This window comes from Trichoplax adhaerens, genomic scaffold (genome assembly GCF_000150275.1).
Source record: "Trichoplax adhaerens TRIADscaffold_5 genomic scaffold, whole genome shotgun sequence".
In the NCBI taxonomy this organism is placed as follows: Eukaryota; Metazoa; Placozoa; class Uniplacotomia; order Trichoplacea; family Trichoplacidae; genus Trichoplax; species Trichoplax adhaerens.
This window is the reverse complement of record NW_002060947.1, coordinates 4,747,119-4,819,207: the sequence shown is the minus strand read 5'-3', so window position 1 is coordinate 4,819,207 and position 72,089 is coordinate 4,747,119. Positions and strand designations below refer to the sequence as shown.

The 72,089-nt window shown below is 31.5% G+C and overlaps 8 protein-coding genes across 8 annotated transcripts in view; 5 read left to right on the top strand and 3 right to left on the bottom strand.

Moving 5' to 3' along the window:
- Window positions 1-10,762, bottom strand: part of TRIADDRAFT_56593 (uncharacterized protein) — a gene marked incomplete at both ends in the record, with an annotated part of 10,979 nt that extends 217 nt beyond the window's left edge. Inside the window, 33 exons of the mRNA XM_002112468.1 lie at window positions 393-440; window positions 594-646; window positions 740-794; window positions 1,241-1,437; window positions 1,824-1,888; window positions 3,371-3,393; window positions 3,500-3,527; window positions 3,722-3,760; window positions 3,929-4,014; window positions 4,186-4,296; window positions 4,464-4,631; window positions 4,764-4,816; window positions 4,910-4,988; window positions 5,116-5,163; window positions 5,549-5,640; window positions 5,770-5,794; window positions 5,931-5,980; window positions 6,209-6,320; window positions 6,541-6,573; window positions 6,645-6,767; window positions 6,861-6,900; window positions 7,049-7,140; window positions 7,680-7,753; window positions 7,851-7,918; window positions 8,058-8,112; window positions 8,209-8,340; window positions 8,469-8,553; window positions 8,641-8,725; window positions 8,852-8,925; window positions 9,046-9,103; window positions 9,710-9,794; window positions 9,910-9,985; window positions 10,394-10,762. Coding sequence (XP_002112504.1) covers window positions 393-440; window positions 594-646; window positions 740-794; window positions 1,241-1,437; window positions 1,824-1,888; window positions 3,371-3,393; window positions 3,500-3,527; window positions 3,722-3,760; window positions 3,929-4,014; window positions 4,186-4,296; window positions 4,464-4,631; window positions 4,764-4,816; window positions 4,910-4,988; window positions 5,116-5,163; window positions 5,549-5,640; window positions 5,770-5,794; window positions 5,931-5,980; window positions 6,209-6,320; window positions 6,541-6,573; window positions 6,645-6,767; window positions 6,861-6,900; window positions 7,049-7,140; window positions 7,680-7,753; window positions 7,851-7,918; window positions 8,058-8,112; window positions 8,209-8,340; window positions 8,469-8,553; window positions 8,641-8,725; window positions 8,852-8,925; window positions 9,046-9,103; window positions 9,710-9,794; window positions 9,910-9,985; window positions 10,394-10,762 — 2,781 coding nt within the window. The remainder of the gene's footprint in view (window positions 1-392; window positions 441-593; window positions 647-739; window positions 795-1,240; window positions 1,438-1,823; window positions 1,889-3,370; window positions 3,394-3,499; window positions 3,528-3,721; window positions 3,761-3,928; window positions 4,015-4,185; window positions 4,297-4,463; window positions 4,632-4,763; window positions 4,817-4,909; window positions 4,989-5,115; window positions 5,164-5,548; window positions 5,641-5,769; window positions 5,795-5,930; window positions 5,981-6,208; window positions 6,321-6,540; window positions 6,574-6,644; window positions 6,768-6,860; window positions 6,901-7,048; window positions 7,141-7,679; window positions 7,754-7,850; window positions 7,919-8,057; window positions 8,113-8,208; window positions 8,341-8,468; window positions 8,554-8,640; window positions 8,726-8,851; window positions 8,926-9,045; window positions 9,104-9,709; window positions 9,795-9,909; window positions 9,986-10,393) is intronic.
- A 2,918-nt stretch (window positions 10,763-13,680) lies between these two features.
- TRIADDRAFT_56592 (uncharacterized protein) lies at window positions 13,681-14,652 on the bottom strand (the record flags this gene model as incomplete). Its single annotated transcript, XM_002112467.1, has 2 exons — window positions 13,681-13,926; window positions 14,146-14,652. The coding sequence occupies 2 exons, from the start codon at window positions 14,650-14,652 to the stop codon at window positions 13,681-13,683; spliced, it is 753 nt and encodes a 250-aa protein (XP_002112503.1).
- Window positions 14,653-15,767: 1,115 nt separating this feature from the next.
- On the top strand, window positions 15,768-17,012 carry TRIADDRAFT_25365 (uncharacterized protein; the record flags this gene model as incomplete). Its single annotated transcript, XM_002112911.1, has 2 exons — window positions 15,768-16,302; window positions 16,630-17,012. 2 exons carry the CDS (start codon window positions 15,768-15,770, stop codon window positions 17,010-17,012), a joined length of 918 nt encoding a protein of 305 aa, XP_002112947.1.
- A 1,272-nt stretch (window positions 17,013-18,284) lies between these two features.
- On the bottom strand, window positions 18,285-19,322 carry TRIADDRAFT_25402 (uncharacterized protein; the record flags this gene model as incomplete). The annotated part of the gene is made up of 2 exons (XM_002112466.1): window positions 18,285-18,661; window positions 18,803-19,322. 2 exons carry the CDS (start codon window positions 19,320-19,322, stop codon window positions 18,285-18,287), a joined length of 897 nt encoding a protein of 298 aa, XP_002112502.1.
- Window positions 19,323-28,770: 9,448 nt separating this feature from the next.
- On the top strand, window positions 28,771-31,284 carry TRIADDRAFT_25928 (uncharacterized protein; the record flags this gene model as incomplete). Its single annotated transcript, XM_002112910.1, has 10 exons — window positions 28,771-28,860; window positions 29,411-29,463; window positions 29,588-29,724; window positions 29,854-29,995; window positions 30,139-30,251; window positions 30,354-30,431; window positions 30,530-30,638; window positions 30,738-30,910; window positions 31,005-31,099; window positions 31,174-31,284. 10 exons carry the CDS (start codon window positions 28,771-28,773, stop codon window positions 31,282-31,284), a joined length of 1,101 nt encoding a protein of 366 aa, XP_002112946.1.
- Window positions 31,285-46,909: 15,625 nt separating this feature from the next.
- On the top strand, window positions 46,910-48,997 carry TRIADDRAFT_63964 (uncharacterized protein; the record flags this gene model as incomplete). Its single annotated transcript, XM_002112909.1, has 5 exons — window positions 46,910-47,018; window positions 47,335-47,498; window positions 47,607-47,636; window positions 47,940-47,957; window positions 48,720-48,997. The coding sequence occupies 5 exons, from the start codon at window positions 46,910-46,912 to the stop codon at window positions 48,843-48,845; spliced, it is 447 nt and encodes a 148-aa protein (XP_002112945.1). The 3' UTR covers window positions 48,846-48,997.
- Window positions 48,998-55,097: 6,100 nt separating this feature from the next.
- Window positions 55,098-56,010, top strand: TRIADDRAFT_63963 (uncharacterized protein; the record flags this gene model as incomplete). Its single annotated transcript, XM_002112908.1, has 4 exons — window positions 55,098-55,262; window positions 55,371-55,400; window positions 55,710-55,721; window positions 55,921-56,010. The coding sequence occupies exons 1-4, from the start codon at window positions 55,104-55,106 to the stop codon at window positions 56,008-56,010; spliced, it is 291 nt and encodes a 96-aa protein (XP_002112944.1). The 5' UTR covers window positions 55,098-55,103.
- An 8,180-nt stretch (window positions 56,011-64,190) lies between these two features.
- TRIADDRAFT_63962 (uncharacterized protein) lies at window positions 64,191-66,406 on the top strand (the record flags this gene model as incomplete). The annotated part of the gene is made up of 6 exons (XM_002112907.2): window positions 64,191-64,222; window positions 64,740-64,906; window positions 65,013-65,038; window positions 65,325-65,339; window positions 65,537-65,635; window positions 66,331-66,406. The coding sequence occupies exons 2-6, from the start codon at window positions 64,745-64,747 to the stop codon at window positions 66,404-66,406; spliced, it is 378 nt and encodes a 125-aa protein (XP_002112943.1). The 5' UTR covers window positions 64,191-64,222; window positions 64,740-64,744.
- Between the last annotated feature and the right edge of the window lie 5,683 nt (window positions 66,407-72,089).

Sequence of the window (72,089 nt, the reverse complement as noted above, 5' to 3'; positions counted from 1 at the left end):
AAAGAATGATTTACAGCACTATAGAAGTAAAGGTGTAGCAAAGGGTCCTAGTTGAAATTCATAGAAAGACTGAAAAATTTTCGATATGAAGAGTATATGCATAACAATATGGCCTACGGTTAAAGGTGTAATAAATAATCCGAGTTGAAATTCATAGATAAACTACAATGCTTTCGATGTAGCGGGTAAATGTTTAATGATATGATCTGCAGTATTAAGAAGATAAAGGTATAGCAAACAGTTCTAGTTGAAATCATGTTAAAGACTAAAAAACTTTCGTCCTATTTATAAGCTATATTTTAAATAAAATTGCTAACATTCCTTGTTCGCTACGTTATCTAGAACTGATCATAGTACTTTATTGCATTAGGCAATATTTGTCGAGTACTTACGTAATACATGTGTTTATTTGTTCGTATATCTTGTAAAGATTCAAATAACTGTAGAAAAATAAGACAAAAGTTAAAGATGATCAAAATAAATGTTATCACCTTTTTTCGTCTAGTTAAGCCTAATCTTTTTGCCACTTGACATAAAATATCGACAAATAATTTATAATATTTACTTCTGCAAGAGTACCAGGACGATCTTACCTGCTCTGCTCCTAGCTTACTGTTATGTTGCCCGAATAAGTTAACTATCACATCTAACATTGAAGCGAATATATTTAAAATACGATCTTACTACATTGTTATATCAATGCAACATCTTTATAATGTAAACAGCATAAATGACGTACCGGGAATATTTTTCATAAGCTTCTGTTCAGCTAATCTTCTGGTTTTTAATCTTTCCTGAAAATAAAAATTTTGGCTTTGATATAAAATCAAACCTTAGAATTGATTAATGCGCAAAGCGCAACGTTAAACTAAGCCCTTAAAGTAGCTAAAATAGAAGAGAATAAATTTAAACTGCTTAGTCTGATATTATTTTTTAATTAATTGGTGTTAGATAATTGCTTTTTTGTGACAGCATACACTGTACCTACACCTCAAAATAACACATCTTATTAATAAAAGTAGAATATCAATTAGTACATATAGAAACGTAATTTTCGACCTTGGTCGTCACCAATTACATATTATCTAAGCGTAAGAATACCTAATTTTGCTAGTAATCACAGTGATAAGCCAATTCGAATTAAATATACGGTAAAGTTCGTGATAATAAAGACGAGATTCCAAAATTGCAAAGTAAGCAACTATCGTAAGTAACAAAAGGATTACAAGCAAACAGATACCTCTTCTGTCCTAACTTTAGGTGTTGGTGTTGTACTATCTGACATTTTAAAGAAGGTCTCACGAAAAGTTTGTAAATAAAACAATGACATTTCTTCTCCCGCCATCCAATTAACAATATCTCGCAGCTGTCTATTAATTGTGCCACCAAAAGTCAACTGAACAAACGCCATCAACGTTCTTCTCAACCATTTAAATGCTATGAATAAGCCGAATATGATGAAAATACAAGCATGTATCAAGAAAATGAGTATAATAAACAGATTCAATTTATAATAAATTAACACCTTCAAATATATTCAAGACTACTTATGATTAATTCTGAACGACTAGTTTTAATCTTATGCAATACAATAAGCCTACAACAATCAATCATTTCTATTAAATAACACCATGAATGGGTAAATTTTTCGGTGATGTTAAATATCTTATATACAGTCTGTTTTAAGGCGAATAAATTAGCCGATTATGTAAATAGAATCCGCATTACCGTACTAAAACTAGAGCTAATTAATACAAACATAATACTGTTTGTGAATCACATAAATAGAGGATAACTTGCATCATTATCAGAAACGAACTTACCTCCATGAAGTTGAAAAATTTCATTAATAAGCTTTAAAGTAGGTTCTACTATAGAATCTTTTCGGCTAATCCAAAAAATACACATTAAGTTAAATTCTGCATTTGTATACTAATTGAGATATTCATAGTAAATTTTGGCGTAAATAAATCAAACTCTGGTATCTATTCTGTAAGCTATTACTTGTATTAAAGATAATTTAGCAGCAAGCTAGCATTACGGTAAGAGCAGAGATGATTGAACCTTGGTATTTCTTCCAAGAATAAATAATTTGTCCAATTGTATCAGAGCATCATTATGCGGATTTAATGCATTTCAATATAACTGTCCTTTCGTGAGGGTGGTTTATAATTACAACTTATACAATTTACTACTTTATCGTAATATCATAAATTATTTCCATCATAGAATCACATACAATACAATCATATTTATGCACTATGCTATCGCATATTGTCAGTATTGTAATCGGTTGTCTTCCACCCTGCAATGGTTTTCGGGTTTAAAAAGCTGTCTTGCCAGAAATAGCGTATATGATCAATTACAGAATACGAGTATACCAAAAACGAAATTATGCTAGATTATAACTAGAGATTGAGTACTATTGACCGAGTGTAATGTAACTTAGTATTGTGATTGTAGACTGTTAGCCATGTGTAGTATAATGTACGGTAGATATTTATCCTAAGAGATATTTGGTAGCTGTAACTATAGACTGTAGTGGTAGAGACTCTATGCTAGAGTACAGATGACTATATACAGTAAGCTGTTGAGTTACTAATATGGCTATAGGTAAAAATAGAACTGTAAATCATATATTAGTATATGGTTAATTCATTGTACTTTGGCTGGTGTGAATAATGTCTATGTAAGTACTTTGGTCGTATCCATATTGGATTAATGATGGTCCGCAGTAGAATAGTCTTACTAAGAATAATTTAACTATGTGTAAAATAAGGTAAAAGGTTGCCATGCGGATTGTAGCTGCGAATGCTACGGAAAGTATGAAAGCATGCAACTTTAGATTATTCTGTTAGTTCGTTCTAGAAGTCTTCAGTAGTAGTATTCGGCTAAAGTAGAGCTGTGTGTAGTTAATCTTTGTATAAGATTGAATAAAGCCCTTATTTTTCTAAAATTTGGAACTTCGTGATTGGTATATATCACACCGAGTAAGGCAGACAGATTTTTAAGGCTGTGATTTCAAATGTAGTTACTGTAAGCTTCGTGTAACCTGGTTAAGATATCCTATTAATATCCTTGAAGTGTACTTGTATTAATGCGATTGTTTACAAATAGAATACGGCAATGCAATGGCAGCGCTAGGCTTCATAATCGACTGTTAATGGACCGGAGCAATTGCTTTTACAAATATTAACAAAAACGGCCTAAGCTACGTAGGAAGTTGAAGACTAAATATGTTTTTATATATCAATATTTAGACTAAATCCACTTTTAATCTGAAATTTGGAGGTGCGAATTACAGGGTCTACTACTTATTATAGACTCTGCAGATCGATGGTGCAATTAAATTATGGAATTACAGACTTACTTTTCGTCATCAAATTCATTGGCCTGCATAAAAAAAGTAGAATGCATGAATTTGTTGCCATGTATACCGTCTTTACAATATTAACACATGAGTTTACTATTTCTAACAATAAAACAAAAACCAACTTACATCATCATCATCTTCCGGATTTATATTACTGATAAATAGAAATAAAATGTTTATTGAATTCAAAAATTTAAAATTGATATTATAAAATTCTAATAAGTAGATGTAAACATCGAATATAACCGTGAAGTCAGCGAAAAAAATCTTTATTCTATCACTTATACTGCGGTGTATGTCAGTATTTTAATGTTATTTATCGATGACGATCGGTAACAATAACCTTACCTTCCTCGACGCTGTGACATTCTATCCCGAATTTGATGGCTAATCGATAACACCGTTACAAATAAGATTTCGTCATTAGTACGTTAATAATAGGCTGATCCATTTTTAGCATACGATATTATTTTCTGTATAATTTGTTATCGTAGCGTAAAAGCATTTATATTTTAATTAACTGGGCAGAATAATCTATAAAGAGAGTTACAATACCATTGTTTAACAATATAATCAGGACTTGGGCAGAGAAACAAATACAAAACGTCAGATTGACATAATTTTTCGTGCAGAATTAATCCCTATCATGATCATGCATGTCATGCATATCGAAATATTAAAAAATAACAATGTTAGAAAATCATTCAATAATCCCATCTTCCAAATTAAATGATTTAGTAATTCACTAGATCTGTCACTATAAATTATCGTAGTCAGTATTTACCTCAGAATCATATCAGATTTACACTTACTTGCAAATAATTTTCTAGCAAACCTTTAATTCTATCTAATGTCGTTTGAGCTATACTCTTGGTCCATTTCTTAGAAAGGATAGGAAAATTTTTTCGTAACCAAGGATAGCACTATCAATATTTCACACATACAACAAATAAATTTGTATATTTCATTTACTGAATTTTTCAGTAAATTAAGTCAATGGACTAAATCTAAAGTCTAATTTCTTCAGATATCACACCAGTCATTCTAATTCTTATTGATCGTATCTAGCTTTTCTAATTTTCATTCATACATCAGTTAGCGTATGATGCAGTTCTTGAAATTCATTTAGAGTTCTTGTAACCGCCCAGCAATCCGATATAGTACGAGTTTCTTTATCATTTGAATCTTCTCGTCCACTACTAGCACGCTCCACAAGAATAACATAAACTGGAACATAGCCATCGCCTTCAACAACGACCTATAATTACAAATATTATTTACTACACCGGAATTATTTGCCATCTTTCACAAATTTCACGTCTTGGAATAATTCAGGAATCCATAAATTTACAACAGTCTTTCTATGATCAACTTTAGAAGTATTACTCACATGTGCATTACTAATCGAAGTCCGCCACTGGCCCATTAAATCGCACCATAATTCTAACAATTGCAACATGACACAGGACATAGCAAAAGTTTAATCTAGTCTCGATCTTATATTCAAAATCCAAATTGTTAAAGAAATCAATTTACCGGTTCTTTCAATGTGTGTAGCAAGTTGTTTGCGCTCTAGTTCATATTGATCAAATTCTTTAGCTAACTCTTCTTCTCTCTATGCATAATGTTAATTAAGTGCGACGCCAATAATTAATGTTATAAACGCCGTTGAAAAGAGCCACGAATATTTTCTCTGTAGAGTACTGGTAAAGGGCAACATCTATGTTTTACTGTTAGCTCACCTCCTGATCTTCGAGGCCTAAATTCCGTAAAGAGTTTAGTTCCTCCGCCTAAGTAAAAAATTGCAGAATAAGCAGTAGAGACTTTACTCGTATGAGCCTTTTTATTTCATATCTGTACGTTATTATTGATTAAAATTATGTTCTTTGTATTAATTTATTAGACGTGATGTGCTTATAGCATCCACTATCATTAGCAATGGAAGCACAATTTAGTACTTATAGTGTATTATAATATGTATCAGCCTTAAATCTAAGCTAGAACTAATATTTAAACTATGCTACCATATGGTAACCATAATGCTATAAATCTAAAATTCTCTGACTTAATCAACTTGGGAAATTAGTTGCAATTTAATATCGAAATAATACTAGGTACATTAAACTGAGCTTCAACCAATCTTAATAGTAATGAATATTACTATTTTGTCCTTACGATTTCAGCAATTCTTGTATCCAGATTGTCCAACATCTGAACAACAGAATCGTTTTGTTCCTCAATCACTTCAACACCAACCCTATCAATACCTGAAAATATGAAGATAATCTGGTTATTTTGAGCAGTCAAAATGATACTTTTAAAATTGCGTAGCCTTGAAGTTATATGCTTAAAATCTAAACCACATAAAATCATTGATAGTAATCGATACCACACACCATCTTCATCAAATTCCAGCCAGCCCTATCAAAATATTAATTAAACTCTTGATAAGCTATTAGAAATAGGTCAATTTTTCCAATATTTAATATTTATCTCGGTATTGGTATAGACTTTAGATATCTCTTTCTTAATATTCAAGACGTTGAATTGTACTAACCTGCTGATCTAAATATTCATCTTGCTGTTCGTTAATAGGACTCTGACTTCCTGCAATAATATATTTGTAGCTTCATTAAAATATAAATTACTTTGCAATAGTATTTTGATTATTTAATAATATCATAAAATGCATATTAACATTCTGAGTGTTGCCTTTTGATTTATATAAATTGTGATTTTAGCATCAGTTTATATATCAAATCATTCTAGAGTTCGAAGTAAACTGCATAAAGTTTAATAATTCTTTCAAACCTAATTACGTTTGCAATAACATACCAAATTTTATGCCAGCATTGTCTACAGTAACTTCAGCTTCTGTCACCATACTAACATAAAATTCACTTAGCAAAAAGGATTTATAAAACGTTTCTTCCATGCTGCGATAAATCTACAGATGTGATAATATATTTTTGAAGAGTAACGATATCAGCTTTGTTAGCGTTTACCACCGTACTTTGTTTATCAGTTGATAAAAGCACCGGATTTTCGTAATTTAGTTCTTAATTAAGCCATAAAATAAACTATTTTAAGGTATGGATTTCACTTGATAATTGATATATACTGATGAATCGAGTATATTAACCAATTTATTAGTAACTAAATCCCACCTGTTTTTGTGCAGCAAAGAAAGAATCTGGACCCTATCAATCAAATAATTTTTTATATTTAAGATCAGTGCTTTTCAAAGTAAATGATTTCTTTGTAATCTTACTTTATTTCCAGTCAGAAAAGCTTCCATTCCTCGAATCAGAGTTCGATCAATTCGAACTTGTTTCGAGGCGGCACTGATAATAAATCTCTCGTAAACATCGTTAGCATTCGATAGTAAATCTTTCTAAATTATTTATGAATTATATATATTTATATAGTTAGCCAAACTCAATTTTTTGATCATAAAAATGAAAAAACAAAGTATAATATTTACTACCTGAGATACGTATTTTAAATTTTCAATAGCTAGCCAAGTTCTGTAATTCAAAATAAATAAATTAAGAGTAATAATTAATAGACATCAGGTGTAGATGGATTAAGTTATATAATCTAGACTTCATACATGAACAAGTCATATACGATTGAGTCATTACTTATTATCCATAAATAACAATATTAATTTACTTGAGCATAGGACTACTCGATTCCCATTCCAAGTATTTATTAAAATAAGATCTTGTTACTGGACTGTCCATAATTTGCTTAAATGTAAAAGCCTAAATAAAAATTGAATCTAGATATTTAGATAATTTAGTAATATTTACTTACATAAGGCTAACATCAATGTGAATCAGTCTAACATGTATTAGAGCTTGCATAATAAACATTGCTTAGACAAGACTTCCATTCTTTATCTCACTTGTAACAACCGTCAAAGCTACTAAACTTGATCATATAGTACAGTAATTTTTTCGTCATAAGATACAGATATTTAATCCGCACTTTATATTTACTACAATGAGCTCTCTTCATTTCTATTGATAAAAAAGTAATTTAAACCTACATTGCTTGGAGCTTTGTTTTGATTTGCGGTTCTATGGTCAAAATACCGCAAATCTGGTCCTCCCAAAGAGCATATTCTTCTCTCGCAAACAGACTTGGCGTAGGTGCACTACAATAACGTTAGACTTATTCTTAGCATTTCTTGAAATTTCAAAATACCCTTACTGCATTTGTTAATTAAATCCAGTAGTAGGTATCAAATTCTCGTCAATTCACGAAAATTGATTTAGTAAAAAATCGAACATTTTTTAACCTGCTTTATGTAGCGCTTTAAATTTCGCGATTTCAACATCAGTCCCTTCTTTATATTACCGAGCGTTCGAACATCTGCATTAGAATTTGTGACAGTTTATACACAAAATAGATTGTAAAGTGCCCAAGTAAAAACAACATTATCCTATGGTTTAGGATGAGCAACCATAACCTTCAAGGCCTCCCTTCTTTAAATTCTTGATGACTGCAGACTGCATAATTTCGGCAATTATTTTGTACCTATTCAAGGTATAAACGTTAATGAAATTGTTAAACACTGCCAGTGGGTTTCATTGCCATTAATCTATCTCTCTACAACATACAGGTGAAATATCACAAATATTAATTATATCACGAAAGGTTACAGCACTATTTTAACCTTATTTCCTTTAATGTTTCGATATCGTCACAAATTGTAATTAATTTGATAAAGTCTAGATAAATGAGAATAACAATTTTTAAATACGATAAGCATTCTTGATTTTAATTATTCGATATAGCTTCAATTAAATGTGCTATTACGATTCGACCTTCAAAGCTTTTTGCGTATGCATATCTCTTCTTATGTGTTTCCAACATTTTCTCGCGAGCCTCAATTTGTCGCAGAAATGTTTGATTGAAGTAATCGGGATCGCAGAAATTTTCTGCTATAGGATATAAAACTAAAAAATTTTTCAATAAAACTACTTAGATGCCTTTAAGTAGTCAAATATGAAACAATATTTGACGGATCCTCATTCAGACATCTAGGCTTGATCAGATCCTACATAACTACTTTTTTTCTACTTACCACAACATGCCAAAACTTCGCGTAGTATTAATCTGTAATCATTGCAGCGACAGTCCTTTTCCGGCAGTAATGTTACAATAACAGCCTAATCCAAATCGCAAAATAATTACATCAAAAAATGATCCGAAAGAAAAACAGTATAATAGGTTGGTTTAATTAAATGTAATTATACTTCAGACATATGCCGTAAGTAGTCCAATTCTTCTTGTTTGCTGACTAAACAAGGATGAAGGACGAAAGGAATCATAGGATCCGAGCTGAATATAGTATTTACATTAATTTCGAATTAGAAATAATATTATATTTCCGATAATATTTACCATTACTTTTACATAAAGTAAACTTCAGCTTCCAGCTGCATTAAAACTAATATAGAAGTAAACCTTAGTTTTGATAGTCGAAGTGCTTTAAAATGATCACATAATTTATTGACGATATCAATATAGATCAGTTTAACCTGTAGATAAAATGCAAGTATCGAATGAGATTTAAAGTTATCATTATATTGCCGGGGAGTGTAATTAAATATATAATTAGAACTACGAATTCCGATTCCCAGTAACCCCTTCGTTCTTACCAAATCTAAATTGCCCAGTCTTTCGACGATATTTTCTGTCACTAACCACATTTGTTCCCTAGATTGAATTTTCAAGATCACATTTTTAGGATTTATCAACTATTGAATATATTTTTAATTAGAAAGATAAACTAATCGCTTAAGTACAGCGAGAATAAAAGTAAATCTTAAAATCATTTCAATAGTATGATGCATGTATTGCATTAACTTTCAGCTATATGGCTAGACAGTAGCAATTGACGGATTAATTACTAGTTTAGTACTCATCAGTAGCTTCAAATTTTACTTCTTATTAAAAATTCCTTATAGAAAATTGCAATAATTCATCAATATCTAAGTCTCTACTAACGAATCTAGTGCGATTACTATTAACTACATTGGAGATAAATTAATTAAAATTATGAACTCAATCCAGCAACGAGCATTAAATACTGATATTTATTTTTCAAATTAATGAGTTACTCCAATTCGAAATAATATCAAAACAGAGGGATCCGTATATCACATAAAGTTCTACAGTATTAAAATTCAAAAACATAATACAATATTTATAAGTTGTTGAATTATTCAATTATAAATGATTAGGGAGCATGATTTAATCCCTTCTTAATGCTTATTTTTGATAGAGAATAGTTTTAAAGATACATTACTGCATAAATCTTACGAAATTATGTCGATAAATGCCGCATTATCATTGTTGATGCTTTGATACCAAATCAGGACATAGTCTCGAATCAGATTATCGAATACTAAATGATAAATAAATGCAATTATGGAATTTAGGAATATTTCTCGCACAATTAGAACTTGAAAAATTTTAAGTTATATTAGACTAACCGCTATCGTTAAATTATTTTTACTTACTACTTTGGATCGCTTTATCAACATTAACGGAGACAACGGTTTTATGAGATTGATATGATCGATGCACTGTAAGCTCCTGGTATCAATATCATTACAAATATGCTAATATCACTGTAACAAATAACAGCACCACTGATAATTACTTAAGCTAAATTTTAAATAAGGTGTCAAATTTCAGTCTTCTAACAAAATAGCTTGCAGTAATTTTAGCTAGTAGGAATGATAAATTAGCATTTAATTGAATAAAATTAAGTAATTTTGCAGGAGACAAAGCTGGCAAACATTTTCGTAGCGATTCAGTATGCCCTCAAGCAAAGATCTCGTAATATGAAATGATAAGGTTTATATCGTGCAAACGGAGTTTTAATTGTGTCATGAAGCAATACAGTAATCAAAATCAATCACTTCAAATAATTCAAGAAGCAAGTTACTTAGGATATAGTAAAGAACATAAATATATCGAACTCAAAAGATAACCACTGACCGTCTTTTCCGTTAGAATTTTTTGGACTGCCTGTAACCCTTCAAATTGTTTGAAAGGCCTGTGTTGGCCACTTAATAATACTAGTAAAAATCCAACTGCAAATCCTATGACTACGATAATAAAATTGAGGATCCATACATGGAAACCATAGCTATACGCCAAGAGGCTAACAATTACAGCTGCTACCCAAGGGTAATAGCCATGATGATGATAAGCGGTAAAATAAGGCAATAAAATATCTTTCAGTAGTATCAAATAGCGAATAATTGATCTTGGCAGCCGCATAAAGTTATGATAGACGTAATCTCCGATTGAGTGAAAAACATAACCAATTCCCTCTTGCTTACGATGGGCTGCGAATAGCGACATCTTTATGGCGGCTTGATTTATTCCTCAAAAAAGTGATAGTATTTTAAAGAATTAAATCAATAAATTATAGTGTAGGACTTGGTTATGACCGATCAATTTAGAAATTTACGACAATGTAGGATATCAGTTTCCATTACTAGAAATATCAATGATGCAACGGATGACGATCATTTTATTTTAATTACTTGTATCAGCCTCTAATAGTAGTGAATACTTAACCATATGTTTTGGAGTAGTAAATACACATATTGCTCATACGATTGTATAGGTCTACAGTTAATCACATGATGGCAATAGATGATGCCTTTAGTTTAGCATATGGTCTGTGAAATTAGATGGAACTATTCTTACTAAGTTATTAATATTAAAACTTATCAATAGCTTGGTCTGACCCGGGGACAGCTCTAACTAAAGTAAGTCTGTATACGCTCAAATCTTTAAAAATCGCTATACTAATGGTATATATTAATTAATATGGCAACGAAATACAGACATTGTCGAATCATTTATAATATAATCTGTTTACTAATAAATCGTATAACTATATCAGTATTTTCGGGATGAATAGAGTTTGCAATCCTACAGCTTCAAAACGAATTTTATGATCATCAAACAAATAACCCAGTAAATGAGTAAGATAACAATTTTATTTAAATATATCATTCATTAGTCGCGATAAAATGAACAAAGTTTATACTTTTAGTTATTTATTTATTGTAATACTACATTAGTGTACCAGAAATTTGTAAACCAGTACTAATAAACTAATAATAATAATAAAAATAATTCACTCTCTGTCTAACGCTGCAAGAGCAAGAACACGTATATTGTTAAGCATACAAATGTCAACGTCTATAAATTCTCTAACCTAATTTTGAATTTTTAGGAACTGTAAATATCATCTCAAGAAGAAAATGAAATAGCATTCACTCAATGATTTAAGGTCAACCCATTTTAGGTTATTAAAAATTACGTTAGATTTCTCTTATGTTATTGAATTCCATCCGATGTTCAATTGTTTTAACTTAGCTTTATATTAAATAATTGCACCACATTACATGTTACATGTGATGAAATTTCTTTCTGTATCCTGAAGATGGGGTGTGAACTACAAATTTGCTAATAATTTCTTGAAAGCATTACAGCTTTGCTACAGTAGCTGAGATTTAAAATAAATCTAGCTAAGTTTTAATACCCTCTGCAAATGAAGTTGTATTATAAATATTTTTGCGATATACCTTATGAAAAAATCAACCAAAAACTATGTTGAAATTATAGCGTATCATAAAGTACGAGAACAATGTGATGTAAACATTCAAAAAATTTTGGGGCTGTGTGAAATAAATTATACTGCACGATAGAGAAATTTTTGAACGTGAAATAAGGTATCCAATTTCCCAATATCTTTATAATTGCACTACTATTTCCAAATTAAAATAAATAGCAGGTGTTAAGATTAATTAAGTTTTGTGCATCATTACAAACTCGTTTTTAGCAAGCCACGGGGCGTTAACAGTATTAATAGTAACATAAATGATGGTTATAATGAAATTTTTAAATAGAAATTGAGTAGTTCGTACCTCTGCTAACAAATCATCATGTAATTAATTAAATTTATCTAATATTGCTTACATCTTTTTTTCGTAATAATAACAGCAACATTTCAAAAATTATTTAATACCAATTCGAGATTGTAACAATACTAGTTTCTCCATGGTCAATTTATATTGCTTTCTCAGCCTAATTAATGGCCCATTTTCAAAACCAAACTCTGTATATATATATATATTTCTATATCATGTCTAATAAAAGAACCAAGAGGATTTCTTGTTCAACTTTATATAAAGTCTGGCAATTTGTCAAATATTACATTTCTGCTATAAATCAATGTAAAACAGAATATTTTCAATTTTATTAAGCAAGAAAAGTATTGATTGTCGATTAGTAATTATAACTTAACTTCGTACGATTAATATATCAACCTTAAGTTAAATTTTCTTAATTTATAAAAGCAATTCCATAAAAAACGATCATTATTTCATGCAATGACTCAGAGTTAAATGTATTCCTCACTTATATACGTGTTAGCTTCAAACATTGAGTAATAATGATACAAAGAATTTTACATGATTGGTGGAATGTTAGATTATTGAAATATGTATCATAACAATGGTCGATATTGATACCTAAATTTTATTTGATATTGTACCCTCACTACAATCGCAAGTAATTCTTACATAGCCAAGTCAATCGTTAAAAATGAGGATATGATAACGCAATGTTAATACACGAAATACATTATCATACTCTTCAGTTTCAGCCAAAACAGGAAATTGCCGTAAAATTGTCTCAATAAATACGACTATACATTTTTCACAGGATTATCAACAATAGTATGAACATAACCTGCAATGGCAGCATATTAGTTCGCTTTAGATAATTTTCATTTTATGACTGTCATCATGCTTATATTCCATTGGATATTTTACGTCAAGAAGTATCAAGATATTCCAAAATTATTCCAGGCCTTAAAGAATTCACTTAATTAAATATAATTCTTTTTACAAAATATTACAAGACAAATGGCGCCATGACGATACAAAAGTAGAGCATCTATCACGCGATAAGACTCGCAATACCAAACATAAGATAATGTTCAGACTTTGAATAGATTGAAAGATGCCGTATATAGTACATCCTGTCTTGATTACGCAACAAAATTAGATGCAGGAAAATACTGAAGTAAAGTTTATAGGACAAATTATTAATTGCAAAATTGATCTCAGTGTGTATGCAGCTATTAACATTAGTCATTTGAAAAAAAATTGAACTTTACTGAAATGTAACATGGCATGATCAAGTTAGCAACAATGGTGCGCGTACTACATTGGTAGGTACATTTCAAAACATGACAAATGTTACCATCCAGCTTCCCAGACTGGTTTGCTTTTAGGTTTAGTAGGTTTACTACTCTTAGCTGATGATGATCTGCTGTTGCTATCGGCATTGGCCCCCTCCCTTGAGGGCCTGGCATCTGCGCTACTACTTCTTTTCTTTTGCCTGTTTGTATTCCTATTTGCACTGGTAGGTCTCGATCTAGTAACATTAGTTGATTTTCGAATAGTTTCTGTAGGTTTAGCCTTCTGTAGTCTCTTCAACAATAACTAAAATTTTAGTAAATCGATAATAAATACGTCAATCAATTAATACAGTATAACACAGTATAATAAGAATATCTAAAATGATACTGAAAGTTCATTTACTGATATGGTTATCATAAACTGCCGTATGAACTAAAATACGCAACAGCTATCAAGGTGATAGCAATTTATTCCCTATAACATATATAACTTTAGTAGATTAAGGTAAAGATTATAAATTACCAAGTTTTCAAATTGTATTCTCTGAGCATCTCTTCGCCTATTGACTAATGAGGCCGTTACTCTAGCCGGTTGTGTGGCTGAAGTACTCGTCGTTGTAGTTGCTTTACGATTTGGCGGTTTTTTAACTTTGGGTTTTTGTTTTTTTCGCTGTATTTCGGCAAGCAAACGGTGATTTTCCTTCTCTATTTCTTTGGCTTTTTGATTAGTAAACGACATATTTTGTCTTGATACAGGTGCGGCCCTAGTCACTGTATGTATTTTGGGCCCTTTAGAACCTCGACTAGCAATCGATCGCCTACTCTCGGGTTCGGAAAGTTCATCTACATCACGCAACCTTCTCAATTCTTCCTCTTGATGCTCCAAACGACCATTGATATCTAGCATTAAATCAAATAACTTCTCTAAACTTGAGTCGCCATTTTTTAACTCCATCGCTTTACTATCAACATCTTCAGCCTGCGATCGATCACTAATTTCTCCGTCTGCCTTCTCAATTAGATCCGCCATGTTGACACCGTTGCTATTGCAACTGTATTACAGTAAACATTTCAAAATTATCACGCAGTCGCACTGGTGCACTTCGCTGTTGGTTCTGTTGGTAGTTCGCACCTGCGTATTTGTAAACAATCCAATCAATGACATCAAGCGATCAGCCCTTAACTCCATGAGTGTCCATAGCACGATGTCCCATCCAAAATTATATTCTCCGTATTTTTAGAGCACCTGGATATGGGACTCTAGAGTTCCTCCGACCCAGTTTATCTTCCTAGTGTTTTCGACTAGGGATTCACTCCGTTAAAAACTTCCGGGTTTTATGCCCTCGACGGTGGATTATAGCGTAGGGTGTCTGCAGAATAGTTGACAGTTATTAAGCCTTCCCAACACTTGAAAGTCCCTAATTTAAACATAGCTATAGCTATTCTGTCATAGTTACTGCACCGATCTTGGCATTTTCAAAATGTCACTACCAGCTGTGGTATATGTCTGTTTGTAGCGGTAAAGAAAAAGTATTTATTTTCTTCTCTTTTTACCGCTCAGGTTCTGACCGGCGAGCGCGGTGCAGTGATGTCACGTTTGACCTCCGATTTCAACAGAAGGTTATTCTTTACGGTAAAGTTTACTCTAAACATTGCACTAGGTCATGGCCCATGGACTACATGCTATACTATACTATACACTACTACTATTCAAGATCGCACATTAGAATTCTACATAGAATTCATAGAAAATTCTTAATTATTAGGATGAATAACTTCTGCACAATATACATTATTTGGAGACCTGCTACCTGCTACCTGCTACTTACTGATGCCAGTAAACTTTTGTAAATAAATGCCATAAATAAAATAAATAAAAACTGGCGGGATTTATGCACGACAGTACAGTACAGCACATGCATATTGTACTGTAGACAATACGGTACAGTACAGTACAGCACTGTACATTGTACTGTAGCCTACAGTACAGTACTGTACAAGTGCCAATTCTTTCAGCCAAACGAGCCTCATTTTGCAGAAATTGATTTGTAGGTTGTAGCAGACCAGAAGAAAAGTTACCCGACTTACTAGCAATAAAAATCGAATAGTTCAAATTAACAGCAATAAGTTAAAGTGGTCATCAAGATGAGAGATGATCAAAGAAAGAAAGTACTTATTACGGGTGCTTCGGGATTATTGGGCCGAGCTATCCTAAAGGAGTTTGAAGTGGATGGCAGCTGGGAATGCGTGGGTCTTGCATTCACTCGAGCTAAAGGAAACCTGCGCAAGGTCGATCTAAAAGACGTAGGTGCTGTTAGAGCTCTAGTTAGTGAATTTCGCCCCACGGTTATTATTCATTCTGCTGCAGAACGACGTCCTGATGTGGTAGAACAGCAATTAGAGGCTTCTAGGCAACTTAATGTTGTTGTCAGTCAAAATTTAGCCTCTATTGCCAAAGAATTTAACTGTTTCTTACTCTATATTAGTACCAATGGTGTCTTTGATGGAAAGAGTCCCCCTTACAAGCCTAGTGATGTACCAAATCCCTCAAACAGTTACTGCATTTTCAAGTTTGAAGGTGAAAAAGCTACTCTACAAACCCTGCCTAAAAGTAGCGGAGTGCTGCGAGTGCCGTATCTTTATGGACAAGTTGAAAACTTAGCTGAATGCTCGTGCACGGGTAAGTTTATGCATGTTGTAGAGAATACAGTGACCGACATGTGGATAATTACATATGAGATGACTTCAATACTAGAATGTAAATGAGTTTTATAGCTTGATTATACTTTAAAAAGCGAAACAGGCCTGTTACATGACTTCAGTACGTCATTATATTTTCCTTCAGTTGCAGAGTGTGCATACTACTGTAGTACCTAGCGTTGAGTAGTGTGGTCACATCAAAAATTTACTTTACTGTATGGCATGTAGTTACGTTACGTTCTTTGTTAAGGTAAATTTACTTTATCCTCAAGCTACTTAATTCCTTACTTTTCTTCTATGGCATCAGCTCTTTTTCAGGCAGTTCTCAATAATACTAAATCAAAAAGTGTCACTGACTATGGTATGCGTTATCCAACCCTCGTCGATGATATTGCGATCGTTATAAGACAAATCTGTGAGAAGGCGCTATCAGAAAATGATTTTCGTGGTATATGGCATTGGAGTGGATCTGAAGCTCTAACAAAGTATCAGATGACCAAAATTATGGCTGAAGTATTTAATTTAGATTTCAGTCATATCAAGCCAGCCAGCGAGCCTCCAACGGGAGCGAAAAGATCTAATAACAGTCAGTTAGATTGTTCTGATTTAATGAAACTAAACTTCGGTAGACATACGCCTTTTCGGGTAGGCATACAGGAATGTCTCCGTAATTTTGTAAACGTTAGTTAAACACATTTTGTTTGGAACTTATATCGCTAATTATAGCTGAATCAAGTTAGGGTGTTGAATTTAATTTGTGGGTTAGCAAGTATTAAATCTTTACGATTAATGCAACAGTTTCTTTGCAACTCCACAAATTCGGTTTCTGTTAGCATAAAATATTGATTTAATGAGGGTGTAAAGTAAAAGATGACGATGTAAATAAATAGATCTTCAAGTTAATAATAGCTTGTTTCCTTATGCCTTAATGTTGAACAGATATGTACAGTATGTGATAGCAATTATAATATAATTACTACTAAGTAATAGCCTAATAGCTAAGTGATGTTTCTGACGGCCGTTGGCGTTCCTTCGTACAAATGCATGGCAAGTTACTAAAACTTCAACAAATTCCTCAACACTTTGCAATGTAGGAACGGTTCTCATTAGCCTTGTGCAATAGGGATCTATTTAAAGTGCTCATTAATCGAATGATTTTAGCAAACTCACAACAGCCTTTTAATTTGCTGTTGATTTAGACTTTGTCGGTAACGGTAGTTCATACAGTATACTTTAACATACATTAAAATTACTCTTATTCAGAACAGCACCCTGAATGGCGAAAACGAAATCGTCTTAATTCGAATACACAATGTTTTAAGTTTGTTATGATGATAGTAATTTTTAATAACCACGACAGGATACCGTACAATGTCCATTGCAGACTATAATTTAGTTTGCATCAATCCCGAATTGATGTTTTAAAGGGTTCTTACATATGACAGATATTTCTTAAACTGCATTAATGTTTATCAATGTTGAAATAACATTCATTAGCGCACTCTACATATGTAAATAAAATACTTCGCGTACACTACGTTTGCGCTGTGTTTACGTAGTTATCATTCTTTGGTTTCATTAAACAACACACCTGGTATGAAGTTACAGTACACTAGAATTAATCTAATCGTTGATAATCTCAGTAATCATCAGCCAAAGTCAGATTAAACATTAGATATCTTTAAAAACATACGCAAATTCCGTAAACTGCACCTAGCTGAATGTTCTGACAAGCAATGCACTATAAAGCCGAGTTGGTGACATATTCATAATATAGACTTTTTATATACTACAGAAATTCTACATGATAACGTCATCCTATTTATATTTAGCTGGAGGCAATATAATATTTCAATTGTAATTCAGTTTGCAATACCTTTAATTAATTTAAAGTCGGATTAGATATTAATTGTATATTCCAGATGTTTATAAAACTAATACGTTGGCATTGTTATCCAAGTTTTATGATATAAATTTCGACAACGAAATCATAATACCGTCTTGGAAACTAGTTTGTTGCCCAAAATTAAGCTGAGTCAACGTAGAAATATCGAGATGACTATTATAAGGTCGCTTAGCTCCAGGAGATGGTTTGTTGACTGCTACTAAATGTTTATAATCTATATTAAAGGCCTTAGCAATTTTAAGTGCCATCTGATATTTAGTTAATTCTTCCAAGCCACTCCAATGCCAAATTCCATAAAAATTTTCATCCTGTAAAGTTTTATCCGAAATTTGTCGGATAACTACAGCTACATCTCCTACATAAGTTGGGTAACGTTTCTCGTAATCCGACATTTCACCCGGTTTATTTCCATTTTGAATTGCTTTCAATAAAACTGATAATAAGAAAAGAGTAAGTACAGGAAGTGTTCAGCATAAAATCGAAATCGAGCAATGCTCAAACAATAAACGATATGGTATTACGGAATACGGTAGTTATTGTACCGGTAAAGTTAACTCTATGTAACTGCATTAACCTGTAACTGCACTTTCTTCAAGGTATTCTACTTCACCATAAAGTATCGGTAAGCGCAATATCCCACTCCGTTTGGGATACGTTTCTAAAACTGCTTTTTCACCTTGCCACTTCAACATTCCGTAAGTATTGAGCGGGGCTGGTTGGTCCGCAGGCTGATACGGAGGGTTACAACCATCAAAAACATAATCTGTACTTACGTAGAGGATAAAGCAATTGAAAGTTTTAGCAATCAAAGCTAAATTTCGACTGACATCGACATTCAATTGTCGAGCAACGTCAGTTTTTTTATCAACAATATCAGGTCGTCGTTCTGCAGCAGCATGAACAATTACATCAGGTTGGAATTCACGGACCACCTCTTTAACTGCGTTAACATCAGATAAATCGACTCTTCGTAAATCACCGCCGGCCCTGCTGTAAGCAAGCCCTAAAACTTTCCATGTAGCATCATTATCAAATTCTCTCTTAATGGCTCGCCCTAATAAACCGGAGGCACCTGTAATCAAGACCTTTTTCATTGTAGCCATAATCTTTTACTATAAACTATTGAATAGCAGTAATCTTTGCGTATGGCTGACCAACAGGGGCACTTGAATCGCTAGTGAATACCCTACAAGCCAAGATTGAAAGTGCACATAACGCTAAGGTGCGAAGAAAGTAGGCGTTCATTGCAACATGTAACAACTTTATAACATTCTCTATACTGTACACTTACAAACGACGTGAACGTTATTATTTCTCAAGTTATTCTGAACTGTTCTTGCAATGGACCGTTGCTTGCATAAATTTTCTTACTAAAGGTTACTTAATTAGCCTACATTAACAGATGTGATATCAATTAAGAATAAATATAACACACAGGGCTACAATTTCGATCACTTGCTCTACTCACTCGATAATTAATGTACAGTACTATTTAACATTCACAAACGCGAAAGAGGCAATTGTACGTATACAGTAGTGCTAGATAAGCCATGAAGTCTTCACTAATTATAGATAGTACTTGAGAATAAGTGAAGAAAACAAGATGTTCAAAATTTACTGACCGACAAGATATTTCAATCATCACGCAAAATGAACGTGCAATATTTACGATATCTAATAATGTACTCGTACATAACGTGCCACGTATGCTACGTGTAGGAGGGTCCAAGTCCTCCTCCTTTAAGATATTAATCAATGAAACTGCTACTTACAATGGAACAACATATCGTATCAACTACTCATTCTACAGGACTGAATTTCAAAATGATTCATTACTGTAGTGAGCTTTAGCATGAATACAACTTTTATTTATACTGTACAATGAATTTAACAATTTTACGCATCTTGTGACGATTGCAACAGCTGCAAATCCTGGCTGAATAGTGCAACCAATCCAGGAGTAGCGCTAAGAATAGGTTGCACTTGAATAGTTACTTTCAATATTGCTTTTCTATTCGCACTTCACAGTATTCTAGATATCTTACCTGAATGCATTTCAACGCAGAAAACTACGCTTTACAGCAATTTGTGTGCTGGCGTAGAAACGGAATGAAACAAACATTTGGGTGTACCTTAGCTTGAACTATCGTGTCTGAAAGCAATGCTAATAATGATCACATTGGTGACCGATGACCATTGACCTCCGTTGCAGATTGCACAGTGCAAAGCTACGGTACAGTACAGTACGTACTGTACTGTAGCTAAGCTATTATTGTCAAATATCAGGAGATCAAAATCGATAGTGAACTAGTAACCCTGTACTAATAAAGGAGCATACAGTACAGTACTTGGTCTTTCTTTAATAACCCGTTCTCTTAATACTGTACTGTACAGTACACTACAGTAGACACCCTTATATTGCATTAATTCACAACGACACTATACAAAGACAACATGGCGTTGTTTGCCCTAGTAACTCAGTACTAAAAAAGGAGCATTCTTGGTCTTTCTTTCTTCAATAACCCGTGCTCTTAATACTGTACACTAGACACCCTTATATTACATTATTTATTCACAACGACACTGTACAAAGACAACATGGCGCTGTTTGCCCTAGTAACCCAGTACTAAAAAAGGAGCATTCTTGGTCTTTCTTTTTTGAATAACCCGTGCTCTTAATACTGTACACTAGACACCTTTATATTACATTATTTATTCACAACAACACTGTACAAAGACAACATGGCGCTTGTTGCCCTTGCTCGAACGCTTGCCTTCAATATCAATGACCAGCTACTATTTCTGTTGCACTGCTAAATCTTGACATTGACGTTAAGGCTGCCATCGCAGATTATAGTAGTCCTGCCCTATTCAATTCTATTGTTCAGTACTAGACTAATCAGTGTAAACTGCGCTTTCCTGGGTAAAACGTGTAAAATCGATTCACACAAAAGTAACGTTATCACGCGTAGCCGAGCATCATCGCCTAAAATTTGAAAGTCGTGTACTTTACTTTTTCGCACAAAATGCTTTATGTCCATTAACTCCGTTTGGCCGTGATGGTATTACAAAAAAATCGGTTTCTAAGTACGTATAGTACTGTACATAGATTACAATCTCCTTATTGTACCTCGTACGGTAAATTTACGGACCTCGGAGCCAATAGGCTCTAGGCCGTACTTTTTGCTTGACTGACTGCTATGCTCTTACTGACAGTTTCCTGTCACTCTGTAGCAGCATGTTACACTAGCTACAACTACACTTAAAAGTAATTCTCTAGGAACTACTTACGTAAAATAAATACGGTAGGAGAAACATTTAAGGCTTTCCTTGTTAATCAAACATTAAGTTATTATTCCAATAAAATGTCAAGTATCTAATCTGTTTTATAGTTGAGTTCATAACAATTTCTAATCGTTTACTACGAATAGAATAGAACTACAGTACAGCTCATCAGCTGTACGGTAGGCAACAATAAATGGAGCAGACCCTCTTTTCGCACCTTCAAGGAATTTAATGTTACTGCTAAAGCATATCCTGCATGTGTATAACCATAGTACCATAATTATCAATGCTAATGTTGAAACAACTAACGTCTTAAATAGACAATATAATAGAGCCACATCACCTTTCTCGTTACGTCTCCCCAAAATTGCTTCTAGTACGATTTTAATAGTAGAAATTTCTTTCGTCCTCTCCCGATCCCCGAAAGATACGAACTATGCAAGCTGCCTATATCAGCAAGATTTCAGATGCTGTCTTATCATTGTTACTTTTGATTTTGGAAACCCTATGATTATCAACAAAACTCACTTTACAATGCATATTCAGTACAATTCGGTATCAACTACTGGTTTCTGTACGGTCGGACCTTTATCTCCATTTAATTTCAGAGTCAATGACAACATTATTAATTGTTAATTAATCATTTACACAATTAGTATTCATTTTCTGTTTTATATTTCAGTTATGGAATGATAGCTGAACCCTTCAATTTTTAAACTTAGCTTTTTCAAATTTTAAAGACTCCTGTACACGCTATCAGTTGATTCTTTATTGATTGTGAGATGCCGCTGTAATTTGGTAGGTCAGTAACGAATATTTACAAACAATTAATTTGCATCTAGCATCATATAAAGTGCACGATTACGACTGAATCTAAAATGTGAGTTTTACAAATTCTATGTGGTCACCGTTAATTAGGCGTCCAAGCGCATATTCTGTTATACCAATTCGTATACCCGAGCTAATAACTTTTAGCGAAAGCAATGATTGCAAATAATTACAATGCATTATTAAGTACGTAGAAAACTTTCAATAAAATTTTTTTAAAATCGAAGTAATTTAATTTAGAATGCAAAGTTCAATCCAATATCGTTTATCTATTTTGACAGAAACGATTTACCGTCGCCAATTTACATTACTATTGACGTTTGAGTACGTTCGTCACTTCTTCTTAAATTTTGCCAAGACGCATTAGGAGTAAGAGTGGCCAAATTAAAAGCTGATACGCGTCGCGTTCTTATGCGTGAAAGAGTCTGATTTAGTTTTGCCTCTCTGAGAAACTCTTCTCTAACAGGTAATCTCAACAATTGCAATATGCAAATTTTAACCACAAAACGTATATTTCTATCACTAGCTACATATACCAATGGATTAACAAATGTTACACTAAATGCCATAGAATAAAACACCCATGCAAGATAATACAATTGTAGGTTTTCTCGACGCAATTTCTCCAACGACAGTCCACTATATGCTGTCAAAAGTAAAAACGAAAAGATTGGCAATATTAGCGTCATAAATCCACTGGAAATTATCACCAACATGCGAATAAATAATAGCGACTGTTGATCAGATATTGGCTGATTTTGATGCTCTCTGTGAAACGGCTGAATATAATTCTTCATTGCATAGATGCGTACATACATTACTATCATTACAAGTAATGGTAAAAAATATAAGATAATAAACATCAAGGTAAAAAAAATCGCGTTTAAAGGCTCAGATGGTAAAACATCGCAAAAATGAATATCATAAGAGTAAGTTCCGGACAAGAGCAAGAGTGGAGTAGATAAAATAATAGCAGACATCCAAATACCTGTAATTGTAACAAATATTTCTTTATCACTCATAACTTTAAATTGATTATTCAAACAGCTGTGAATTGATCGATGACGGTCGATTGCAATGGCAGTAAATGTATAGGTAGATACAACGCAAGACAATATAGAAATATAGTTAAATAGCTTACAAAGAATATCAGTATCTAGAAAAGTTAAAGTTGCAGTTTTTTGCACAATAAAGAACAGAACAAAAACGAAAGATAGCAAAAAATCAGAAATACAGGCATTGGCTAGAAATGCATATGAAGATGAATGTAGTTTCGCGCTTTTATGAACGACATAAAAGATGAAAAAATTTAAGAACCCACTTAATATATGAAAACTTAGTGTAACATAAGTCACCACAACTTGAGGTTCAATTATAGCATTCGTTGCATTGGCCATGATTAGAAACACTGATCGTAGTAATTTTATCTGATTGAAGGGTTTTTCTACTGCCTCATTCAGCGAATTGTTACCACTAATATAATTCACAGTTGTACAACCATTAGAGCTATCTTTCTCTCTTTAAACCGCTAAATGAGTCTTATACTATAGAATCCGTAAATATTAAAGGAAGTATTAATAACTTTCTAACTAATTCGCTGTTTTATAAATCATCTCCACCACGCACAATTCGAATGCCTGCAGCGCATTAGAAAAGAATAAGTAATTATTAGTGTTACTGATACAAAAATAAAGAATTAGTATCCATTTTCGCCTTCAACAATCATATTCTAGTATTAATATTTAACTAACTAGATATGACATCTATTGTAACTGAAATGATATTGCAAGTATTGACTAATCGTACATCTGGAAAATTTGATAAAAGTAATTTGTAATTAATATTTAAAACAATTAAATAGATATGGATACTATTAGTGTTTATTTGCAATTTCTCATAAAATGCTTGTGAAAGCTTATCATTACTATTTATAAGTGAAATTATTTATATGAATTTTTAGACATCTAAAGCGATAATCCTTACCGCAAATAATTTGAACAATTTAAGAAATAGTAAATTAGTTATCAATTGATTCAAGAATAAATCACTGGGCAAATTTCTCTCTTTAGTTCGTTTATAACTTTTTAAATTACTTTCGAATAAAGTACTAAATATCTAATTTCAGCTATTTAGCCATTGTTCATTCAAATTCAATAACAGGATGCACACATCTGCAATAATAATTATTAATTAACTAATCATTGAAAGGCTTGTACAGCCCTTGACAGAAACGCTACCAATCGACAGTGAATCAATACGTTCACATCGATTTAATTTACACCGAACCTACGCTTATGTAAATTAGACATTATTAAAAACAGATATCATCCACCCATCGAGAGATACTACTGCAGCCTTGATATTGAAGTTACATCAATCTTCATTTAACCAAGATCATTAAGCATTTCTACCTGATACGGATACTTCTTCTATTTACTTATCGATTTGTAATCAGAAATCTAGCTCATTATAAAATCTGAGACTTCAAATCGGAAAAGCATCTATGACTTTTGCAACAACCTAGAATTATACATAATTGACCGAGCAGTTGATTAAATGATATGGGCGCGTACAGCACTAAATTCATGGGAGGAAATCTTTCTATATTTTCGATTATAACTTTTAATCAAATATCCTAAAATACACTAGATTTTATTTCAAATTATATTTTTTTCTCAACATTAAATGTTTGAGCAGCATAGTAATACTACGAGTGTCATGGAGTAATTTGATACAAAAAAAAATCTCGTAGATAGTACAGTACACGTATCACGGGCAGCAATAAAATCTATCAAAGCACAACATTTCAGTTATATGTCATTTTAATTGCAAATTAATAACGATCGATGTGATTAAGAAGTAAGTCTTGTTACTATTTACATATGTATAAATATGTGTATATATATATATTTATTAAAGCAAAGTTAGAACCAACTCGAGAAACTGAATCCAAGCATTTATCAAATACTAATTCTTTTCTTCATCATCACTTTCATTATGTACTGAAATAGACATCAGTAACAGGATAAATAGTTTATGTGAAAGGGTACAATCAAGGACAGAGTATATCTGCGTAATTCCTTACAATAGCGTTTGCTGATACGCAATGACTGTTTAAGTGAATTATAACGTCAAAATAAAAGAGGAATGAAACAATCTATCAAAGCTAATTGCATTAAAGAATGCAAATTGAACTACAACATACAATATTTCACTGTAATGAAGTCAATTCTTAAGGGTCCATAATAAATCAAACTAAATGGATTTAAAGCCCAAATTAAGCTTTATAACTATTAAACCAACCGTAACTGTATTTATAACAAACTATTAACAAGAAGAACTCCCGATCTACTCGTTGCATACGCTTATAAATCCTAGCGCACGACTTATTTAGTAATGGTAGTAATATTATCACGCTTCCACGCGCTACCATATTTTGCCGGGCAGGAGCAACTAATCGTATTAAACTACGCAAGTATTACAGCCTACGGTAGTACATATTAGAAATTCTACATTTAATTAAGAATTGGACTAAAGCACTAAACTCACGGCACTACATTTACTTTGAGCAATAGTTCATTATCAGGGATTAAACTACCATGAGTACTTTATTATATGAAATTAAGTAGATTTAGACTACTGTAAGCTAGGTGATGGCGATTGCTATCTCGGTTCTTATGTGATTCTGTGACTAATAAATACGAAGTAAAAACGTACCATACGGTAGGGCTAGTAATCTGACATATCTATTTTTATAGTATAGACTCTGTAAGTTTAAGTGGATAGATATTGCTTTGATATGACGATAATTCGTAATATAGTGGTAGATTTTCGAATATAGATGTTGGGAACTAGTTTAGCAGATACCTATTGCTACCTGATAAAGTAATATAAACGTAATCGAGAAGTTATACTGTACAATATTCCGAATGTTCTAGGTTAAATCTGATACTAAATGTGTTAGGTAGAACGTTCAGGATAATTAGGGATCTTTCCCATACCAGATCTATCGTTGTAATTTGAAGACCTAGTGTCTAGGACAAGTCAACTATACTTCTGACTACGATAAAATTTCCAATACAGTAGATCGCCTGGTGACTCTGTCTACGAATCTCGATTTGTTGTTAGTGACAGTAAAACAGTTGAAATTACAACCTCAATCCGTGTTGCTAGACAAGACAAATTTCTTCAAATGAAGACTTGTATCACTAATTTATATGACCGATACTGTACTAAATACTAAATACGACTACGTACACAGTATTAAGGTATAAAGCACTCATTTTTTGAAATGGTATTTGCATTGACTACTGCATAGTGCATTTGGTAGTCCATGGTATTTGCTATTGTCAAACATCTCTGGTAAAAAAAAAAAATAAGCTAAGCAAGCACAAACTATGGGTGAATCAGATATTGATCCTTGATGCTACTTACAGTACTACTGTAGACTTATTTATTTTAGCTAATTATAATCATCGTTAGCAGAGAGATTCTGCAATTGACTCTTGATAAAATGGTCCCCATTTGTTGACGTACTGTTACTAGTTACTACTGTATCATGCTTCAAAACTGTCAAGCTAATTTCAGGTCAATATTAACGTGTACTTCTTGTAGTCCATTACTGTATACTATAGAACCATAACAGGAATGCCTCTATGGCGGAAATGCAAACAAGTTGGGGAAGGGATAATAACTGTACGCCATAATATACTGTGCAAAACCAACCAGAAATATTCATGAAATGTTCACGATGTTTGTATCAAATTATAGACTTTTGTACGCTACATTGTACAGTGTCTTTATCAATTACAAATTTCTATACTTATAGTATGTAGCATGGACTACTAGACGCAACAATTTAGTACGCCATACTTTTTGGTTTGCACACTTGAGCCATTGAGTAAGTTAGTACTACAGATTCGTTGGATACAGTGTACAGTACAGTGTTACAGTACGGTACTGTGTATCAGTACTGTACACTGTAATGTTACAGCTATCCTGGACACCCCACCTGTCAGCTGTTTACAATGTGTAACTGCTAATTTTATATTATATTATATTTAATCGATTTCATTTATATAATTCGAGGTTGCTCAATTTTGGCAGTTTGATCGATAACTGTACGTATGCAGCTACTATTGAACTGATATGACATCATCCAAATACTTACTTGTACTCTACAGCACAGCAAACTATCGTAGTGATCTCTTGTAAAAGTAATTTGACCCTGAAAGTAATGTTTGTAATTTGTTTTTGCTATTCATGGCTACAACTATAGAGTCGTCGCAGTTTGCAATGTCATCCTACTTTAATATCAATCCATTCTGTCTTATTAATGGTTAAGACGAGAAGTAGAAATATCGAATATATGAATGGTAAGTACTTACACACTAGTAGAACGAAAAGAAATGCCTAAATCCTACGGAATGCTACATGATGATTTTATTTTCGAGCTTGTTCTTGCATTAATTCGCCAGTCTGACTCAACGTCTGCGTAATTCGCTTTAGCACTGACAACGCGTGTTTATGCAAGAGTACCTTTGCAATCGAATACTACTGGTAGCTAATGAGGTACTGCCCTAGGTATAAGTACAATTTTAGTACTAACGGTAAATGTAGAAATCCACAATTATTTTATGTACATTTACGTATATCTTGCAAGACTGCATATACTCACATATTGCCTGACAATCATAATTGCTATCCAGCTTGAACTCCATTACAACGCGTTTATTGATTAACACTACTTTGTTATGAACCGGATTCTATTATGTAATAGTCTAACTACAGTATAGGCATTAAGATAATATATCAATACCCATGTATATCTAGATTGACGATAATAGACTAAGAATTTGCCAAAAACGGTATCTGGTATCCTATTAAAACAGCACTTTAGTAGGCATTAGTCACAGCATCAATTAGTACAGGTAATTAATTATTAACCAAGTAGTCATATTTCAGTGCACCGACAAAGTTAAATCACTCATTCAGGTACATTATACTGTAAATTCAACAAAATAAGACGTAGGCTATTATTCACATAATGTATTACTGATATTAATAATAAATTGATCAATGCCACTTTTATTACAACCTGTGCAATATGTACTCAATAATGACGTACCACGTACTAAAGCGATGTAAGAATGTAGTATCCAGCAACAGCCAGAGCTAAACTTATACAAATAATATATAAATTAAAGTACTACGTTCTCCGTTGCAAAGTCAGATTGCTTGTTGGTATAGTATATTTTCCTACAACGGAATAATCATTAATTGAAATATTTACAACTAATAGTTTTCTCCATTATTACGTAGCAGAAGCTAAGAAGTAGCTTTGATAGAAATTTATTGAATGCGATATATACAGCATGTGCATCTAATTATAAATTATATATATTATCGATGCCGCAATCAAGTCTAGAAATGTCTACCAGTGACGAAAAGCAAGTTGGATATGTATATAGTGAAGAGTACGTGGACTTATGTTGCAAAATGCCTCGTCTGGAAGATAGGGTACTAAGATAGGATAAGTTTGAAATTAATCATTCACATAGCTAAACACATCAAACATTCTACAGTCTTTCTGGATGACCGTCCTGCTGTCTCTTAGATTGTATCTGTGATAGTAAAATCCTAAAACGCGCTCTTAGTTTGTTTTAACTATCTAGCGTGCTGCAATTAACTGTACCAAATACCTTTAATGAAATATAGTAACAGTAGTTCACATATCATGTGCTACATGATTTCTTACTAGCCAGTGAGTTATGATTGTAAATATAGGAAGATATCGAATGGTAATCAGTTCGGACAATAATTAAGGCAGAGTGAGATTAGTACACCATACCTATACGAGTAATCAAAGTAGCTTTGATAATTCCTCTAATCTGTCACAGATGATGAAGTTAACAATTTAATTCTAAGAAGATGATGTCATGCGTAACTTTTTAAAAATTTTAATCCTGAGTTTACAAAAATATGTTTGCACTAAATGATAAGATAAGCATAATTACGACTTTTCTCCTTTCCTGTTACTGACTCCATACTGATATCGAAATTTTGATAGGCTAGACTTGTCCATCACTTAATCCAGGCTTACAATCTTGTGGATAAAATGAAGTAAGAATAGTTACCAAATCATGCTAAAATTCAATTTTACAACTTAAAGTACATCTGTACCAATTACATGCTCTATGGTTAGGCTAGTCACTACCGCTGTAAAATGTAATCAATTTTCATTTAGAGTAGCCAGGCCAAAGCCAGCTAGTATTGAAGAAATATGTGCCTTCCATTCTAGTGATTTTGTAAATACTCTACAGGCATGTCATAACTTTGACATGGAAGATGAGATCACAAGTGAAATGACAGAATATGGACTCGGTAAGAAGATAATTAATATATTAAGTGATGCGTGACAAACTATTTAAAAAATTTAAGATTGAGCTCACAATAACATCAACTCGCATTTACTGTAACAGACTCATGTTTTTTCGATGAATATTGTTGCAGGTTATGACTGTCCCCTCTTTCCCGATGTATTCAGTTACGCTTCCTTTGTAACTGGTGGAACTATTACAGCAGCTAGATTGCTAACTAGTCGCTGTTGTAGTATTGCTATTAACTGGTTTGGTGGGTGGCACCATGCTAAAAGGTAGCGTAAGTTTAAGCTAATCTTATAGTAATTTATCACCTATTTCTTCGAACTACTTAACCTTAATTGCTTGCGAAATTAACAAAAATTGCAAATTTACTAGCGTTACCTGAAGACGTTGACAGCTTTGATTTATGTCATAGGGATATGGCTTCTGGATTTTGTTATTGTAACGATGTTGTACTAGGAGTTTTGCACTTGAAAACTGTTTTCGACAAGATTTTATACATCGATCTAGATTTGCACCATGGCGATGGTAAGATACAATGCTTATCCACGTATGCACATTGCAAAAGATTTAATCACTTTATTTTTCAGGCCATGTGTAATAATGTTTCATTTAAATTTGTATGGCTAGGTGTGGAAGATGCATTCTTAATGACTGATAAAGTTTTCACCTTATCATTTCATAAATACGCTCCAGGTTTCTTTCCAGGTAATACAACTGAAAATATCCTCATACTTGAGTAAAGTAGAAAATACAATTTGTAGAATACATTTTTAATTCTTTTATTTTTTCTTGTTCATGCATAGGAACTGGTTCAATTTCTACCATTGGCAAAGGTAAAGGACAATACTACACACTAAATATTCCATTAAAAGATGGTATCACTGACCAGAAATACACAGATTTATTTCATGAGTGAGTTTAGTCACAATTACTATTGACTCTGTCTTGAAATTATGGTTGTAACTTAGCTAGACATCAGGAGCTGAGTATGTAATTTGTTGCTTTACTAAGGGTATTTACGAATGTTATGCAAGCTTTTCAACCGAATGCGGTTGTATGCCAATTTGGTGCTGATGGATTAGTAGAAGACCCGATGCGATCGTTTAATTTAACTTCCTTAAGCTTAGGCAAATGCCTTTCTGATATTCTATCCTATAATCTACCTACATTATGTTTGGGTGGAGGTAAGATTTGTATGTTGTCAGATTAAACTTATTTGAAACGCTAATCTCAATTTGTTAGAGTAAAGGAAAACTAATTTTACCTTGCTTTGTTAAGGTGGATATAACTTTACAAATACTGCAAAATGCTGGTGCTATTTAACTTCTATAATTTTAGAGCAAAAATTGGATACACAAATCCCTGAACATCAGGTTACATAAGTTAACAAGCTAATTGCCTAAAATATATGTCAATCGTTCGTATTGCCAACGCTAGTCTTGTTTAGTTCTTTGATAGATATGGACCGGACTTTGAATTATTTCTTTCTCCATCTAATCGCTCGGATACTAACGAGAGTTCTTATGTAAAAGAAATTCGTGAAAAGACGCTAGGTTGATTAAGGCTTTCCTCTTCGCCTATTGTAACCCAGACACTAACAGATTATAATGTTTTCTTAACAAACAGAGAATATCTCTCATATTGCTGAATGTTATGGAGTTTCACGTCGCCGTAAACGCAGCAAGTAAATAAAGTGGATCAATAAAGCTATACAAAATAAATGATCGTGGCTATTGACTTTTGCGTTTAAAAGAGTTTTTATAAATACTAATTTAACTTACCGATATGAAATGAACTACCGTTACGCTTACGAGTTATGAACCCTTCAGAGCTTTGCACATGATAACAATCATAACGTTGCCTTCAACTGCACTTATAATCTAAAACTTATTTTTTGATACCATAGTTTATGTTGACATCTTTTTAAAGAATGCACGTGTGTAGTCTTTTAATTGTGGTGCTAATCAAAACGTAACAGTAGTTTTTTTAAATAAACATAGTATTATCCTATATTCGCTAACAACATCCGAATAGGGTCTAGCTAAAGCACGAAGGCTGATAGACTGTATAGGCGCCTAAAATACAAGTGCAACAGTTTCACTATAAGTTAAAAGTAATTGAGAAAAGTGTGAAGTAATAGATCGGTTACCGTAAACATGTCTAGATAAATACTTGTATGATACTATTTGAACAGTTATAAATGGGCATCAAATTTGTGTCGGATACCGACTTGCAAGCGAGACACACCAATAAAATGTAACAATTGCGATAAGGTTTTTAAACAGAATCCAGAAATGTGACAGCTTTAATAAATTCAACAAAAAATATTTCCATGGAATTTTTTCTTTTTTTTTATAGTTTAAAGTAGTGAATGGTACTTTTATGTTAGAGCTTCAGATAGGGTCTTGTTACATATTGCTCTAATCATGAACGCTACGGCATAGATGCTTTATAAACTGAGACATTTGATGAGAATAAAGGCTAACCCATAATTACAGTCAGTATCAGCACTTCGGTTGCTAAATATTAGAAGTTCTAACCATTTAAAATAAACGAGTGGATCAGCACTTCATTTTAAATCTTTTCAGAGATTCTGCCTGCCATTATAATAATATGTTGAACGTTATACTGATAAGCTTATTGCCGTTACAAAAGTTTACAAATAATCGCACCGTATTCGCTCCGGAGCTAAAGCTCATTGCTCTTAGAAACTGAAAGGCTTACTAGATATTCTAAGAATTTGATTGATTAATTCATTACAAGATCGATTTATAATAATTTCTTTAATCTATTTCTGAAATTGGAAGGATTTAGAATTCATTAAGGCTCTATAATCAAAGTATTTCAGCAACTGATAATTCGGAACGCGAAGCAGTTTTCATCTCTTAGCTATAACAAGAAATGCTATCGATTGCGCTTGCTTCAGTTCTTGTTCAAATGAAATACACATGGAAATAGACACATAAGTATATAAATCACTATCTCGCAAAAATTCAGTGCTACATTAAAACACCATATATCAAAGTTAGAAAGTGATTAAATGGACGGCAAGTCAACCAGATTTTCCTAGCATAGATATTTCTACCCCAATCTCTGCAATAGTGTCATAGCACTGTAACAAGTATTAACAAACTGAATAAAAAAATCTAGCTAGAATATAATACTTGAATCATCTGATTTGAGGCAAAAAGTGCCAATAACATCTGTGAGCCTCTGAATAATTATTGTGGATCCGATTCTATTCAGAACCCATCGTATAATAAACGATTTTGTAGAATACTTAATTATAGTAGTAATGATCGTTATTTTCGTTGTTAGTGTTGCAAGTAAGTAATTTTTGAATATCTAAGTAAACACTGTAATAAACAATTTTATATACAATTCTGCTTTAATAGTAATTAAAAAATCGTAATAATCCTGACCGTGCAGTCCAAACTAAGGTACCTAAATCTTTAATTTTAATAAAATTTTATTGGAACGATTTCGAGAATCATATTTCATCAACAAGTAAAACATTGCCTAATTCAATTTACGTTCGGAATTTCCGATGTAATCTTGAATATGTTAACGTTCGTTCCTACTACTTCAAGGATCGTAAATCACAGAAATAGACATTATAAATTAATATGTAATTAATGACAAAGATATTGCTAAATATGAGATTGCAAGAAAGCTTTAAAACAATGTTATTTCCAATGATAGGCTTGATTACCCCCCCATGCTATGATTCAGGGCACCGAATATAACGTAGCAATCATCCCTATTTCCTCATAGAATAAAAGTTTGGGCTAACTCAACAATAAGAAATAACGTAAACTAAAACGATAACAACAAAAGTCTTGTTTATTGTTGACAAAAAATCAGTCACTAATTCGATTAAATTAAAATCTAAATTCAATAGAAATTGAGTAACCTCATGAAATATATCGATCATATAATATAACTTTCAAAGTCCGATAGATAAAAACAAATCGAAGTTATTTAATTTCATCTCATTCCTTTATACTGATAACATATGGAAGAGGGTTTTCTCTCGCACACATTTATCCTGCTTTCGTGCAAGTTTAATTAGTATATCTTTAGATTATTGCAATTAGCAAGCACCTTAGCGTTTTTGCTAGCACAAAACACTACGATAGATCTGCAATCTCATATTAGAAGTCTACTCATCATTTCACTACAAAATATATAACTTAGACTGACCGAATGATCGCGTCTATTTTGATAATTTATGGAGTTGTCTGGCAGGCTACATCAAATTTAAGCTGTAATTAAATCAGATGGGATACACACTTATTTCAACCTCCAACCGGTAGAATAACAGCTGATTAAATTGAAATCTAAAGCTAATTCAGTTTTATAGGGTCATCGACTTTACAGTAGCTGTTGCTTTTGAATTTCAGTATAAATTTTACCTATGCATTGTTTTGATATATGGAGATGTATAGAAAAGAATAGGTAGTAAAAGTCGCTTTTCGCAAAATTAATTATTAGGTAAGTGAGTGTACTGTATGACAATCCATTAATATACAATATTAAAGATAGCTACTCTTTGGAGCGCTTTTGTGTTTGAAACAAGCAGCTGCTTAAGGAATAATTTAATATACTCCTATGCATACATACTGAAAATAATAGGTTGAAAGTATTAAATTTAAGATTTATTGAAAATATGTTAGCTATTACAGCACGGTCTAATCTTCTATTATGCGTTATTAAACTTTGTCATTTCATTATTAGTGCAATAGGCGGTCTTATATTATCTGTACTTAGCCGACAAAAAGGTTACTATCTACGTTTCTTATCAATAAAAGCATTAATATCAAAATAGTTAAGTCTAGTTTAATGCCTCTATCTCCAATTAAGTTTCTCCACTGCCCTTTGACCACAACAACATCTTAAGAAAGAAGCATTAAATACGAGATTTGAATTAATCATAATAACTTCTATTATTTAATTTTTCATTAATGCTTTCTAAAAATATTGACGAGTCTGACTTTTCGATCATTATTCTGCTATTTAGATCATCTGAAATTATTATATGAAGCTCAGCAGGAATATGCAATACATCTACAGCAACAAAAGAGGTTATAATTTTGCATGCTCTTTCTTGTCTTTGCTAAAGAGAACACATATAACAATAGCGGTACATGTTATTCCCTACAGAATAAAAAGCATTGCCGTTCAGATTACGTCTACGATGAAAATCAAGCTTATTTAATGATTTATGATAACCTGCTCAGCATTGAAAAGCCATTGCCTTGTATATAGACTACCTCAAGGAATTTTCTTAAGCCAAGTGGCATGACATATTACAAGAAAGTAGATCGCGTATTGATTTCCCAAACGAATAACCGAAAATTTACTGATACCCTAAATCTGCATACTATGATTGACTATTTAGATCATAATAATGCAGTAATCTCTGAATAGCTGATAACAATGTATAATACAGACCCTAGTTCTCTGATATCTCTAATGTACATCAACTGACTCAATATTTTACTCCTGGCACTGCCCATTTTACAATATGAATAATTAATTGCGTCGTAAACAGTAATACGTACGACATTCAAATTAATTCTATCCTAGTGAATAACTGTACTCTATTATCACAATTTATCTGTAATTAAGTATACGCGAACTACGACTGAAAGTAGCTACCCAATAAGAATACAAGATGGGACAAGAATAGATGGAAAGGTATGGAAAAGAGATAATTACCCAGCAACCTTTCGACAACATATAGCTATCGAACTAGCTGAGCTGCCTAACTTAATCAATACAATTGCACTTCCAACTTTTCTTATTATAAATCAAATATGTGTAAAATCTGAACGGCTTAATAAACAATTAAGCCAAATTGCTGTCATCATCTATTTCCCTGGTGTTACAAACTAATATTTGTGACTAGAAAACATTAGGAGATCATAGCAGTAGCAGTTACGGTATGATCCTAATTAACTTTTCGTCAAATGTTTTATAACCCTATGTCACTAGGTATACAGTATACGATCGCATACCTAAGCAGTTACAGCTCGCCACGATAAAATCTGTTAACTCATGAGCGAGTAATCAATAAAATTTCAGACTTGAACTAAATGATGCAGTGTTTACCATCCGTACTTATTAGTTACGATATGCATAGTAATAAACAGAATGCATGTAGCCCATCATTAATTATTTGATTGCGTTATAAAATATCAATTTATAAAAGTAAGCTCGCTTAATCTCGTTTCCTAATAATTCCGTATATCATTAAAAGCTTTACTGCATTTTCCAATTTATTTTCAACTTATATCTCGGACTTGTCAATTTCTACTATTTTACGACTTTATGTCAAGCTTCTCTCAAGAATACTAACACAATTACTATCAATAAAAATAAGAAGTAGCTCTACATTTCAAAAGAATTATCAATAATTCCCTAATGAAATAATCTTAGTATACGTAATTGTCAACGCTATTTTGAACACAAATTGACCGTATCATAGGCAACGCAGTGGGAATATTTCTTCTTTCCCTGAGGAATAGAAAGATTCCCTTAGCATCGTCTGAAATTCAATATTCAATCAATTACGATAGCAGTAACAAAGATGACATCGTCAATTAAGGACCGCAGGGGTACGTTTACGAATTAATCTCGCCATTCACTATTTTACACTGTCATAAAAAGTATAAATAGCCAAGTTTTGCGGTAACCGATCATTCTGCCTTGGTGATTGCTAAACCAACTGGTAAGTCATTTCAAATTTAGCTTAGATTATAACGGAAGAAAAAATTTCACAGTTGTTTGTAGTCTTCATAGAATGTGAGTGCTATAAACAAAGTATACCCGTATATTTAAAATTGAAGACTAAAATTTCGTCAAGCTTCTATACTAAATGCTAGCTCCCTCACTTTATCGATGAGACAAGATTAGTAGTATATGCATTTTGAAATTATTTAGCACAGATATAGTTTTACCTTAGTATTATGAAATTATGACAAATTCTTTCGAGAATTTTACGCGACTATCAAAAATTTTGTAAGAGTGACTTTTAATTATCCTTACATCTCGATATTAAATTCATTTTCTCTAATATATTACGATGCATATCCTTATTCTTATATTTTATCGTCATAATATAAAATCTTCATGTTCTTTAAGTGCAACAGTTGGTTTATACTACTATCACTTTTCATCATCAACTAAATTTCTAACCTTCATTATTTAATTATGCTTCTGTCTAATCAGGAAACATGAACACGAAGCTTATGTTAGTTGCTACCTTATTATTCTTCGCGGTTGCTTTCGCAATCGAAGAAGAAGCTCCTGAACAAAATGAAGTCTCGGCTAAAGAAACCGAAATGCGTGATGTAGATGAAGAAGATCTAAAGGCTCTTCTGGAAAGCGATATCGTAAGTTAAAGTCTCAACTGTATAAAGACTTAAACAAAATAAATCATAACTCTAAATTTATCAATCAATTATAAAGAAAAAATAGCAGTTTTATTAATACGATTTCAGGATGACGAAGTGAAAGCCGAAGTCGTTAAGGCAAGTTATTTGTAAATACCATTGTCACATTTACTAAAAATGACCTGAGTAAGTCAATCACAAAAATAACTAATAACTACATACCTTCTTACGGATCCTGCTTGGTAACGATTAGGTTAAAATTTCGTTTTTCTAGTCTTTGATCTGATCTGTATAATAGATACTAGTTGTCTTAGAAATATCTTCATCGACATCTCTAATTATTTACCTACTTATAATACGATATAAAAACATTCGATTTCTGTACTAATTATAAACTATTGCTTGTTACACTATCTTCTTACCATGGATTAAAAATCAATGAGCAGAAGGCTTGGTGGGTAAGTAATTTATTATAAACTGTGAAATGGAGTAGTCTATATAAATGGGTAAAACGTCCGCATATGCAAATACAAATTAATTCATGAAAACACTAATTGATTCAACGCTAGTGTTACAGAACTGCTTCCTTTATTTTTTGATATCAATAACACTAACAAGATTTAACAATTAATAATTTTTACACAGTGGAGTCGCCGTCGCCGTGTTGTTTACCGTCGTCGCCGCTATATACGCCGTCGTCGAAGTGTAAGTTCTATAGTAAACAAAATAAGTATTCCCTTCATTAATTCGTAGCACATAATTTGCTTAGCCATTGACGGTTATCTAACTATCATAAAAATAAAATTTATGAAAATTAAAATGTACTTACTCCACATCATGTAATATACATACTATAATCGTAAATGCTTCTAAAACTAATCTTTGCCAATTTCGTATTTTTATTCAACTTATGTCGTTTGTCCTATTTGGGCCTATGATACTATAGGGAAAGGTTAGTTATACTATCGATACTAATGTAGATAATTACCTTACGGCAATACTTAAATATCATCTTTAAGAATACGCTAATTAATTTAATTCAATTAATATCGATAATTGAACTCATCGTTAATTTAGTAATTTAGCTAACCTTGGCCAAATATATTTTTATATATTTAATGTTTTTAATATCATCTATCAAATCAACGAATCGATACATCTATCCGGAACCACTGGCTATAATGAACTTATCCAGAAATAAGCATATCGATTTTATACAAAGCGCATGGGTTGGATTATCGCTCATAAAGAAATATGGTGATAATTATAGAATCGTGGTTAACTTTATTCGGTATCTCATCTCCGATTCCGATAGATAATCTAAGTAGTTATTACAAAAAATTGCTTTAAATTAAAATTTTTTTGTATCAATACGATTCTCTACATGCGTTGGTTTATATTAGTAATTTTGTCTTTCCAGCAATTACTTGTTTTATGCTAATAAAAGTTAGTATTAATAAACATACCAAAGACAATTAAACGGCTTAAAATTTGTGATCCCTTTTATGGCTAATACAAGACTGCGCTATATTCTCTCATTTTCTATCAGGCGTGTAAATAATCAAATTAAAAGTAGTCCTTAGTCCTCACACGGTACTGAACAACATCATTATTTATATTGCTTACGCATGCGATGTACTAGTGCAGTAAACATTAGTCTTATAAAATCATATAACTTCTCTAATAGCTCTCTGTACTTAGTATACAGTACGAGCGAATACTGTGCTTTACCGTAAATGGTAGGGATTTGGATAGATTATTATATCTCCTACACTTATTTATTCAGTACACGTATTAATTGATTATAATAATTATTTATCGGATCATCGACTACACTTAGGGCAAAGACTAAATTCATTAATTAATTTTATATCTTCTTCTTTCTTGTTAATTTCTGCCCAGTTCGTTAGGTTTAATTAAGAATGGTTATTATATCAAAATTAAATGTATATAAATTTTATAATCTAAAATTTTGAAACTTATTTTTTAAAATTCAATAAATTTTTCTTGCATTACAAATTAATTATATTTAGCTGAATGCCCTTTCGATCGATTCTAATACTTATATTTAAATCTAAAAAATTCGGTAAGATATTCGGCACAGTACTTATATCTAGAGGTAAAGTACTGCAATTGGATCGTATAAGCACTCCTTAAACCTTATCTAGTTACAGAAATTATCGATGCATTGAAAATTCTAGAGGATATTATAATTTTTAATTTTTTATCTTTAATATACCGGTACAGGCGAAATTTATCTGTAAATTATAGAGTTAAGATTAGAGTTGGCTAATTATAACATTACTATAATTACTCTTACTAGTATATCCAGTCTCTACAAATAGGCTTATACTACTGATTGTACTAATATTTCGAAAGTACTAAGGTAATTGCAGTACCTATAATACGAAATAGCTAAATTAGTATTTTACGAACTAGGAATAGCCCTTACTTACAACAAGAATTGAGAGAGTGATTTCTACCCTATACTACTGTTATTTGGAATACCAGACAATTGGTATTACAACGCAGATCAGGTTTAACACAGGGAGACCTTCAAGACTTACTAGAAAATCAGAATCTAATTTATTGTCAGCGAACTCGCCGGTTATATAGGTTTCGGAACTGAAACGGGTTTAGCTACACATGTAACCTCATCTATTAGAAATTAACCAAATTAATATCCTAAAGACATTGTATCTGCACAGATTAGATACAGTCTAATCCTACTAAATTTACTGTAACAGTATTAAAATAATCAATGCTTATTAATAGTTTAACAGATACATATAAAGCTATCCTACTAAGACATTTCCTCTAAACTTAGGAATTGTACCTAGAACTTTAACAACCTTGGAGGTGATAAATATAATCCAGTTTAGCTGGCTTGCAATTACTATTTTAGTCTATGTAATCCTAAATTAAGAATATCAACTGTTAACCACTAAAATTACAGTTAAGGAGACCGTAAAACATTTCTGAGATATAAATATATATAGAACGTAACATAGAAATAAAGTAAACGCCACGAAAATTACTTTCGTGATATACTAACATCTGGAAGAAGCTCTATGGTTAAGACTTCCAAGTGTCAGCAAGGTTTACTGTAAATTCTACAGACATCCTACGGTATAATCTGCCGTTGAGGGTGTAATAGCCGAAAGTTTCTAATGGACGAAGGCTTGGCGGAATATTTGATTAACGACTGTTATGCAACGATTTTCAATAGTAAATATGGTTAATCCTGTAAATCAAGTCTTATAAACAGCGCCAATGAGGTCGAATCTGGAGTAATAGCTAGAAATGAAAATGTGACAGGATAACAGTAGCATCAATCTTTGCACCCTAATATTATTAGAGTTATAAATATTAATCGATATCCGTATAGTATTCTACCCTAGCTACCTAAAATCAGATAAATCTAGCATATAATAGCTTTCGGAATCATATAATGAATAGTAATTTATTTTACGCTGTCCTTGCGTCTATAGAACTCTAACCTACAACAGTATGTATGGTCTTCCGAGCTTACCAAAGCTGACTCTTCATAATCTGTAACATGTGAAATCATTGAAACAGATCGCTTAATTAGAAACAGGTATACACTTAAAACACAGCGTTATATAAGTAGATTTAAAGTTAAAATTTGACTCTATATGCTCAAAAAGTTATAATCTTTTAGGTATACAATAAAAAAGAAAAGAATTATTCAAGTGTTCATTAACAGCCATTCTAGTGCACAATTACAATTAAAACATCTTCGCTTAAAGTTTTCTCAAGCAGCTGAATTTATCATTCTTGCTAATACTCTATTACTCACGGTCTGATATACTTGTCAATAAATTACTTTGCAAAACTACTATTAAATAATTAAATTATACAGTATTTGAGGAGATAATGATTATCACTCTTTGACATTACCAGTTAATAAATTTGCAATATTATGCAACATTTTTGATATAAATGTGTAATAGCATCGCAACTAATATTGTTAAAATTTTAATTTATATTATATCTTATTTTAGGTAACTTTTCAATAAGCTAATGGTTAATGATTTGAGTTAATGAATGATAGAAATCTTATTTTAAAGGTCATTATTCTGCTCCTTTAGGGGAAAGTATTTTGATATTGACTACAATACTTTAGATCCTACTTGTAGATAAAATTTTAGTCAATGCATACATAATTATACTATATTAATTGCTAAAGATATTTAGGACTATTGTTATCTAATATACTCTAATATACTTTAACAACTAGAAATAAACTGCAAAGCATAGCAACCTTATTACAGGTGTTTTCAAGGATAGTAGCCGAAGTAAATGCTGATGTAGCAGTATCATAGGAACCTTGAGACGAAGTTTGATCTGTAAAGGTAAAAGAGTTTAAAATTTAAAACGATTTCGATATGTCGTTGTATATTATTATCATATTTAGAAATTTTATGATAATCTTTATATTAAGGCTAAATATTAGTTGTCAGGTTATTTACTCAATAATTATAATTAAAAACATTATCCAATCCATAATCACATTGCATTAATAGAATTGACAAATCCACTTACAAGAGCAATTAAGGTAAGCTTTAGTTTCTTATCGACTTTGTATTCTCAATATCGTATCTGTTATCTGTTAAACATTTCATAGAAATGATATAACGAAATTTAACAGAAAATAAGATACATACTTAGTTCGCCAACGAATGGTAGAAATATCTCACAAGCTATATTATTCCATTTTCTAGCCGATAGATAAACGCACTGCTCCTTGTAATTAAATGAATAATTCTCCCAACTCGAATAACCAGTTTCAGTTAATATTTTGTCAGTGGAGTAATGCTGAAAACTTGTAGCGGAATTATCTCCTCTAACATCTACTAATCCTATCTAGTACGTCCTAACAGAAAAACCACAAGTTAAATTTCCTACGAAATCTTATTTATCTCGACTGTCAATAACTACTAAACCAGCATTTAACGAATTAGAATAGTTGCTAGCTTCGCTGAATTTCAAATAATCGAGGATATACTGAAGGCAGATGCTGGAATTAAATATACTTTCCAATATGTTGGACAGCTAGAATCGGCTTCAATAATAATCCCAAAATAAAATAAAATTTAATTTAAATTTTCATGCAGTTTCTTACGTAATTCGTTATCAAACTAAGTAAAACAAGGAAGGATAATTTCTTTCACTAATTCATAACTGTACTTAGAATTTCGCCTTTAGATTAAGTCAGCATATATATTCTGTCAAGAATTTATATCAGAGTCTGATTATGGACATGTTATACACACTAGTAGCTGTAACGTGTTGACATCGGAGGCTTACTTAAAAGTAGCGCATCAACCAATACAAATATTAGCGTATACCGAAACTAGTTAATAATCAGAATTCACCTAAAGTATGTAAAATTATTGTCATTTAATCTAAACGCATAAAGATACTTTTCGACGTTTACTGAATACGATCAATAGCGTAAACCAGGTTACTTTAATTAAATATCGTAGCAGTCAGAGTGTAATCATAGCAAACATACTGTCTTCTAAAGAAGATCGAATGCATTGAAGCGCATATACTCATACAAATATGTTGCAAAATTAAGTGAAGAATATCTAAAGCAGCAAAAGTCTAGACTTCATCGTGCCTCATTCTGAGTAATAATTATCTATAACAGCTTGATAATACTATCTAAAATCTAAAAATAAAATAGTATCGCTTATACCATCAATAACACAAATCAACTAGATGGCTGCTCCTGTCCACATCCCAAACGCTGTAAATTTTTATTTGCGACTAGAGAATATTGTGAAATCATGCCACATTATATAAAAAAAATCATTACTGGCCAATAATGCAAATTTCATATATGCACTGCCTGTCTTTCAAAAATATTAATTTATTAACTTAAATTCTTGCATTTTACCGTTATAAATGGGTAAATTATCAATTTAAGGGTTTTCGGTTTATTTTAAATTAATTTATCAGCCTGAATTCTCTCATTTTCTCTCTTCTAAATGAGTAGATCATCGATTTTGGCCGTATTCTAATTTCCCAGTATCTTATTTAAAAAAATCTCAAATATGTCAATCTTAGGTATTTTACCACTTTTGTAGCGCTGAAGTAAACAAACAGCCTCAATTTAAAATGCCATTGGTTGCCTCCTGTAATGACCAAGTAACAGTCTTTTACTATTACTATAGGTTCGCGACTTCTAACTCTTAATCTGAGTTATTTAAGTTAATATCAAATAAATTTATAAGCTTTTAATATAAGGGTTGTTTTAATCATCATCGCCATTATTTCAGACAAAACTTCACAATATTTCAGTAAACGCCAGATGTTTCCTTCTTTCCATAAGGAATAGAACTGTTTACTTACACGATCTGAAATCCCTCGAAATTATCTGGAATAGCAATAATGAGAATGGCAAAATCAATCACAAAATACTGCGGCATGTTAACAGATCATCGTTAGAATTAACTATTCTCATTATTAGCAATTACGTAAACAATCAAGATAAACTAGTAATACCGAAAAATGATTATACATAATAAATGGCAGAATAACAACTTATTAAATTGAAATCCAAAACTAATTTGGCTGTAATAGTGCCCTTGACTTTACGGTAGCTGTTGCCTTTAGAATTTCAGTATACATTTTACCAAAACGTTGTTTAGATACAGAAACGATGCATAAAAATAGGTAGCAACACTAATTTTTCACAAAACTCATTAATCATTAGATACGAGGGTGCACAATGCTACGATCCATTAATATACAATATTAAAGATAGCTACTTTCGGAGAGATTTTGTGTTAGAAACAAGACCCCTAGTGTTTACTTACCGTATACTGAAATGTGTACTAATTTCAATATACATGTCAATTAGACTAATAGTAGCTAACTAGAATTTCGACTTTCTGAATATTGAAGATGTAGAAACTACTATGCTTTAACATATTTCAATAGTTTTATTAATTAATTAACTCACAAGCAATAGATTTAATCGTATATTTTGGCGATTTTAGATTAGATTATATCTCATTACCGCACTCTTTTAACCTGAAACAGTTTTCTGCAGTAAATCGCTACAATAGAGCCTATTGCTTTACAATACTTTTTCAGTAGAAGGCTATGGTACGAATGTAATGAAAGTAAAGTTGTTTACAAGCGTCAAAGTCATTACTAGTTTAAGGTCGTAATTCTGAAGTGCTACTGTCTTATAATTTGAGTTGGTAACTCACTAGGCATATTAAGTTTAAGTTGTTATAGTATTTATTTCTCGTAATTAAGCAACTGCTTGAGGAATAATTTAATATACTCGTATGCATACATACTGAAAATAATAGGCTGAAAGTATTAAGATTATGATTTATTGAAAGTATGTTAGCTAACACAATACGGTCTAATCTCCTATTAGGCGTCATTAACCTTTGTCATTTCATTGTAAGTGCAATAGGCCGTCCTATATTTTTCGTAGTTAGCCGACATAATGGTTACTATTTAAGTTTCCTATCAGTAAAAGCATTAATATCAAAATAGTAAAATCAGTTTAATGCCTCTATCTCTAATTAACTTTCTCCACTGCCCTTTGACCACAACAATATTTTAAGAAAGAAGCATTAAATACGAGACTTAATTAATCGTAATAACTTCTATTAATTAATTTATCATTAATGCTTTCTACAAAATTTTAACTAGTCTGACTTTTCAATCATTATTCTGCTATTTAGATCATCTGAAATTATTACATGAAGGTCAGCAGGAATATTCGACATGTCTACAGTAACAAAAGAGGTTATAATTTTACTTTCTCTCGTTTTCGCTGAAGAGAACACATATAACAATAGCGGTACACATCATTCTCTACGAAACAGAAAGTATTACCGTTCAGATTACGTCTGCGATGGAAAATAAGCCTATTTAATAGTTTTATGATAACCTACTTAGTATTGAAAAGCCATTGCCTTGTACAGATTGCCTCAAGGAATTTTCTTAAGCCAAGTGGCATGACGTAATACAAGAAGTAGATTGCGTTTTGATTTCCCAAACGAATAAAGAAAATTTACTGATACACTACGCCTACATTTTGTGCTTGACTATTTAGATCATGGCAATACAGTTACCTCGGGATAGCTAATAGCAATGCACACTACAGACCCTAGTTCTCTGGGATCTCTAATGTATATCAGCAGACTCAATATTTTACTCCTCGCACTTTCTACAACATGAATGATTAATTGCATCGTAAACAGTAATACTTACCACATTTAAATTATCTCAGTGAATGGCAATACTATCACAATTTATCTATAATTCAATGTCCCTAACTATGACTGAAAGTAGCTACCCAATAAGCGTAAATACAAAGGACAAGAATAGAAAGTAAAGTATGGAAAAGAGATAATTTACCTAGCTTATACAACCTATCGACAACATGTAGTTATCGAACTAGCTGAATGACATAACTTAATCACTACAATTGCAATTCCTACTTTTCGTATTATAAATCAAATACGTATAAAATCTGAACGGCTTAATAAACAATTGAGCTAAATTGTTGTCGTCATCTATTTACCTAGTATTACTTTGTAATACTCATCACCAGAAAATATTAAGAAGTCATAGCACTAGCAGTTGTGATTGTTATTAACTTTTCATCAAAACATTTTACAACCTTCTGGCACTAGGTGTACATTATACGATCGAATCTCTAAGCTGTTACACCTCGTCACGATAAAATCTGTTTACTCGTGAACGAGTAATCAATAAAATTTCAAACTTGAACTACATAATGCAATGTTTACGATTATACTTATTAGTTATGATATGTATAGCACTAGATAGATAGAATTTAGCTCATCATGGATGATCCGATTGCATCATAAAATATCAATTTATACAAGTAAATTCGCTTAATCTCGATTCCTAATAATTCCATATACGGTATCATAAAATTCTTTACTCCATTTTCCAATTTATTTTCGATTTATATCTCGGATACGTCGATTCGTACTATTTTACCGCTTTTTGTCAAGCGTTTCTCAAGAAAACTGACACAATTACCATCAATAAAAATAAGAAGTAGCTCTACGTTCCAAAAGATTAATCAATAATTCTCTAATAAAATAATGGTGGAATACGTACACGATCGTCAACGCTATTTTGGACACAAATTTATAGTATCATAGATAAGGCAGTAGGCGTTTTTCTTCTTACCCTACGGAATAGAAAGTACTCTTTTAGCAGCGTCTGAAATTCACTATTCAATTAATTACAATAGCAGTAACAAAGATGACATCGTCAATTAAGGAACGCAGGGTTTTGTCCGTGAATTACTAACTTCGCCATTGACTTTTTACTCTGTCAGAAAAAGTATAAATAGCCAACTTTTCGGTAACCGATCATTCTTTCCTTGGTGATTGCTAAACCAACTGGTAAGTCATTTCAAATTCAGCTTAGATTATAACGAAAGAAAAATTTTACAATTCTTTATAAGTAGCCATCATGCAATATTGGTGCCGTCAAACAAAGTATGCACGTATCTTTAAAATTACATCGCGATATTAAATTCACTTTCTCTAATATGTTACGATGCACGTTGTGATGGAGGGTTCGAAGAGTCCAATAATGTGGTTTTAGTTGCCATGCAGAGAATTGCACAAGGAGCTTAAGAAAAGAGGATACTTTATTGTAGATAGTAGTTAGGTAAAGTGTGATAATTACGGTAGGTCAGCGTGGTAGCTGCCGTGAGTAAAGTGTGAATACTAACTATGACTAATAATGCAACTTAAGAAATCTAAGGTAGAAAACGGCAGTATTTATAGCTATGGCATTAGAACACACGTAGAGAACATGATTGTAGGATTAGATACATCATATACCATAACAGGTTATAGAATAGCAGATGATTGTAGAAAATAGCGAGGACTGTAATAACTAAATGTAGTAAGCCATATTTGAATGTAGAGCGAACAGACTGTAGTTATGTCTAAATACAAGATCAATACAACATGTCTGTATTTAAGAGTAGAATATAGTTACAGTATATTCTAAATACACCACCCATGTCCTTATTCTTATATTTTATCGTCACAATATAAAATCTTCATGTTCTTTAAGTGCAACAGTTGGTTTATACTACTATCACTTTTCATCATCAACTAAATTTCTAACCTTCATTATTTAATTATGCTTCTGTCTATCAGGAAACATGAACACGAAGCTTATCTTAGTTGCTACCTTATTATTCTTCGCGGTTGCTTTCGCAATCGAAGAAGAAGCACCTGAACAAAATGAAGTCTCGGATAAAGAAACCGAAATGCGTGATGTAGATGAAGAAGATCTAAAGGCTCTTCTGGAAAGCGATATCGTAAGTTAAAGTCTCCACTGTATAAAGACTTAAACAAAATAAACCATAACTCTAAATTTATCAATCAATTATAAAGAGAAAATAACAATTTTATTAATACGATTTTAGGATGATGAAATGAAAACTAAAGTCGTTAAGGCAAGTTATTTGTAAATACCATTATCACATTTACTAAAAATGACCCAAGTAAGTCAATCATGAAAAAAACTAATAACTACATACCTTCTTACGGACCCTGCTTGGTAACGATTAAGTTAAAAATTTCGTTTTTCTAGTCTTTGATCTGATCCATAAATTAGATACTCGTTATCTTATAAACATCTTCATCGACGTCTCTAATTATTTACCTACTTATAAGACGGTGTAAAAACATTCGATTTCTGTACTAATAATAAATTATTGCTTCTTGCACTATCTTCGTAACATGGATTAAAAATTAAGGAGCAAAAGGCTTGGTGGGTAAGTAATTTATTATAAAACTGTGAAGTGGAATAGTCTATATAAATGGGTAAAACGTGCACATATACAAATACAAATTAATTACGCATACCCTTATGAAAGTGCTAAGTGATTCAACGCAAGTGTTACAGGATTATTTCCTTTATTGCTTGATATCGATAGCACTAAGAAAACTAACAATTAATATTTTATACATAGTGGAGACGTCGTCGTCGCTATTATATCCGTCGTCGTCGCTATTATATCCGGCGTCGTCGCTACTATATCCGTCGTCGTCGATATGTAAGTTCTGCAGAAAATAAAATAAATATTTCCTTCATTAACTCGTAGCACATAGTTCACTTAACAATTGGCAGTCATCTAATTGATATAAAAGTATGATTTATGAAAATTAAAATGTACCTATTCCACATCATGTAATATACATATATACTTCTAAAACTAATCTTTGCCAATTTCGTATTTTTATTCAACTTATGTCGTTTGTCCTCTTTGGACCTATGATGCTACAGGGAAAGGTTAGTCATGCTATCAATATTAAAATATAAATAAATACCTTACAGTAATACACGAATAGTAACATTTAAGAATACGCTAATTTATTTAATTTAATTAATATCGATAATTGAACTTATCGTTAATTTAGTAATTTAGCTAACTTTGACTAAACATATTTTTATATATTTAATTTTTTTAATATTATCAATCAAATCAACAAATCGATACATCTATCCGGAACCACTGGCTATAATGAACTTATCCAGAAATAAGCATATCGATTTTATAAAAAGCGCATGGATTGGATTATCGCTAATAAAGAAATATGGTGATAATTATAGATTCGTAGTTAACTTTATTCGGTATCTCATCTCCGATTCCGATAGATAATCTAAGTAGATGTTACAAAAAATTAAAATTTTTTTGTATCAATACAATTCTCTACATGCGTTGATTTATATTAGTAATGTCATTTTTCTAGCATTTACTTACTTTATGCTAATAAAAGTCAGTATTAATAAACATACCAAAGACAATTAAACGGCTCAAAATTTATGATACCTCTTTTGGCTAATACATGACTGCGCTATATTCTCTCATTTTCTATCAGGCGTGTAAATAATCAAATTAAAAGTAATCCTTAGTCCCTATACGGCACTGAACAATATCATTGTTTATAATGCTTCCATATGCAGCATGAAACATACATTATCTGAAATTATAAATATCCCTATTAGACCTCAATAAGAACCGCACTAAGCTAATGCAGTAAACATTAGTCTGGTAAAATCATATAGGAGCTTCAATAATGGATTGCATGCAGTTTGCTCTATCAATAGGTTATCAATCCCATCAATTATAAATTTCATCTCACAATTTAGGGTAACACTAATACAATTGTGTAATAGCCTCACTAGCACTACATTAGGTTCGAAGTTTAATGATCTTACGGTTTAAGAGTAGTAGTACGAATACATTTGGGCACAGCTAATAAGGTATTAGTCCTAGCTCTCAGTACTTAGTATACGGTAAGAGCAAATACCGTGCTTTACCATAAATGGGAGGGATTTCAATAGATTATTATATCTCCTACACTTATTTATTCAGTGTAAGCATTAATTAATTGTATATAATTATTTATCGGATCATTTACTACGCTTAATAATAAACGGCAGAATAACTACTTATTAAATTGAAATTTAAAATTAATTCGGTTGTAATACGGCCGTTGACTTTACAGTAGCTGTTGCCTTTAGAATTTCAGTATATATTTTACCTAAATGTAGTTTAGATACAGAGACGATTTATAAAAACAGGTAGCAATACTTATTTTTCACAAAACGCATTAATTATTAAATACGATAGTGCGCAGTGTTACGATCCATTAATATACAATATTAAAGATAGCTACTATTCCGAGATTTTGTGTTAGAAACAAGACCCCTAGTGTTTACTTGCCGTATACTGATATCTATGTAGATTACTATAGGAATGACCTAAGAGCAATCGCCTAATCTACAGAAAGGGCGTTTCATAGCATACTGAGATTAGAGATAAATTTGACTTAGTAACAAAAACCCTATCCATAGAGAAAGGGGATTTATGACAGGACAGCTAAAGTACTGTAATGTTGGCTATTATCGTACAGTTACCGTGCAACTTCACGCTAAAACATCAACTGTCAATACTAATGTCAGAAAAGTAGTCATAGTTGTCAAATAAAATTTTTTGATAAGCGATTACTGTGATCTTTATAAAATTCGAATTTTTCGGATTCGGATTCCGGATCCGGTCAGATTCATGTCCAATGTAATTTTAATTTTAATTTTTTTAATTTTTTTAACTTTTGGATTTTAATTTTTGAAATATGTTATAAGAGTCGACTTTTGGAATTTGAACTTTTTGTTGTGAATTTGAAACTTCGGAATTTTATGAAGTGACATGAAAGTTACATAAGGAAAGTTTAGTTGAGAAAATAGAAAATAAGATGGCAAATGGCAGAGGTTGTGTTGCTTGTTAAGTAGGCAGGCTGTTATTTTTATCACTAAATTTTGATCTTTAAAGGTTAATTTCTAGACTTTTGTAATGTATGATGAATGAAAATTAAGTTAGAAGTGAAGCTTGAGGTATTTTCTAGTTAGTTTGATGACTTTATAGTGTTTTGTAAGGGAATCATAAGTTAATTTGTGTCTGAACTTTAATGATTTTTGTTTTCTTAAGTAGTGCAAAGTAGTTTTCTAAAATGGATCTTATGAGTGATTGATTAATTAATATTCAGCTTTAAGTACCACTGAGGGCTCTGCGAAGCCCATAAATAATAGTGTAATCAGAAAATTTAGAGTAGAGAGCAAAAGAGGATTCTTTTGAAGAACTTGTTGATTTTAAAGGCCTTCGGGGTCGAACTGTTGTAAGTTAAAGCGTTCTTCTTTCTGTTAGGTTGTTTGGCTGATGGCAGTTTTAGTTCTATCATTTTTTTTATTTCGTTACTTATAATACTTAGAATTAAGTATTTGGAAGGTTATTTGATCAGACTCTCTCACATTTTCTTAATAAATTGTTAATTGGTTGTTTCCCCAATTTTATTTGGTGTAAAATTTTTGTTAAATCGACTAGAGTGCAAAGAAAGTAGAATCAAGGTTTGTTAGAAGTTTAGTAGCTTGGTTTCTACACTTTTCATTTCCTTACATACACATGTCATAATTTAAACTCTACGATAAGAAAACACACAGTAAGAGTCTATAAGTAACTACTGACTAAAACGCTCCTTTACCAAACGTCAAACGCACACAGCAAATTACCGTAACGATAGAGCTTTTATTAGCATAGACACATCTAGAACTTTTTCACCACACAACCCAACTCAATTGTTGCCGTTTATATATAGAACCCGTCTAATTTGTAAACAACAACAGTATTATTGTAATACCTTACTAGGAGGGACATCTTGAACTGAGTTATTCCTTATATAGCTTTTCTATCAGTAAATATTTTTAATCTCTTACTCCTACTTAATCTTAATCTAAGTATGGATGTTGTCTACTTCAACTATCATTAGCTAGAACTTTAATCATCTTACTACTACCTACACACAATATCAATGAATATCAAATATGTTATAAACTATCATAAATAAAATCCACATTAAGATATTACTTCTCTTACCTAGAACTACAAATATAGATACTTTCCATATTAGCTACTACTGTACTATTACACTATCCTAACAGTAAGGTAGCACCGTGACAACACATCTATTAGACTAATCGTAGCTAACTAGAATTTCGACTTTCTGAATATTGAAGATGTAGAAATTACTATGCTTTAACATATTTCAATAGTTTTATTAATTAATTAACTCACAAGCGTTAGATTTAATCGTATATTTTGGCGATTTTAGATTAGATTATATCTTATTACCGCACTCTTTTAACCTGAAACAGTTTTCTGCAGTAAATCGCTGTAATAGAGACTATTGCTTTACAATACTTATTCCGTAGAAGGCTATGATACGAATGCGATGAAAGTAAAGTTGTTTACAAGCGTCAAAGTCATTACTAGTTTACGGTCGTAATGCTAAAAGTACTACTGTCTTATAATTTTAATTTGTTAACTCACTAAGCATATTAAATTTAACTTATTACAGTATTCATCTTTGGTAATGTTATATTCTTAGCAATAAGTTTACTTCGTGAGCGAGATTTGTAACTAACATTTATTGTTAATGATCGGTATTTATACTTACATCAGGTTACACCTCAATACGATTACAATTTATACTTCGCGCTACAATTAGTAAATTATCAGTCCGCCTTTTATAATGTTATCGCTTACAGTATTACATGCACTACCACACGATTATCATATAAGTACATATATAGTATTTAATTTTATTCACGTATTTATTTGCAACATAGTAACGAAACTTAGTATTATGATTAAAGACTTTTAGCTATGTTAGCAAGATGTACGGAAGCGTAACTTTCCATATTTATATTAAGATGTATTTGGTAGCTCGCTACTATGGACTGTAATGGTAGATTCTATGCTATAGTACAGAATGACTACATATAGTAAGGTGTTGAGTTACTATTAAGGCTAGAGGTAAAAATAGAACTGTAATTCATATATTAGGATATGCTTAGTTTACCGTACTTTGACTGCTAAGAATAATATCTACGGAAATACTGTAGTTGTTTCCATATCGGATTAATGATGGCCTGCTGTAAAACATTGTCACTAATAATAATTTGACTATGTGTAAATTAAGGTAGAATGTTGCTATGCTGATTGTGGCTGTGACTGCTACGAAATAAATATAAGCTGGCAACTTTAGACCATTCAGTTCGTTTTTTCTGGAAGTCCTTCAATAGTTGTATTCGGCTAAAGTAGAGCTGTGCGTAGCTACTCTTTGTATTAGATCTAATAAAGTTCTAATTTTCTACAACTTTGGAATTTTTGTGATAGGATTTTATCACAAACATATATCTATTACTATCTATAGATATTACCTAGTAAATATAACTATTGTATAACAGGTAACATTGGTAATATTAAATCGCTGATAAATACCATTATTGACCAGTTGCTTAGTAACCTGCGTATCAGTAAGCAAGATTTAGATATCCATACTTCATGTACGTCGATTTCATTACACTGAACAATCTAATTTCATGTGGATTTTTCAAATGTAGGATTAACGTTAACTTAAATCATAATTTATTTGAAATGATAAGGGCGAATCGTTAATGAAGCAGCTACTTGAAAAATAATTTAATGTATGCTTAAGTAAATACTCAAAATTATAGGCTGCAAGTATTGAACTTAGGATTTACTATAGATAGCATAGCTACCGCTGTACGGTCTCATCTTCCATTAGCCGTTATTAAACTTTGTTATTTCATTATTAGTGCAATAGGCTGTCCAAAGTTATTTGTAGTAAGCCGACAAAATAGGTTATTGTCTACGTCTCCTGCCTGTATAAGCATTAATTTCAATAGCAAGATCAGTTTATTGCCTATATCTCCAATGAACTCTCTTCAGTGACTTTTGACCATAACAATATGTTAAAGAATCATCCTAAATTAGTGCATGTAATTCAATTAGGATACTCAGCACCTCTATAATAACAAAGAGGTTACAATTCTATTTTTCTTCCTTTTCTGGTTAAGGTTAGCACATATCACAACGGTAGCACACGTTATTCCCTACAGAATAGCAAACATGCCCAATCAGATTGCGCCTAAGATGAAAACTAAGCCTATTTACTGGTTACATGATAATCTATTCAGTATTAAAAGAACTATTGTTTTATGTAGACTGCCTCTTTTTGTCTTAAGCTAAGCGGCGTGACATAATGCAGGAAGTAGATTGTGTTTTGATTTCCCAAACGAATAAAGAGACTTTCTTAGGATACGTTAAGCCTGCATACCATGCTTGACTATCTAAATCACTCCAATGTATCTATCTCTGGCTAGCTAATAATAATATATATTATAGACCCTAGTTCTTTATGATCTGTAACCTACATCAACTGATTCAATATCTTACTTCTGATACTGCCTAGTTTACAATATTAATGATTAATTGTGATACAAACTGTAATACGACATTTAAATTAATCCTAGTCTGCTAAATGGCTGTATTATCACTATTTATTAGTAATATAGTAGAAGTAAACTCGCTTCATCTCGTTTCCTAATAATTCCGTTATCATCGAAGGCTTAAATGCATTTTCTCGATACCTTTTCGATTTATACCTCGGACGCTTCTCACTATTTTACCGCTTTTTCAAGCCTCTCTCAAGAAAATAGACACAGATACTGTCAATAAAAATAAGAAGTAGCTCTATATTCCAAACGATTAAATCAATAATTCCTTGATAAAATAATAAGTAGTATACATGATTGTCAACATTATTTCGGACACAAATATACAGTATCATGGGTGATGTAGTAGGCGTTTTTCTTCTTTCCCTATGGAATAAAAAGTATTCCCTTAGCATCGTCTGAAATTCAATATTCAATCAATGACGATGGCAGTAACAAAGAGGACATCGCTAATTAGGTTGTCAGGAAAAGTATAAATAGCTGGCTTTTTCGGTAACCGACCATTCTCCTCTTGGCGATTGTGAAACCAGCTGGTAAGTCATTTCAAATACAGATTAGATTATAACGGAAGAAAATTTTATAATTGCTTATAGTCATCTTAGAATGTCAGTGCTGTAAAACAAAGTGCATCTGTATCTTTAAAATTAAAGCCTAAATTTCGTCAAGCTTCCATAATACAGCAATGCTAGCTCCTTCACTTTATCGATGAGACAAGATTAGTAATAAAGACATTTTGAAAATTACTTAGCACAGATACAGTTTTACGTTAGTATTATGAAATTATGACCAGTTCTTTTGAGAATTCTACACGACTGTCAAAAATTTTGTAAGAGTGACTTTTAAATTATCCTTACATCTCGATATTAAATTCATTTTCTCTAATATATTACGATGCATGTTCTTATTCTTATATTTTATCGTCGCAATATAAAATCTTCATGTTCTTTAAGTGCAACAGTTGGTTTATACTACTATCACTTTTCATCATCAACTAAATTTCTAACCTTCATTATTTAATTATGCTTCTGTCTAATCAGGAAACATGAACACGAAGCTTATCTTAGTTGCTACCTTATTATTCTTCGCGGTTGCTTTCGCAATCGAAGAAGAAGCTCCTGAACAAAATGAAGTCTCGGCTAAAGAAACCGAAATGCGTGATGTAGATGAAGAAGATCTAAAGGCTCTTCTGGAAAGCGATATCGTAAGTTAACGTCTCCACTGTATAAAGACTTAAACAAAATAAACCATAACTCTAAATTTATCAATCAATTATAAAGAGAAAATAACAATTTTACTAATGCGATTTCAGGATGACGAAGTGAAAGCCGAAGTCGTTAAGGCAAGTTATTTGTAAATACCATTATCACATTTAGTAAAAATGACCCAAACTAGTCAATGACTAAAATTGCACATATTAGCAAACCTTCTTACGGATCCTGCTTGGTAACGATTAGGTTAAAAATTTCGCTTTTCTAGTCTTTGATCTGATCCGTAAATTAGATACTCGATATCTCAGAAATATCTTCATCGATATCTCTAATTATTTACCTACTTATAATACGGTTTGAAAACATTCGATTTCTGTACTAATTATAAGCTATTGCTTCTTACACGATCTTCGTACCATGGCTTAAAAATTACTGAGCAGAAGGCTTGGTGGGTAAGTAATTTATTATAAAACTGTGAAATGGAATAGTCTATATAAATGGGTAAAACGTCCGCATATGCAAATACAAATTAATTACACATACCCTCATAAAAACACTAATTGATTCAACGCTAGTGCTACAGAATTGCTTTCTTTATTTTTTGATGTCGATAACACTAACAAGATTTAACAATTAATATTTTATACATAGTGGAGTCGCCGTCGCCGTCATGTTTACCGTCGTCGCCGAAGCGTAAGCTCTATAGTCAACAAAATAAGCAATTCCTTCATTAATTCATAACACATAGTTCACTTAACAATTGACAGTTATGTAACTATTATAAAAATAAAAAAAATTTATGAAAATTAAAATGTACTTACTCCACATCATGTAATATACATACTATAATCGTATATGCTTCTAAAACTAATCTTTGCCAATTTCGTATTTTTATTCAACCTATGTCGTTTGTCCTCTTTGGACCTATGATGCTACAGGGAAAGGTTAGTCATGCTATCAATATTAAAATATAAATAAATACCTTACAGTAATACACGAATAGTAACATTTAAGAATACGCTAATTTATTTAATTTAATTAATATCGATAATTGAACTTATCGTTAATTTAGTAATTTAGCTAACTTTGACTAAACATATTTTTATATATTTAATGTTTTTAATATCATCAATCAAATCAACAAATCGATACATCTATCCGGAACCACTGACTATAATGAACTTATCCAGAAATAAGCATATCGATTTTATAAAAAGCGCATGGATTGGATTATCGCTAATAAAGAAATATGGTGATAATTATAGAATCGTAGTTAACTTTATTCGGTATCTCATCTCCGATTCCGATAGATAATCTAAGTATTTGTTACAAAAAATTGCTTTAAATTAAAATGATTTTGTATCAATACGATTCTCTACATGCGTTGATTTCTATCAGCAATACCATCTATCTAGCATTTACTTACTTTATGCTAATAAAAGTCAGTATTAATAAACATACCAAAGACAATTAAACGGCTCAAAATTTGTGATACCTCTTTTGGCCAGTACATGACTGCGCTATATTCTCTCATTTTCTATCAGGCGTGTAAATAATCAAATTAAAAGTAATCCTTAGTCCCTATACAGTACTGAACATCATTATTTATATTACTTTCGCGTGCGACATAAAATATACATTATCTGAAATTATGAATTCCGCTACAGACCTTAAATAGTTCCATAATAAGCCAATGCAGTAAGCATTAGCCCAGTAAAATGATACTACATCTCCAAAAATAGAATTGCATGCAGTTTGCTCTAATAATACGTTATCAATCCCATCAACTATAAATTTTATCTAAGAATTTTGGGTAATATTAATACAATTGATAAAAGTAGGTTCTATTACGCCCAATGTTCATGCTCACTAGCTACAATATATTTAAATATTAAACTTTGTAAATTCTACTCTACGATACCTACGTGTATGACGGAGGTTCAATGAGTTAGAGGCAGCGGATTTAGTTGTCATACAGAGAATTAGGCCTCAATTTTAGCAGAAAAAGGATATTTTATTGTAGACTATGATTACGTGTAATTTGATACCGTAGTTGTGATAGAGCAGCGTGTAAACTGTGACGAATTAATATAAGAAAACGCCATCACTGTGACTATTAAAACTAATAATTTTCGAGGTAGAATTTGAGGTATTTATAGCTTAACAGATAGAATATATGCAGAGAACAAGAATGTAAGACTAAATAAAGCATTTACCATAACAGTCTATGTAATAGCCAATGGTTATAGAAAATAGCAAAGATCATAATTGCTAAATATAATAATTTATATTTAGCTATAGTACAATGGTACTATAAGTATCTCTATATTTAAGAACATCAAAGGTCTATATTTAAGAGCATATCACACTTGCAATATAATCTAAATTCACTACAACCTGCTATATTACAATGCTACATCTTTTTAGCCTTTATACGGTATTCCTGTAGAATTATTGCAATATACTATTATATCTCCAACACTTATTCAGTGTAGACATTAATTAATTATATATTTTTAATTCTTTACTGAATCATTGACTCCGCTCAGGTCAAAAATTAAATTCTTAAATTAGTTTTATATCTTCTTTTACCTTGTTAATTTCTACTCAGCTTCTTAGGTTAAATTAAGAATGGCTATTATGTCTATAGAAAATGTCACAATTCAAATTTTGAAACTTAACGCTTGAATTTCAATAGATTTACCTGTATCACGAATTGATTAAATTTAGCTAAAAATCCTTTCAATCGATTCTAATACTGATCATTAAATCGAAAAAATTCTAAAAGATATTTGACACAGAACTCATAATTAAAGTTGGAGTACTGCAATTGGATCGTCTAAGTGCTCCTTAAAATTTTATCTAGTTGTAATTTTATTACTTACAAGCCTGATAGAAAATTAAAGATTATAGCGCAGTCTTGTATTAGCTAAAAGAGGTATCACAAATTTTGAGCCGTTTAATTGTCTGTGGTATGTTTATTAATACTGACTCATAATTTTTAATCAGTAACAGACCGATACAGGTGCCGACTATCTGCAATTTTAGGATTAGGATTAGAGTTGGCTGGTTATAACATCACTATAATTACTCCTGTATTTAATTTACAACTGCAACGCGTCACATTTCGATAATAAATACAGTTAATCCTGTAAATCAAGTCAACAACAACGTCAATGAGCTCAAATCTGAAGTTATAGCTAGAAAAGAAAAAGTAACAGGATGACAGTAGTATCAATCCTTGCACCCAGATATTATTAGAGTTATAAATATGAATCGATATGTGTATAGTATTTTACCCTAGCTACCTAAAAATAGATACATCTAGTATATAATAGCTTTCCTTATTATGGAATGAATCTTGATTTATTTTATGCCGTACTTATATAGCTCTGACCTATAACAGTATGGTCTTCCAAGTTTACCGAAGCTGACTCTTCATAATCTGTATGTTACTTAACTAAACTTGCCTAATCTAAACTAATTAGATTACCCTAGATAAGTAACAATAACTGAGAAATGCACTTTCGGAATCTTCTAACTATATCTTTATTCTAGAAAATGCAAGTCTAATTTAATATTCAAAATCAATCATTTAAATAGCTTTTCTAGCCATAAAACCGGTTTACGATGTGTGATATATTTCACCCAATAAGACTTCGTGAATACATTCAATTATTCCTAGTCTGATCCAATGAATTTGTAATATTACTATAGATTAACTTTATGTTTGCTCTAGCTTATAATTAACAGGATTTATATTGAATTTACCATTTACAATTCATATACCGTATTTAGTATAATTTAACCTGTATTAGGAACAGGCTTGCATCGGCTATATTAAGTCATAAAATAATTCATGCGCATATCCAAATTAATAACTATCTTAACGTGATACATATACATGTCTAAATTAAGTAAGTTATCATTCATCACGGTAGATTCACTACCGTGACACTGCAACACATAAAATCATTAATATAGATCACTTGGTAAAGAAACAAGTATATTAATAAAACATAACGTGAGAAAAGTAAATTTAAAAGTTAAAATTTAATTTTATATGCTCAAGCAGTTACAATCTTTAAGTTATGCAAAAAAAGAACATCGTAACTAATGCTATTAAAATTTCAATTTATACTATATTTTATTGTACATAACTTTTAAATATGCAAATGTAATACTTACTGACTTGAGTTTGTGAATGATGAAAATCTTATTTTCAAGTTCGTTATTCAGCCCACTTTTGCTTTAGGGTAAAGTATTTTGATATTGACTATACTACTTTAAATCCTATTTCTAGAAAAAAATTTTAGTCAAATCATGCATAATTAAACTGTGTTAAATGCTAAAGACACTCAAACTACTAATGCCACCTAATATGCTCTAATAATTGGAAATAAACTACAAAGTATGACAACTTTATTGCCGGTATTTTCAAGGGTAGTAACCGTAGCAAATACTGATATACCAGTATCATAGGAGCCTTGAGACGAAGTTCGATACGCAAAAGTGAAAGAGCTAAATATTTAAAAGGATTTCGATATGTTGCTGTACTGTATATTATTGTCACATATAGAAATTTTATGATAATATTTCATATTAAGGGCTAAATATGGGTTGCCAGGCTATTTATTCAATAATTAAAATAATAATCCAATTCATAATTAGATTGCATTAATAGACCTGACAAATCCATTTACAAAAGTAACTAACGAAAGCTTTAGCTTTTAATTGACTTCGTTTTCTCAATATCAGTTATCTGTCGAATATTTTATGGAAGCAATATAACGAAATTTAACGGAAAATGAGTGTAATGACGGTGTAATAGACTCCTACTATTATAGTAGGTTCTCCTACGTAACCCAAAATTTATGTTAATAAAATCGAGTAATTGCATTATGTGACACACGCATATTTGGCTATCAGATACGGCCATAGCTGGAGAACTCCAGTCTCATAAGAAAAACAGTGCAAATGCGCCGTTCTATCCTACTGAGAACTTGTAACCGAATTATCTCGTCTAACATCTACTAATCCTATCCAATACGTGCCAACAGAAGAATCGCCAGTTAAATTTCCTACAAAAATCTTACCGTCTTGACTGTCAATAACTACTAAACTAGCATTTGACGAATTACAATAGCTTCTAGCTTCGCCGAATTTCAAATAATCGAGGATATGCTGAAGATAAATGCTAGCATTAAATATTTCCCAATATGTCGGACAGCTCCAACCGGCTTCAATAATAAATAATAATCTCAAAATAAAATAACATTTAATTTGCTTTTTCATGTAGATGTTAGCATAATCCGTTATCAAACTAGATAAATAGGGAAGGAAAATATCTTTCACTAATCCATAAATGTATTTAGAATTTCGCCTTTAGATTAAGTCAGCACATACATTTTAGTAATAATTTCTATCATATTCTGATTATGGACATGTTATACACACCAGTAACTGTAACCTGTTGACAAAGGCAGCTTACTTAAAGTAGCGCATCAATCTGATACAAGTACAAGAATATAATGAAACTAGTTCATAATCAGAATTCGACCTAAAGTATATGGAATTATTATTTCTTTAATCTTGTAATGATCTGAGCTAGTTATAATAGCACAGTATTTTGTTAACTCAAAAATTGGGTTATGTAGGTGAACCAACAGTAATAATACGAGACTATTACTCGGTCAATACAAATCTAAACGCGTAAAGATTCTTTTTGACATTTGCTGAATACGATCTGACAGGTCTATCAAATGGTAATACTATCTGTTAAATGAGCACATTATCGTAAACCGTCAGCAAAGCGACGGGAGTTTGCACTAGTGTCTTCTAAATAAGATCAAATGCATCGAAATGCGTATACTCGTCAGGCATGTTGCAAAATTAAAGTGAACATTATCTAAAGTAGCAAAAGTCTAAAGTCCATCGTGTATGATTCTGAATAATAATTACCTATTACAGCTTGATATCACTATCTAAAACCTAAAAGATACAATAATATTACTTATATCATCTATAGCACGGATTAACTAGAAGGCTATTCTCTTCCACATCCGAAATGCTATAAATCATTATTTGTGAATAGAGAATATCATGAAATCATGCCACACTATATAAAAATCAGTCGCTAATGACCAATCAATACAGATTTCATATATGCACTAAATGATACAGCATTTACTACCTACACATATTTGCTATATATAAAGCACTGGGTTAAAATGTATGCAAATCCATCTGTCTTTCAAAACATTATTTTATAACTTCAATTTTTACATTTCTCGTTCGTAAATTACGTCGTTTGAAATAGTCTCAGAGATATCGATCTTCGGTCCTCCATCGTTTTTTATGACGTAACACTCAAGAGAACAAACAGCCTCAGTTTAAAAAATGCTAATAGTTACCTCTAAATATCAAAGTGTAAATCTATGACTTTTTAAAACCAATGTAATTGTAATCGTTATCGCGATTATTTCAAGCAAAACTTCAAAATATCACTGTAAACATCAGACTTTCATTCTTTTCCTAATAAGGAATAGAATTTGTTTACTTGCACGATTTGAAATCCCTTGAGATTGTCTAGAATAGCAATAATAAGGATGGCAAAGTCAGCCACAAAACACAGCAGCATGCCAACAGATCAACGTCAGAATTATCTCTTCACTTTATTAGAAAACACGTAAACAGCCGAGATAAACTAGCAACACCAAAAAGACGACTGATTGTCCATAGTAAATAGCAAGATAACAGCTCATTCAGTTAAAATCTAAATCTAATTCGATATTATAGGTTCATTAACCTTACAGTAATTGCTGTATTTTTTTCAATTTGAATGTAAATTCTATATAAATACTGTTTTAGAAACTGGAGTAATGTATAGAAGAGAATAGGCAGTAAAACTTTTTATTCACAAAATATATTATTAAATATCCGAGTGCACAGTATGACGATCAATTGATGTTAATATTACGGGTAGCTACTTTTTGGAGCGCTTTTATGCTTAAAACAAGGGCCGTAGTGTTTGCTTACAGTATACTGATTTGTGTACTAGCTTAGCTACCATAGTAAAGTCTTATCTGCTACACGTATTGAGTGTTATTAAACTTTGTTATTTCATTATTAGTGTAATACGCTGTCCTATATTATTTGTAGTTAGCTGACATAAAGGTTATTGTATTCGTTTCCTATCAGTTAAAGCAATAATATTAATATCAAAGTCAGTTCAACGCCTTTATATCTAATCGACTCTCTTCAGTGACCCTTGAACGCAACAATATCTTAAAGAAGAAACATAAAAACTGGACTTGAATTAATCATAGTAATTTCTATTTATTAATTTTTATTAATGCTTTCTACAATGTACAGTACTGACTAGTTCTGATTTTTCAATCATTATCCTGCTATTTAGATCATCTAAAATTATAACATGAAGTTCAGTATAAATACTCTGCACGTCCATAGTAACAGAAGATTATAGTTTTACTTTTTCTTCTTTCGGCTGAAGAGAATACATGTAACAATAGTGGTGCATGTTATTCCCTATGGAATAGAAAACATTACCTATTCAGGTTACGCCGGCGATGAAAACCAAGCCTATTTAATGGATGTATGATAACCTATTCAGTATTCAAAAGCGATTGTCTTGTGTAGACTGTCTCCTTATTCCCTTAAGCTCAGTAGTATGATAATACAAGAAGTAAATTATGTTTAGATTTCCCAGCCTATATACTATACTTGACAATCTAAATCATACCAATGCAGCTATCTCGAGCTAGCTTTTAATAATATATATTACAGACCCTCATTTTCTAGGATCTTTAATTTACATCAGCTGAGTCAGCATTTTACTCTTGGCACTGCTCATTCTACAATATGTATGATGAATTGCGTCATAAACAGTAATACTTACGACATTCAAATTGATTCTATCGCTGTAAACGACAATATTATCACAATTTATTATTTATAAGTAACTTAGCATACCTGAACTATGACTGAAAGTTACAAACCAAAAAGAGTAATACAGAGAACGATAATGGAGAGAAAAGTATAGAAAGAGGTAATTACCCAGCTCATACAACCTATCGACAACAAGTAGCTATCTAACTAGCTGATGGGCATAATTGAATCACTACAATTGTATTTCCTAATTTTCTTATTATAAATCAAATATGAATAAAATTCGAAGAGATAAATAAAGCTAAACTGTTGTCCCTATCTATTCTCTCAGAGTTACAAACTAGTCTTCGTGACTTGAAAACATTGTGAGGTGGTGAGGTCATAGCAGAAGCAATTATGATTCTAATTAACTTTTCATCAAACATTCTATAATTCTAAAGAATTAGGCGTATAGTATACGATCGTATCTTATGCTATTACATCTCTTCGTGCGCTGTAAAATAATAATTTATAGAAGTAAACTCGCTTAATCTCGTCTCCTAATAATTCCTATATCATCAAAGGTTTTACTGCATTTTCTCGATACCTTTCGATTTATACCTCGGATACGTCGATTCTCACTATTTTACCGCTTTTTCTCAAGAGCTTCTAAAGAAAACAGACACAGTTACTTTTAATAGAAATAACAAGTAGCTCTACGGTCCAAAAGATTAAATCAATAACTCCTTAATAAAGCAATAGTAATATATATATATAAGATCGTCAACATTATTTCGGACACAAATTTATAGTATCATAGCTAATGCAGTAGGCGTTTTCCTTTTTCCCCTAGGGAGTAGGAAGTATTCCCTTAGCATCGTCTGAAATTTACCATTCAATCAATTACAATAGTAGTAACAAAGATGACATTCGTTAATTACGGAGCGCAATGGTAGGTCTGCGAATTAACCTCGCCAATTCACTGTTTACAATTGTCAAAAAAGTATAAATAGCCGATTTTTTCGGTAACCGATCATTCTCCCCTTGGTAATTGCTAATCCAACTGGTAAGTCATTTAAAATACAGCTTAGATTATAACGGAAGAAAAATTTTACAGTTTCTTATAGTCATCAGATAATATCAGTGCCGTAATACAGAGTATATCCGTATCTTTAAAATTAAAATGTGAAATTTCGTTAAGCTTTCATACTAAATAATAGCTCCCTCGTTTTATCAATAAGACAAGATTAGTAATAAACACATTTTAAAATTACTTAACACAGATATGCTTTTACTTTACTATTACGAAATCACGATCACTTCTTTCGTAAATTCTACACGATAATCAAAATTTTATAAAAGTGACTTAAATTATCGTTACATTGCGATATCAAGTTAATTTTCACCAATACGTTACGATATATAATTTAGAAATAGATACATATGTTTATTCCTGTATTTTATTGTCGTAACATAAAACCGTCATGTTCTCTGAGTGCAACAGTTGATTTATGCTACAATCACTTTTCATTATTAATTAAATTTCTAACCTTAGTTGTTTAATTACGCTTCTGTCTAATCAGGAAACATGAACACGAAGCTTATCTTGGTCGCTACTGTATTATTCTTCGCGGCGGTCGCTTTCGCAACCGAAGAAGAAAAACCTGAAGAAAATGAAATCTTCGGTAAAGAAGCCGATTTAGATAATGTCGATGAAGAAGATCTAAAGGCTCTTATGGAAAGCGATGTAGTAAGTTAAACTCTCTGCTGTATAAAGACTTAACTAAAAATAAACTATAACTCTAATTTATTAATCAATTATAAAGAGAATAATAATTTTATTAATGTAATTTCAGGATGACGAAACGAAAGCTGAACTTTCCAAGGCAAGTTATTTACAAATATCGTCATTATACTTAGTAAAATTAACCCAAGTTAGTCAATAACGAAAATAGTACATAATAACAAACCTACTTACGGATCCAGCTTAGTAACGATTCGATCTGATCCGTATATTAGATACTCAATGTCTCACAAAAGTCTTCATCGACATACTCTAATTATCTTTTACCTGCTTACAATATGGCGTAAAAATGTTTGATATTTGTACTAATTATAAGCTATTGCTTCTTACCCTATCTTCGTGCCGTGGATTAAAAATCAATAAGCAGAAGGCTGCTTGGGTAAGTAATTTACTATTAAACTATGAAATAGAATAGTCTGTAAATGAGTAAAACTTCCTTATATACAAATACGAACTAATCACACATACCCCCATGAAAACACTAAGTGATTTAATGCCTGCGCTATAGAATTACTTCCTTCATTGTTTGATGTCGACAAATTAACAAAACTTAACAATTAATATTTTTCTACATAGTGGAGTCGCCGTCGTCGCTATATCCGTCGTCGCTATATCCGTCGTCGCGTCTTTTTCCGTCGTCGTTTCTACCGCCGTCGTTTCTACCGTCGTCGATATGTATGTTCTGTAGTAAACAAAATAAGCATTTCCTTCATTAATTCGTAGTACATAGTTTACTTTATAACTGAAAGTTATCTAACAGCTATAAATGTATGATTTATGAAAATTAAAACGTTAAATTAAAACGTACTTACTTTACATCATGTAATATACATACTATATATACTTCTAAAACTAATATTCGCCAATTTCGCATTTTTATTCAACCTATGTTGTATGTCCTCTTTGGGCCTATGATTCTACAGGGAAAGGTTAGTTATGCTATCGATATTAAAATATAAATAATTATCGTACGGTAATACGCAAACAGTTACATTTAAGAAAACTGATTGAGTTTAATTAATGTCTATAAATTAAACTAATCATTAATTTAGTAGTCTAACATACTTTAGCTAAATAAATTCTTCTATATTTATTTTTAATATCATCAATCAAATCGATGAATCGATGCATCTATCCGGAACTGCTGACTATAATCAACTTATCCAGAAATAAATTTACCAATTTCATAAAAAGCGCATGAGTTGGATTATCGCTAGTAAAGAAATATGGTGATAATTGTAGAATCGTAGATGATTTTATTCGGTATCTTATCTCCGATACCGATAATTAACCCAGTAGTCGTTACAAAAATTGATTCAAATTAAAATCTTTTGTATCAATACAATTTCTCATGCGTTGATTTATATTAGCAATGTCAGCTTTCTAGCATTTACTTGCCTTATGCTAATAAAGATCAGTATTGCAAAGCATACTAAAGACGATTAAATCATTCAAAATTTGTAATACCTCTTTTGGCTAATACTGTACGAGATTGTACGACGTTCTCTCATATTCTATCAGGCGTGTAAATAATAAAGTACAAAATATTTCTTAGTCCTATACAGTACTAAACAACATCACTATTCATATTACTTTCGAATGCGATTAAATATAAAGTATACATTATCTGAAATTATAAATGTCGCTACTAGACTTCGACAAGTATCTTACTAAGCTAATGTTGTAAAATATTAGACTAGTGAAAATCATACAATATCTCCAACATCGGATTACATGCAGTTTACTCTATCAATACACTATCAATCTCATTAACTATAAATTTCATCTCAGAGCTTCGGATAATACTAAAACAATTGAAAAGTAGGTTATGTTACGCCAATGTTTATACTTACTAGCTATAATATATTTAACCTTAAATAATAAATTTTGCAAATTCTACTCTACGATATCTACCGACTTTATCATATCATTTAATCTCATAGCGTTCGTACGATATACTTCAAAAGTTATTTTAATAGACTACTGTATCTTCTACACTTATTCCATCTACGCATAAACTTATATTTATCAATCAGGCTACAACTGTCACAAACAGCACTATAACATTCAAAGTAAACCGGTAAAACTAGTAGTATTATTTTCCTACAGATTTCATCGTTTAAACATGAAACAAGATCTTATCCAAAGTTAATCGTGTCAATGAGTCATTTACATGAATTGGTATATTTAATGTAACATTTTCGCTGTCCAGAAAGTTTAACAGCCTAAATTTATTGCTGCTGGTTGTCGTACTAAACAATTCCTCATCGATATTACACTAGCAATTAATATATCACTAGATAGGAAACTATAAAAATTAACATTATCTATACAACTCTAATGTGACCTAGCACGACCGAGGCTATAATACAAGAATATAAAGTATCTCCATTCCGTACTTTATACTACGTCAATCTTAAATTCTATCTTATGACTTGCTATTAATTGGAATTACCCTCTTAAGCTAATGTCTACGATAATAATTTAGATACGACTCTACGTTTTTATTTGATAGATAACATTTTCGTCAACGCATACAACTTTACTGTAGCCATAGCTTTATTTAATCTTAATGTGAACAATCGTCTACATATGAATATTTTTCTTGATTAGCGAATAAATCAGTTGACCAACACAGCAATTGGCGTATTAATAATATTAACACTATCCTAAGTGTTACCATAGTTAAAATACCATTCCTGATTATAATTGTTTTACCTTTCCATAGAATATGCTTATATCACTTAATAATTACAGTAATTATTCTAACATCCACTACAAAATATCAAAATTATTACGATACTGAAATATAGAAATTTTCGCTACTCCATACTAATGCTCAACAGAATACGAATATTACAGTACCTTAATTTATCAACCAATTAATCTTATGTAGAAAATAGTATTACCTATTGTGTAACAAATTACGGCTCATGTACTCGTTTCAAATATACTCGCATTATATATTCTAAGCAAGTATAGTATACTCCATAAATGCTACTTATTACAATCCATTCACAGATATTTCAAGCCTAATTCTATCACATACGCGTAATAATTTTCCATACACTTAATTAAGCTTTACTGTACTTCACACACTATAGTATCATATCACTAATTAAAGACCGAAATCTCGAGTTCTCAGCAATCAATAAGTAATTCGCGCATTGTGAACAGTACGGTATCACTTGTTGAGCAACACTGTCAAATCATAAAAGTACAAGTATACGCGTACACAAAGTACTACCTTTAATAACGACCTATTTCAAGGCGTTTCAAGTTAATTTCGATATTACAATAATTATTTTCGATATAGCTATTTTAATTATATTGGACATACAACAGACCGAGCCTTATCGATAGTTTAGAGCTTCTTTCAGCACAATGAGACGATATTCTTTAAGTTCATACGTCTACTGGTTACTAAGGAAGTAATACCACTGTAGGTTTTTAAAGTATCTTCCTATATTGACGTAATCTTAATTAAAAGCGAAATTACAAACTCTTAAAAAAGAACTCGGTAAATTATGCTACGATTTATAATTTTGTAAGTAATTTAAAATAGGTCCGAACTTACTATAATTAATTTAGATTACCTGCAAAACGTAAAATTAAACGTCATACCTGTAGAATGTATCTAGTAATATCAAAACCTACAGCTAATAAGTAGTAGAAGTTCTATACTTGCACCATGTTGCCTACGGCTGTATACTACTTGTACAGTACTTATCAGCGACTCAAAATATCCAATCGGAAGTTTGTGACAATGCTTTGGAGTAATTAACGCTTAGTTTTAATGAAGAGACAATAATCATCTAGTCATATACTAAGACAAGAAAGAATGCGTTCTTTACACAAGTGTCATAAATTATAATTATTGAATAATATTACAAAATCATAGTACTAATTGATACAACTTTATTAAACTCTTATTAAATATTTTACCACACAATTCTACTGTATAAGAGTTCGTATGAATTACTACAGCGTATCCAGTCATGTCAAAATCTAAGGCTGAGGAATTATCAAGAGTTGTTTCACATAAATATTACTGTACTGTATATAGCACTTTGTTTACTGGCTGTGCTTATTAATATGTCAAGTCGTTAGAAACATGCTCTGTGACAAGATAACAAAAATCTAAATCTACAAATCTACTCCTCGATAGACGTTCTAGATATTTCGTCTAATAACAGTAATCTCTAAAGTAATGAATTTCAAATATCACAGAACGAAGGGCATGTCAGGAATTGCTATAATTGTCTAATCAAAAGAGAAAGCTAAACTTTTATTTGCATAGCTTGATTGCTATAAAGTACAAGAATTATGTAGTACCATTATCAGTCACATATATTTCTTTGTATAATTCTAAATTACTTGATATCGAATATGATAAGTCATCATATTTGATCGATCAATTGTTTCATTGCAAAATATATGTAATACGGTATGTACTGCGCTTAACGCCTATGTTACTATGCTATAACAGGCTTACGACGATATTTCTGGCTAAAGAAATTTTGGGAGCTGCCTCTTATTAGTTATATAAGGCTTATTTCACAGTAATATAATCTAGCTAAAATTTCATGCTTATATATATCAACGATACTATAACACCTCCTTTATGAAAATTACGACGAATAAATTATAGATAAGCCAGAAAAATCAAATCTTTTCATATTTTACAGTAATAATATTAATTAGTTTATCATATGGTATCCATAACTAAAAGAAGTGAAAACGCTTTTCAATATTAATAACAAAAATAATAGTATAACATACTATAGAGTGCATTACGAGCTTATTTCCACAATCCATGTTATTATGCCTGGCCATTTATCAAGTGAAATTAAACATAGAATGTTTCAAACCATTTAAAGTTATATTACGTAGATATTGATGTCAGTCGATAAAGATGAGATAAGTATATAGAAGAAACACATAACTAATTTACTACGGTACTTGTTAAAATTTAAACACAAATATCTGAAACAATCTTGATTGCAAACTAACGAAAATTATATTAACTTCGAAACTGATTAAACACACTATCAGAATAACGATGAATCTGATCAGTTATGACTTACTCAAGATGTACGGTATAGAAAATTAAAATAAAGATTAAGTTATTTAGGTTAAATTTTCCACATGTAAATCTATTAATACTAAACCGATTACAATTAAATAATTATAACTAAATATACTAAAGATATTCTAGTAGAATTAATATTTAATACACAATAGCTATGAATAAATTCCTTACAATAACTGTAACCCTTTCAAGTTAAATTAAAACAACAGCTAATATTTTCATCATGCAACATCAATATTTAGTTTATCAATGTTACAATACAGCTTTGCAGCAAGATAACGTAATGAGCGATCAATAAGTCGATTCCCTGAACCACGTATCAGCGAGCAATATCTACTCTTCCAGGAACACTTTTCCTATACTAGTAGACTACAAAAAAACTTAGACGTCTCGTATCTTACGTTAAACACTAATCTAAAGAACTCTCTATATATACGATATATCGCATTTATACTCTTTTATAATAGCACATACTGTACATCCTAGTTAGTAATATTAACGTTGAAACCTGCTAATGAATCAAAAGTTAATTTTATCTACTGCTACCTAATGAAGACAACAGTATTTACGAACATAGACATCGAATGACTAACACAAAATTGTCAGATTACAATATGTCCTATCACGGAGCATTTCTGCGATATTCTACCATAAGTAAATTACATTCGCAGTGATTTGAATCGTAAGAAGATTATTCTTGACCCCCTAATTAAACTACTGATTTCAGTAGACTGTATCTATATATATATATATATATATATATCACCTTGAAAGCTAGTGCTATATTTAAACATCACATATCTAAATTAGAAACGCTTTAAATAAGGGTAAATCAACAAAATTGTCCTAATATAGATATTTCTACTCTAATCTAGATATTATATTGTATTACACTGTAACAATCAAAGACATGGAGATTTCTTACACAAGACGCTTTGATTACTATAGACGATAAACGAATTCTATAGCTAGCATGTACAGTACATAATATTGTATTGCAAGTTGGATCACGGCAAATATCGTACAAAGCAGACGATATTCTAGATGGATTTACAATAGAGGTCTTAGGTTGGCTGGTTATTAATTCACTAGTTATGCTAGATACCGAAGGTACATAGCTGGTCGACATCGAATCTGCTGCGATAAAAGCAAAAATTCAATTCTTTGAAAATAGGTAATCATCTTGGCAGTACTATATTTTATATTAAGGGAAACTATTGTGTGCAAGTTCATCGTGTTATTAATCGAGCTATCCATACTTAGCTACGCTATAACATCATTGCCTGTAAAGCTTATCATTAATGATGTTCACGAATGCTAACTTTTATATCAGTCCCTAATCTTCTGTATTTTACTAACAGTACTCATTTTTATTGTAAATCGTATATGAGACTGAGCATTTACTTCATTTTGATTTTAATCACATCTAAAAAAATACCAAACGTGAATACCATAATGCAAGCTTTTTAAAGTAGCATCTATGACGTCCATCAAATTATGGGGAAAAATTTTGAAGTCTAATCTTAAGTACGTACATAAATAACATTACAAGAGATGTGTATAATTTGCTCGGGCAGATCCGTAGCTTGAACACTTTCAGTACTTCTGTTTGTAGACATATTATCTCCATTATACAGTAAGTGTACTAGTCTCACATGATAAATCAACTTCGAACCTTATGAATAAGTATCAGTACCTATTCGAAGGAATCTGAAAAGCAGATAACTAAACCGCTATTCTGGTATATAATATTTAACTTTAAGTTATAAACTTCAGCTTAACTATACAATAATTCTAGAGTTTTGTTCGTATGACAGAGATACTTTATATACAGTAAATTTATATGTTGTAGTATTACCGGATTCAAGACTGCTGAGTCTGCTATCTAAAATATCATAGGCATTCTATGTATAATACCTTGATTGGATATTGATGTTACAACTTTGGAAGACCCCGATGCTGTGCTATCCGTCCAACTATTGCTTGCTAAATGTTAATATCGATAGCGACTATCTAAAAATTACTACGCAATAACTT